The sequence below is a fragment of the Hyperolius riggenbachi genome, chromosome 2, assembly GCF_040937935.1.
Source record: "Hyperolius riggenbachi isolate aHypRig1 chromosome 2, aHypRig1.pri, whole genome shotgun sequence".
NCBI classification, from domain to species: Eukaryota; Metazoa; Chordata; class Amphibia; order Anura; family Hyperoliidae; genus Hyperolius; species Hyperolius riggenbachi.
The window spans coordinates 104,506,895-104,578,983 of record NC_090647.1 but is presented as its reverse complement, the minus strand read 5'-3'; the positions used below and the strand labels follow the sequence as shown (position 1 = coordinate 104,578,983).

Here is a 72,089-nt window from a genome sequence, read left to right as displayed (position 1 = left end):
TTAAGTAGCCAGGTGCCTTACAATGAACAAAATAAATAGCCAGGTGCGTCAAAATAAAATAATTCAGTAGCCAAATGGGCCCTGTGTACATAAATTAAGTAGCAATGTTCCCCAGAAAACAGAATTAAGTAGCCATGTGCCCATATATATCAGTATGAGGTAGCCAGTGCTGGCTGGTGAGGGCTGGGTGCTTTGCTGGATAATACTGCCAGCAATGCAGGAAGGCCTTCGAGTATGCAGGACCTGAGGCAAGTGTCATATGAAGGGCCTAGAGCCTGAGTATGGTTGCCCCCAGCTATAAGTGTCCCCAGTATAGGTAGTTAGATATAGGTGCTCCCAGTATAGATAGCAAGTTATAGGTGTCTCAAGTATAGGTAGCAAGTTATAGGTGTTCCCAGCATAGGTAGTTAGCTATAGGTGTCACCAGTACAGGTAGCCAGGTCTATAGGTGTCCCCAGTTTAGTTAGCCAGGTCTATAGGTGTCCCCAGATTAAGTAGCCAGGTCTATAGTTGTCCCCAGATTAAGTAGCCAGGTCTATAGGTGTCCCCAGTTTAGTTAGCCAGGTCTATAGGTGTCCCCAGTTTAGTTAGCCAAGTCTATAGGTGTCCCCAGATTAGGTAGCCAGGTCTATAGGTGTCTCCAGTAAAAGTAGCCAGGTAGGTGTCCCAACCCAGTTTAGGTAGCCAGCCCAGTTCTATAGGGATCCCCAGTTTAGTTAGCCAGGTCTATAGGAGTCCTCAGTATAGGTAGCAGGTCTATAGTTGTCCCCAGTTTAGGTAGTCAGGTCTATAGGTGTCCCCAGTTTAGTTAGCCAGATCTATAGGTGTCCCCAGTTTAGTTAACCAGGTCTATAGGTGTCCCCCATTTAGTTATTCAGGTCTATAGGTGTCCCCAGACTAGGTAGCCAGGTCTATAGGTGTCCCCCCCCAGTTTAGTAAGCAAGGTCTATAGGTGTCCCCTGCCCTGTAGCCTGAAAGGGGGAGCAGCGGGCACAGAGTAGCAGGGAGGGCGGGCAGTCTCCCCCCTCTCCCTCACCTGGGGCCTCCCCTTCCACACTTCCCCTCTCCAAACCAGAATGTAGCACAGGCAGCAGCAGCGAGCGGGGAACAACTTACTTCTTCCTGGTCTGGTCTTCTCTGCTGTCCAATCACGCTCTCACAGGAAGCACAGTGAGAGCGTTATTGGACAGTAGAGAAGACCAGACCAGAGCAGCGGCACGCAGAGCTGGAACCAGGAAGAAGTAAGTTGTTCCCCACTGACTGCAGCTGCCTGCACTACATTCTGGTCTGGAGGGAGGAGCGTGGAAGGGGGGGGGGCCCAGGTGAGGGGGGGGGGGGAGACTGCCCCCTTCCCTGCTGCTCTGTGCCCGCCACTGCTCTGTGCCCGCCACTGTCATGCTGGGCTGCTGAATAAGACATTACATCATAAGCCACATGTAAACAGACGAGGAACTGCCGTGAGGTTGAGGGTGAGACTGAACAGGTCCCTTTCTGTAAGGTTAATCATACACCGAGGCTAGTCAAATTTCAGCTACATAAAAGGACAAATGTCCTGGGAGTTTAGAGAGAAAAGCTTTGTGAAAAGCATAACGACGACCACCATGTGCACGGAGTCTACCTTCCAATGTAGGAAAAATTACACAAAGCAATGAGGGGTTTGTACTGCTCCTCCTTTCTGCGCTGTGCCCCCTCCTGCAGTGCTCGGTGCCCCAGGGACACTGACTTTACGTGACGTCAGTGTAATTAAATGGCCTACTGGGCAAAATCCCGAGCTCCTGCCGACCCAGTCCTACCCTGGTATTTGGCGTGTACCTGAGGTAATCTTTGGGTTAAAAAACACATATTTCCTTAAGAAGAAGGAAGCCTCTGGATCCTGTCCTCTCTTGCCGCTCGCAGACCCCCTAAGGAACTACGACAAGGGCTTGGCAAGTTGAAGATCAGGGCTGCACTCTTCTTCAAGATCGAGCACGGCTGTGCTGTGCCTGCACGAGTACAGGCGAGCCTGCGCAGAAAGCCAGAGTGACTCATCCACAAGCAATTGCACAGGCACTGCCGTACTTGTACATGAAGAGGAGTGTGAACCAGTCCTTCTGGAGGATCCTGGCGAACGCTGGCTTGGAACACGGAAAGCCTCTACAGGATCCGGAGGCTTCCCTCTTCTGCAGTATGTTTTCTTACCCAAGGTTCACCTTGGGCTGTCTTTAACGATTTTTGTGCCTATAGGTTCCTGCTGCTGTGTACCTACCGGTACAAACTATGGTGCCTCCTTCGGCTGTGATGACCCCACAGTCAGAAGGGCTCCACTACCAGGAATCATATAGCAAGTGTAAATACCATGAAGGCCCCAGTCCCCCCAACAAACGTGGCCACAATAGGTCCTCTGTAGGGCCGACCCCTGTATTTGAAGGATAAAAAGTTGGGTCCCTACAGCACCAAGCCCTCTGTTTTCCCTATAAGTACATCGATGTGGCCCTGCTAATGCCCATATCACACATACAAACCCCTCAATGCTTTGTGTAATTTTTCCTACATTGGAAGGTAGACACCCCGTGCACATGGTGGTCGTCGTTATGCCTTTCACAAAGCTTTTCTCTCTAAACTCCCAGGAAATGTGTCCTTTTATGTAGCTGACATTTGACTAGCCTCGTGTATGATTAACCTTACAGAAAGGGACCTGTTCAGTCTCACCCCTCAACCTCTAACAGTAACAAATAAGAAATATATACTTATCCCCCCAAAAAACTCACGCCAGTTCCTCGTCTGTTTACATGTGGCTTATGATGTAATGTCTTATTCAGCAGCCCAGCATGACAGCCTTAACTTGCACTGATTGTGACCTTAAGCAGACAGAGGGCTAGAGCTGTGCAGAGGTAACAGAGCACAGACCTCCCCTATTCCCCCATCCATCAAGGATTATTGGCCCTTTTAACTGTAAACTACACAGCTTTCACTGACAGCGTGCAGGCCGGGATATTGCCATTGTGCCACTTCAGCATTAATAACATCACACCGCTTATAATACTTTAAAACTCTGAAGACACGTACTATACATAAATGGAATACTTTATTCATTTTGTAGAAACTCTTCTGCTATAACTGAATATCGTGCATGGATCCTATCTGACAATAGCAAAAGCTGAAGTGAGAGTGATATGGAAGCTGCCATATTTATTTCCATTTTAACCTCCTTAGCGGTATGGACGAGCTGAGCTCGTCCATTACCGCCGGAGAGTGCCGCTCAGGCTCTGCTGGGCCGATTTTATTCAAATAAAAAGGAGCACACGCAGCCGGCACTTTGCCAGCCGCGTGTGCTACCTGATCGCGGCGATCCGCCGCGAGCAGCGGCGAAAGAGGGTCCCCCCAGCCGCCCGAGCCCTGTGCAGCCGGACCGATCAGTTCCGGCCAGCACTAAGGGTTGGATCAGAGGCGGCTGACGTCAGGACGTCCATGACGTCACTCCGCTCGTCGCCATGGCGACGAGGAAAGCAAAACAAGGAAGGCCGCTCATCGCGGCCCTTCTTGTTACTTGTGATCGCCGGAGGCGATCAGAAGTATGCGCCAGGAGCGCCCTCTAGTGGGCTTTCATGCAGCCAACTTTCAGTTGGCTGCATGTAATAATTTTTTTTTTTTATAAAAAAAAAAAAAACTCCCGCAGCCGCCCTGGTGATCCTAATAGAACGCCAGGGTGGTTAAATAATACCAGTTGCCTCTTGCCTGACATCCTGCTGATCTTTCATGTAACCTTGCAATGCAAGTTGGCTATCAAGTTTTAGGACACAATAAACACATTTATTTACATAAGATTTGCACATCAGCCCTAAAAGGGGATAACGGAGTCGGGACGGAAAAGAGTTATTTGGTTCTAGAAAAAGGGACCGTTTTGAGATTCAAGGACAAGGGATGCTAAGTTAAAACAGTCACTGTGAAATAAATTAGTAGGTTACTATATTTACTGGATAGTGTACTGGTTAAAGTGAACCTGAGCTCTTGCACAGGACAGAAGGAAAACAGAGAGAAATGCATCCTGTGTATGTATTCATAGTAAAGTAGAATGAACTTCCAGAAGATCCGGAGGAGCGTTCAGAGTTGTGCTGTGTATAGTTGGTGCAGCTCTCAATTTCCGTGCAGGATGGCTAGGATATATGGAGACAAAGTAAGAGAAAGCGCACTCAGTGTGTGAATTATGAAAAGTGGCCAGCCGACCGTAGAATCATCTCACCTCAGAGTAGTGCTGGTGAGCCCATATGGGTGTACCAGCTCACAGGCTTTGTCCCTTTGAGCCAGGGACCAGGCTAGCGGCAGTGGTGATTCCTTCGTTCCTTTCTCTCGCAGCTGTGGATGGCACCACTCGCCCTGCAATCATCAGCGTTCTGCACTATGCAGGTGTCCGGTGGCCATGGCGGCCGCCAATTGAATGAGTATCTTCCCTGTTGTGGAGGGATCAATGTGCAATCTTCCAGCACAAGCGGTTCCTGCACTCTGCGGGCGCTCATTAGCTAGTAGCGTATAATAGAGTTGTTAGGGGTGAGGTGAAAGTCTGTGCAAACATCGATACACGGGGAAGCCGTGTAATGTAAAAATCTCTTTATTGTAACGCGTTTCGAAAGAGATATAAACTCGCCCCTTCTTCAGACAGATTTGTGCAGAATGCTGATAATTGCAAGGCGAGTGCTGCTATCCACAGCTGAGAGAGGAATGAAGGAATCCCGACTGCCACTAGCCTGGTCCCTGGCTCAGAGGGACAGAGCCTGCGAGCTAGTTCACCCATACGGGCTAACCAGCACTACACTGAGGTGAGATCATTCTACGGTCGGCTGGCCACTTTTCATAATTCACACACTGTATGCAGGGGTCTAGTCCTGGGAAAAGAAGTGAGTGGACTCACCTGGAAAACCCCGCCAAAATGGGCGTGGTCAAGCATAACGCGGGCGTGGTCATGGGTGGGGCCAAATATACATGACCTTAGCAGTGATGTAAAAGGTCTGCCGAGGAAGTTTGAGCTCTGCCGTAGTGTATCCCCCAAAAATAGATGTAATCTGACAGCATTTCACCAAAAAGACACGTAATCTGGTAGAAGTTCCTCCAAAATACAGATAATATGGCAGTGGTTCCCCCAAAATAGACAATGTGGCAGCAGCAGTTCCCCCAACATACACATAGTTTGGAAGCAGTTCCCCAAAATACGCGAAACCTGGCAGCGGAAGACCCAAAATACACGTAACACCCAAAATACATATAATCTGGCAGCAGTGGTCCCCCAAACATACACAATCTGGCAGCAATGGTCCCCCAAACATACACAATCTGCCAGCAGTTCCCCAAAATACACATAATCTGACAGCAGCCGTTCCCCTAACATACACATAATCTGGCAGCTGTTACATAATACATAACAGCGGTTCCACAAAAATGCAGATAATCTGACAGCAGTTCCCCCAAAATAGGTACCCCCAGCATAGGTAGCCAGGTCTATAGGTGTCCCCAGTATATGTAGCCAGAGGTATAGTTGCCTAGTATATGTAGCCAGGGGTATATGTGCCCAGTATATGTAGCCAGGGGTATATTTGCCCAGTATATGTAGCCAGGGGTATATGTGCCCAGTATATGTAGCCAGGGGTATATGTGCCCAGTATATGTAGCCAGGGGTATATGTGCCCAGTATATGTAGCCAGGGGTATATGTGCCCAGTATATGTAGCCAGGGGTATATGTGCCCAGTATATGTAGCCAGGGGTATATGTGCTCAGTATATGTAGTCAGGGGTATATGTGCCCAATATATGTAGTCAGGGGTATATGTGCCCAGTATATATAGCCAGTGAGATATGTGCCCAGTATATATAGGCAGGGGTATGTGCCCCAGTATATGTAGCCAGAGGTATATGTGCCAAGTATATGTAGCCAGGGGGATATGTGCCCAGTATATGTAGCCAGGGGGATATGTGCCCAGTGTATATAGCCAGTGGGATACAGTATGTGTCCAGTATATATAGTCAGTGGGATATGTCCCCAGTATATGTAGTCAGGGGTATATGTGCCCAGTATATATAGCCAGTGGGATATGTGCCCAGTACATATAGCCAGTGGGATATGTGCCCAGTACATATAGGCAGAGGTATATGTGCCCAGTATATATAGGCAGAGGTATATGTGCCCAGTATATATAGGCAGAGGTATATGTGCCCAGTATATGTAGCCAGTGGGATATGTGCCCAGTATATATAGCCAGGGGTATATGTGCCCAGTATATATAGCCAGTGGGATATGTGCCCACTATATATATTTAGAGAGTTTATCCTGTTTAATTCTCCCTCATTTGTGTCTAATCACAAGTTGTAATTTGTTCTCTCCCTGTGTCACATGCCTGCCATGGCAGAGATGGCAGATAAGCTCATTTGAAAGCACAGGATGTTAACAATATGTCGGCTTCCATGAATCAGGAAGTAGAAACAGATTTATTTTAGGATTTGTATCAGCTGTAACAAATAAATATTTTTTTGTTTAAAGGTTATGATGCTGTTGCATATCTTTTAGAGCAGGAACACAGTTGACATTCATTGATCTAATTTCCCATGTGAATGACTGCCACCGTCTATGAGACAGCGCCGCCATTCACAAAAACCGATACTTACACATCCACACATAGCTTCCTGTATGCATAGTAATACTACGGATAGGGAAGTTATGCGCGAGTACATCTTGTGGCCAAATAGTAAAATTATATCTACACACCTTTTTTGTCATTAAAAGATATTTTTTAACATTTAAAATTAACGCCTTACCTCCCACACTCCACACTAGTTACCCATAACATTTTTTTGTAAAAAAAAATAAAAATAGAAAAAATACATAAATAGTTATCTTAGGGTCTGAACTTTTTAATATGTATATTACTATTACTTTATAAATTATGGACTTGTAGTTAGGGATAGACGCAAAACTGAAAACATGCACCTTTATTTCCAAATAAAATATTGGCACCATACATTGTACTAGGGAAACATTTTAAATATTGCAATAGCCGGGACAAATGGGCAATTAAAATGTGTGGGTTTTAATTATGATGGCATGTATTATTTTAAAACTATAATGGCTGAAAACTGAGAAATAATGATTTTTTTTTTTCTCTTATTTTTCCTGTTAAAACACATTTAGAATAAAATATTTCTCAGCAAAAAGTACCCCCAAAGAAAGCCTAATTGGTGGCGAAAAAAACAAGATACAGATTGTTTCATTGCGATAAGTAGTAATAAAGTTATATGCAAATGAATGGAAGGAGTGCTGACAGGTGAAAATTGCTCTGTTTTTTGAAGGGGAAAAACCCTTGTGTAATGATCTGCTCTGCTGTCTGCACAGACAGACAGCTTTTTGACCATTTTTTAGGTCTGAATGCTGCAAGTCTCTGGAAAAGAGACCTGTCTTCACTCTGCGAGTTGCAGAGCTGCTCTTCTGGTGAGGAATTTGCATCCACTTGTCATGCAAATTGCTTAGCTGCTTCCTTTGATGGCTTGCAGTATAAATACCATTTCTTCCCAGAATTCCTTGCTGGTCATGATGGTTTGTTCCTGCTAACTTGCTTGGAAGTCTCAGCCCTCTGCTCATACCGTAGTAGGCTATTATTGCTAGCTTAGAGTAGTTACCCTTTGGGAGTGCTCCTTGCACTTCTATTTAGCGTAGTCAGGTTGTATTATATGTTTCGTCTTGTGCTGTCTATCTGTTGCGATTGTCTTGGCACCAGCGCGGTCGACAGGAAATCGTTCTGTCTGTTGGGATTGCATTCGCCCTAGCGGTAATGGCGGTGGTTCCTTCTGTACTCTGTCTTAGGGGTGCAAGCCAGAGCAGCGGTTGCTACTGGTTGCTCCTTCTGCCTGTCTTGTCTGCAACGAACACTTGCTGTAGGCTCGGTGAGGTAACAGTGTAGCAAGCATTCGCGTTCTCTATTCTTTCCTCTGTCTGGGAGTGTAGGCCAGAGTTGCAGTTGCTACTGGTTGCTCCTTCAGTCTGTCTGGTCTGGAACGAATGCTTGCTGTAGGCTCGGTGAGGTAACCGTTTAGCAAGCGTTCGCGTTCTCTATTCATTTTCGTGTTTCACTGGTTAGGGTTGGCGCGTTTTTGTCTGTTGCTTTTCTCGTGCGGAGACCACGCCATTAGCTTGCTTTGTCGCTGTTGCGCTTTTCATGCGGCGACCGCGCTTAGCGAGTGCGTTTGTTATTTTCCTTGGCCTTCTGATCTTTGTTATTTAATGTGTCTTTTTTGCTACACTTGTGCTCTGACTCGGTCTTGTGTCACTATTGGCAATCGCCACTCTTGCGATTGCGTTTCCACTTGTTTTCCGCTGTTGTGTGTTCACCGTCGCCGGGTGGCGACTAGATTGGTAGACACACATACATTCTGTCCCTGTGCTCGCTCTCTCTCTCTCTCTCTCTCAGGGCTATCTTGCCCTGCATTGCTTCAACTCGTACAATTCCCATTGGCATCTGTGGCAGTGCAGAGGCTATGTTCCTCTGCACTCCACAGCTCCATCTGCTGGTGGGAATTCCCCTCTACAGATGCATTGCACGACCGCTGGGTTTTGTTATTTTATCTGCTTGTGAGGGATTTCCACAGTGTCAGCACGGGTCTTGTGTGCTGACCACAGAAATAATTCCACAATAGTTACACCTTGGAGGTGAAGTGGTTAAAATACTGAGTGTGGTTTGTAAACTGTAAATATGACAAAATGATGCAAGGTTATAAAAAAACAAAACTATATAACTGAAAATAAAATTGAGACTGTTTCCTTCGCTACTAATGTTCTATTTCTTAGCTGTACTACACATAAAATTCATGAAATCATATGTTTTTTTCGCTTCAAGTTTGCTTTAATATCATTCACTAGTCAAACTAGCTATTCAGTTTCAAAATGACACAGTAAACTGTAAAGATAAAATGTAAACCATGAGAAGGAGGACGATGAAACTAACCTGCACAATCTGCTAATCTTTCTTCTGAAATACAGAATACTGACAAAAAGTATATTAGATTGGTTTATCGAGCATAGCGGAGAGGGTGAGGAAATGACAGTGTCTAGAGAGAATGAGGTCATGTTTTCCATGCAACTAAAATACTTTATTTAAAAAGGTGAGTGTGTATGGCTAGGATTAAAATTGAGAGGGGGAGGTGGGATGAGGTCAGAAGTTTGATTATGTGAACTAAGAAAACCCAGTGACTTAGTGTAGTTTTTTTTTTACTTCTGTTTCTATAAAATATCTTTTGTAAAGAGAAGACCTTACAGAAGGAGTAAATGTATACAATATATACTGTAGCTCCATAGGGCATAAAGCCTGAATACAGTCAACAGTTTAAATTGAACCTTTACTGTCTACTAGATAAAAATAAAGAATTGATTTTTGATTTTATGCCAAACAAGTAATAAGGATGCTAACCAGGCAATCCAAAAGTTAAAATCACTATTAACATTTTCTTGTTGATAAATGATCATTCCCCAGTTTACCTGACTTATTTGGTACAGACAAAATTTCCCTTTTTTTTTTTTTTTTTTTTGCTTTTCTACTTTCCCCCCAGACTTAACTAATGCAGCCTGATTAGCTGAAGCTCTTTCCTTCCTGTTTTCCCCTCCCACACCTCTGTTCCTCTCTGATTTGCCAATATTTCTCATGCTGAGACAATGCACTTTCTATAGTGGGGAGCAGGCAATGCATACACAAGCAGGCAGAGGAAAGTAAGGGAGGAAATGACATCAGGATTGGCTTAAAAATAGCCACAGTTAAAATGGGAAATGCTAAGATGATTTTTTCTTTTTTTACTGTAAATCGCTAAAATCAAAACATGGACAGTGCAATACATATGTTACGTAAGTAGAGCAAGTATTTATCTACTAATGTGGGTTTTTCCTGAGATAGTATGGTTGACAACTCCTCTTTAAAGGACAACTGAAGTGGGAAGAATATGGAGGCTGCCACATGTATTTCCTTTTAACCTTCCTGGTGGTAAGCCCGAGTTGAGCTCGGGCTATGCTGCGCAGGAGGATATCTCAGCCCCATTTAAAATGCTGTACGCGCAGCTAGCACTTTGCTAGCCGCACGTACAGCTTGATCATCGCCGCATGCAGCGGCGGAAGAGGTGCCTGCCCCCGCCAGAGCCCTGCACTGCCCGGACCAATGAGTTCCAGGCAGCGCTAAGGGCTCAGATCGTCGCCATGGCGACAGGAGAAGCTAACCAGGGGGAACGCGTTATATATACGCATCCCAGTTTGCTATTGATGCCGGTGACGATCGTACTAGAGGGACACATGCGCCCTCTAGTGTTGTTTCATGTAGCTACCACTCAAGTAGCTTTACATGAAACAAAAAAAACAAAATATAAAAATGTATTTCTGCCTATTTGGCAGAATAAATAAACCGCCCGGAGGATTAAACAATTCCAGTTGCCTGGCTGCCCTGCTGATCTATTCGGCTGCAGAGTCTAAATCACATCTGAAACAAGCATGCAGCTAAATCTTGTTAGATCTGACAATAATGTCAGAAACACCTGATCTGCTGCATGCTTGTTCAGGGTCTATGGCTAAAAGTATTTGAGGCAGAGGATCAGCAGTAGGGATGCTCACCGCTTACCGCGGAATTAATTTTTCCGCGATTCCGGATGGAATTTGGTGGTTCCGTTGCATCGGAACGGAATTGCCATAGCTCTATAGCGGAAACTCCACGGAACGATGCGTAATTCCGGCGGAATGCGGATTTTTGTACGCCAATCACAAGGAAGCCCCTAGAAGAAGCTTAAAGTGAGAACAGGATTTCTTCATGAAAATAGGAATTTCTACACCAATCAGAGGCTTACAAAAACCACCCAAACAGATTTCTGCATGAAAATTGGAATTATTTCAGCATTCAGCAATTAGAGTCTTAACAAAAACCAATCAATCCTATGTTAGAAACCAGCTCCCTAGCTATCTCACCTATCCCAACCATTTTGTATAGGTCCCATAGCCTACGCAACACCTCCTGCGGTGCCAAAACCACCGCCATGGGACCACCGCAAGGTCCATGGCGTAAGCGACACCTCCTGCGGCGCCAAAATGACTGCCGTGGGACCACCGCAAGGTCCTATAGCATAAGCGACACCTCCTGCGGCGCAAAAACCACCGCCATGGAACCACCGCCAGGTCCCAAAGCTTACGCGACACCTCCTGCGGCGGCAAAAGCACTGCCATGGGACCACCGCAAGGTCCCATGGCGTAAGCTGCGCAAAAAAATTACTAGTGGCACAGCCACTAGGTCCCATGGGCTACCATTTAGCAAAAACGAGGTTTCATTTGCAATTACTTTAATGTTTCCGCCGGAATGCGGAATTCCGCAAAATTCTGCAGAAATGTAATGGCGATGGAATTTAGCGCTGGCAGAATTCCGCAATTCCGGCAGAACAGAATTTGCTCTTTCCAATCATCCCTAATCCGCAGGATAGTCAGGCAACTGATAGTTTAAAAAGAAATAAATATGGCAGCCTCCATATTACGCATGTTACAGTTGTCCTTTAAGTGAAAATAAACTTGAGATAAACAATTTATCTATCCTACTACTAAAAATGACTTAGATATCCCACAGTTTTTTTTTTAAATAACAAATTTAAAGTACATAATTTTTTTTTTCTATCCAAAGCCCAGTTCTCTGCCAGTCTGAAAAATGTTAATCATGCATTCTCCTCACAGAATAACACAAACTTGGATTACTGGGGCTGTTACTCCAGTGTATGATCTGGAATTGTGTACCTTACTGCTTACTGTCTGTATTATTATCAGTGTCGGTAACCACGCTATATAAATCCTATAATTAATACATTTGTGTGCATACAAGGAGGCCCACAGGAAGTGCGGTCACAAGGCTGCCTGAGCAGACTGCAAATGCACAGCCCTGTATGTCCGGGTCAAAGGACAGCAACTTTGTCGACTTACAGCAACTAATAGGGCAGCAGCAAACAAGAGGTTCGATAAGTATCTGCACACCTCCCCACACATACATATAGCCTCCTTTTTAGATCTAAAGCTTGTCTCAGGTATACTTTTAGGCTTCTTTCCCACCAGGACGTTGCGTTTTAGGGGACGTTATAGGTCCCATAACGTGCCCCTAACGCAACACCTGGTGGCGCTGGAGGAGGACGCTACCAAGAGCTGCGTTATGCAGCTCTTGGTGCGCCTTTTTTGTGCTGTGCGATGCGGAGACCACGTGATCTGCATCACGTGATCCCGCCAGCCAATCGCCGCACAAAGCGGCCGCTCCAGGAAGTAAACACTGCACGTCACAGTGCAGTGAATATTAATTAGCCATGTGGCTGGCAGCGGAGGAGGGGAGACCTCCTCCTCCAACATCACTGAGCATGTGCAAACAGTATAACGTACAGTATGCAGCACTTTCTTTTAACCTGCTGCGTTACAATGTAACGTGGGCACTGTGAACAGCCCATTTCTGTGCGGTGGGCTGCGTTACAGGCTGCACTAACATGCGCCTGTATCGTCTCACTGTGAAAGCAGCCTTAGGCATTTTTACCACAAGATTTAATAAAGAAGACTTATAGGACAATAAGCCATGAAAAGACTTGGATATGATAGAGAAGCATAGGTGGTAGTCATGCCTTCTGCTGCCAGTTCATAATTTTCACTCACTAAAACATCCTCACCCACTGGCAATGCCCGAGTATAATGCAATCATTTAACAGAGCTCCAATTCCTAGTGAGGACAAACACTGCATTTCCATGGATATCACCATGCCATTGGTACAAGGTGTACAATATATTTTCAGAACAGCTCTAATTACTGAACTTTTTCCTTCCCTGACTCATGGACAGTGAATTCATGCCAAGGCACAGATCCAGAGTATAATGTCTTATAAGAAGATTACAAAGTGCCACGCAGCAAGCAAAATACTGCCACCTCTCTTTTCTCTAATGCCTTCCAAATTCATCTCTTAAAGCACATTCTATGTACAGTATTTTACTGTGGTGAGTTAAGTAGAGATTGTAAGTCAAAGAAGTGCTGTGTTATTCTGCAGAATATGTACCGCAAGTGATGAATTTTGGGTGACACTGTAAATGCTGCTGATTAGCCTGAGCTGTGCTGGGGATAAGGGAGGCTTACCTGTCAGGGAGATGAGTAGTTAAAGTGAACCTGAAGTAAGAAGTATATGGACAATGTAACCGGGGTACAGAGGCGCCAGAAGAATAAAAATGTCTAAAAAAAAGTTTAAAAATTTGTGGAGGCAATGGTGGACTTACCTCCTCCAAACAGACACAAGATATGCCAACAAAGTTTAGCAAAACAAATTTATGTACATACTCCAGGGAAAAATGCAACGCGTTTCGCAGGTATGACCCCGCTTCATGCATGCTAACTCAGGGTCTATAGTTAAAAGTATTCGGCTGCATTTCCACTTGTGTGGTGGGAATAGTCGCGGGAAAAATTTGCATGCGGATGCGAATGTCGCATGCGGATCTATGCGAATTTTCATACGAATTTGCATGGATTACGATGTATGCAAATTTAACCATGGCAGTGCTGGTGTAATTTTCCATTGTTTCAATGCGAATTCGCATTAAAAACCGCATGCGAATTTCCTGATTACATTGTATGAGATTCGCATAGCGGTATGCGAATTCTGATGGCTCTGCCATGCGATTTTTTTCTGCACAGAAAAAACCGCAAAGGAATCCTGACAAGTGGAAACAGTCCCATTCACTTGTATCACTATGCAAATTCGCATGCGAAAAACACATGCAAGTTTGCGATAGTGGAAATGGGCCCTTAGAGACAGAGGATCCACAGGACAGCAAGGCAAATGGTATTGCTTAACCGTGGGCAATAGTACACGCTCCCATGCCGCCTCCTGTTAGCCCGGTGATCACTGAATGGGAACATAGTTCCCATTCATTGATCCAAGGCCCCCTTAGAACAATCGCTGGCTTCTATGAGGGCACAGGACGGATGCAGGGGGCTGGAGGGAGCCCTAGGTAAGTGGATTTTTTTTTGTTTAAATTGCTCGGGCCTTCCCTTTAAGGTGATACGCGTAGTGACATTCTATCCCATTAAAGCTAAAAATGGAAGCTGAGGCTTGGCTAGAAGCTTGACATGTGAGGATGTGTCCTGAGTGAGCTCCTGCACTTATTTCCATTCCCACAACAGCAGCAAATCATGCTGCATTCTCAGTTTACCCCCTAGAGCAGGGGTCCCCAACCCCCGGTCCGCGGCCCAATACCGGTCCGCGGGACGTTTTGCGCCGGGCCGCGGCAAATCCCCTGCCTCACAATGATTTTCTTACTGGTGCCTGGTGTAAACCTACCGTCCCGCCCCCTCCTTCATGTGCACGCGGCTATATTTCCGCCTGTACGCATTGTAGATGCAGAGCGCAGCCACGCAAGCCGGAAGTCACGCCTAGCCCATCCCATCTTTCTCGAGAGTGGCGTCAGCGTGTGTAGCCTGTGCAGCTGCGCTTTTCCCGGGCAGTGTGAGGCAGCGCGGCAGCGAGACAGGGAGATAGCATGGCCGTGGCGGACGGAGTATTCCAGATACATTCTCTTCTGGGTAAGGCGGCTGACAAGTCAGTTTCTATATGCCTATTAGTCAGCGTTTTTCTACCTTTCCTTTGAATGTAGCCTCACTACCTTTCCTTTGAATATAGCCTCACTATACTACTGTGCTGCATAGGGCAGGCCCTAGGCCTGGGATTATTGTACATGCATTTTAATACTTTGCAGTGATCATAATTATGTGCAGTTTTTGATCCACCTCTTGCTGGCTTGTTTTTTGAAAGGTATCCACGACTGAACAAAATGCATTATTATTATTCATTAGGCCCTAATGAATAATAATGTATTTTATTCAGTCATGGATACCTTTCAAAAAACAAGCCAGCAAGAGGTGGATCAAAAACTGCACATAATTATGATTAGGGGTTGGGAGAGAGAGAGATGGTGTTTCTGTGGATTGCTTGGGGAGGTTAAAAAAGGTAAAAAGGTATCCATGATTGAACAAAATACACACCATTCCTTCTATATTTCAGTCTTAACACAAAGTTTATTAGGGACTTATCCCAAATAGAGGTTTCATATACTAACTGAACTATACTGAGCTAACTGTACTTGCTATACTGGGCTAACTGTACTTGCTATACTGGGCTAACTGTACTTGCTATACTGGGCTAACTGTACTTGCTATACTGGGCTAACTGTACTTGCTATACTAGGCTAACTGTACTTGCTATACTAGGCTAACTGTACTTGCTATACTGGGCTAACTGTACTTGCTATACTGTGGTTACTGTACTTGCTATACTGGGCTAACTGTACTTGCTATACTGGGCTAACTGTAGTAGCTATACTGGGCTAACTGTAGTAGCTATACTGGGCTAACTGTAGTTGCTATACTGGGCTAACTGTAGTAGCTATACTGGGCTAACTGTAGTAGCTACACTGGGGTAACTATACTAACTATACTGGGGTAACTATACCTAGATATCTACTCACCTATATACTACACTCAAAATCGGGGAAAAAAGGGGGGGGGCTGCCACTAACCACGCCCCCCCAACCCACTACCCCGCCTCCCCCGGGCCCCGGAGAAAAGTTTGGTTGGGATAGTGGGCCCCGGGCTCAAAAAGGTTGGGGACCCCTGCCCTAGAGCACTCCCAGCAATTTTCCCGACCATGACCAACTGTACAATGGAAGTGGTGGCCAAGTTAAATAAATATTGGCATCAGTCCCAAGATGGCGCCGATGGTCCTGAGGAAGAAATTCCTGCCATAGAGACAAGTTCCCTGACCCAAAAACAAATAGCTTTGGGGATCACCAACTGCCAAACCAAACTCTACGGCCTCAATTCACCAGTGGTTACCGACCTATTTATCTCATGGGAGGTAATTTACCTCCTGTGATATCTCCAAATAGCAATTCTTCAGAAGTATAGGGTGAAATATCGACAGAGAAATCCATGCGATAAATAGGCGATAGTTAGTCGTTATTTTTCTCAAAATCACAATTCACCAGGGAAAAAAGGGGGTGTGGCCATTCGATATTTTTTCCATCTATCCCCTGAATGTACCTGGAGATATGTAGTTTTTCTCACAGCTGCTGCAGCTCACTCTGCAGCTAGTTTACTAGCAGCACACAGTAACAGCCTATACTGTACATATTCCAGGCACCAGAGAGCAGCCCATTTACAATATTAAGCATGTTAAGGATTTACAATATTAAGTGGATGGGCGAAAGGAAGGAGGAATCTGGATACATTTTTAATCGGGAGCGAGTTTGAAAATGTATCCAAATACCTCCTCCGTTTCACCCATCCACTTAATATTGTAGATGCTTAATATACTTAATATGCAGAACGAAGGGAGTGATTTGTAATGGAAGGAGAGGGTCAAAAACATGGAGGGAATTGCAAACAAAGTGTTAAAATACCACATGAGATAAAATACCGATCTTTTATCTCTTACTAACTTTTCTCTGGTGAATTGAGGCCTACTTGATTAATCAAAAGCTTGATGAGGTTTAGGCCAACTTCTCCTTGCGCAAAACTTACCAGCGTAAGCAAGATGGAAGCCCGCATAAGTACACCAGGGGACGATGTGAGGTCGCTCCAATTCTTCTATTACAAGCTCTCAGCAGTAACTACTTTCTTTGTACTTTTATTCTCAATCTCCTGAACTACCATGATAGAGATACTCTGCTTCATCATGCAGCCCATGCCAAAGGTATGATGAACTTTTAGAACACCCTCAAAACAAATTTGCCCAAGTTGGGCTGGTATAGAGGGAAATTGTACAGCAGATTGCATATCAAAAAAAAGATTGAGGTATAATAAAATATGTACCGTATAATGACATATTTTCATATTGGATAAGAACACATCTCAATAGTAACAGTATAATAAAAAAAAAAAAAAAAAAAAAAAAAAAAAAAAAAAAAAAATCGGAAACCGTTAAATAGGCAGATAAGGTTTCTGTATACTATACCAACATTATTTGCATAAAAGATCTAGGGGTCCAAACTTAGTTTTTTTTTTTTTTTTTTCAAAGTGCTGGATGTGGTCATGCGCAATAGCCAACACATTCATTTGTCAGGGCTTCATGGATCCCAGCAGGGGTTAAGTATGCTCAATGGTAGAACTTGATATTGGTCTCCATAAGGGAAGAGTAGAGACTACCCCTCATAAGGGATGTAAAGCAGTAAGGACAGTCCTGAGAGGAGGGGGGAAGGGGGGCACCCAAGTCCTTATCACCCCTATCCTATGTATCAGTCGGTGATGAGCCAGATTATAGGATGGAAGTAGAGCTGTATAAAAGCCATATGTTCCTGGTTGGCACATTCATAGTAATAAAGTTAATGGAATAATGGAAAAGGGGAACAAAATAAGGAAGTTGCTAACTGATCTATATTCTCATACTTTAAGTTACCAGTAAGAAGAAGTATGCAAAAATGCTATACACACAGTTCTGTATTGAACAAGTTACCTATCCTTTTCTATTCTGTGCGTGACACTTCAAAAAAATTGGCTCAAGACAGAACTATTACTAAAACAAAAAAAGCCTACAAGACCTTGTTGTATTGAAAGGTATGGCAAGGGCTCCCTCTAGTGGTCATTATGTAAAACAAATACTGTAGCAGATTCTGTGTACTTATTGTATTTATAAAGCACCAACATATTACGCAGCACTCAACATTAATTTAGGTTACAGACAATATTTATGGGTGACATACAGCAATATGACAATACAGGAATACAAGAAAACCAGATCACACACCATAGTATGAGTACCAGGTACTGCTTAGTCAGTCACTGGATGGAGCATGGAGATTAGGCAAGTTAGGTTCACTCAGATGCATAGCATGGGTTCACAGTAATGGAGGTGCAAGATCAGGTAGGACACAAAAGGAGGAGGACCCTGCCCAAAGGCTTACAATCTAGAGGGAGAGGTAAGAACATGAATGGTAGGGGACCAGAGTTCAGCTGTAGGTTTAGAGCACTTGTGAGGGGTAGTAGGCCAGAGTGAAAAGGTGAGTTTTGAGGGCTTTCTTGAAGATGCTGAAGGAGGGGGCTGCCCTAATGGGTGGAGGTAGGGAGTTCCATAGTGTTGGAGCAGCTCTTGAGAAGTCCTGGAGGCGTGCATGGGACTGGGTGATGCGGGGGCGGTTAGGCGAAGTTCATTGGAAGAGCAGAGTGAGCGGCTAGGTGTGTACCTCTGAGTAAGATCGGAAATGTAGGTTGGACAGGTTTTGTGGACAGATTTGTAGGTCAGACACAGTATCTTGAATCTGATTCTGGACTGGATAGGAAGCCAGTGGAGGGATTCTAGGAGGGGATCTGCCATGGTGGAGCGATGGGAGCAGTGGATAATTCTGGCTGCCGCATTCATGATGGGACTGCAGTGGGGCTGTTCGGGTCATAGGGAGACCAGACAGCAGGGCATTGCAGTAGTCAAGGCGGGAAATTATGAGGGCATGGATGAGGAGTTTGGTGGTGGCAGAGGTCAGGAAAGGGCGAATCTTACAGATGTTACGAATGTGGAAGTTGCAGGACTTTGTGAGGTTTTGGATGTGGGAAGTGAAGGAGAGTGCGGAGTCCAGGGTGACACCCAGACAGCGGGCTTGAGAGGTAGGGCGGATGGTAGTGTGGTTAACAGTGACATGCACATCTGGGAGGTTCGTGGATGGCCGGGGTGGGAAGATCATAAATTCCGTTGTCTAGATTTAGTTTCAGGAACCTAGCGGACATCCAGGAGGAGATGGCTGATAGGCAGGAGGAGACCTTGTCCATGGTAGTGGTAGATAGGTCAGGGGTGTGGAGGCAGATCTGGGTGTCATCTGCATACAGATGATAGTTAAAACCCATGGAGGAGATAACCTTGCCAATGGAGGATGTGTATAGGGTGAACAGTAGGGGGCCAAGGACCGAACCTTGGGGGACTCCCACCGAGAGGTGGTTGGGGGTGGACGAGGACTCGAAGGCGGTCGTGAAGGAGCGGTTGGAGAGGTAGGATGAAAGCCAGGACAGGGCGAGATCGTGAATGCCCAAGGACTGGAGGAGTAAGGGATGATCTACTGTGTCAAAAGCTGCTGACAGGTCAAGGAGGAGGAGAATGGAGTATTTACCTTCAGCTTTAGCTAAGGCAAGGTCGTTGACCACTTTGGTGAGAGCAGTTTCGGTTGAGTGGGCAGGCCGAAATCCAGATTGGAGTGGGTCTAGTAGTGAGTTGGCATTGAGGTACTGGGTCAGGCGTTTGTCTCAAAAGTCCTTGAGCGTCTGGTTCACAAAGGGGAGGAGGGAGATAGGACGGTAGTTGGAGGGTAGCGAGGGGTCGAGTGAGGGTTTCTTGAGCAGGGGTAGTACAGTGGCCTGCTTGAAGTCTGAGGGGAAGGTGCCTGTGGATAGGGAGAGGTTGAACAGGGTAGTGAGGACTGGGGCCAATTCCGTGAAGTGAGGCTGGAGTAAATCAGAAGGGATGGGGTCAAAGAGGGGGGGGGGGGGGTGAAGTAGTGGTATGGGAAGTCTGCAGTAGGTGGTTGACTTCCTCGGTGGTAATAGGAGTGAAGGATGTGAGGGGAGGATAGGGTGGAGGAGCTGGTTGGGAGGGGGTGGGAGGTGAAGATTGGATATTTCCTTGCAGATGGAGACAATTTTGTTGGTGAAGTGGGTGGCTAAATCTGTGGCAGAGAGGAAGGAAACGGAGGGTGGGGGGGTGGGTTTAAGCAGGGAGTTGAAGGTGGCAAAAAGACGCCGGGGGTTGGAAGCTTGTGCTCCGATGAGTTTGGTAAAGTATTCCTGCTTCGCATGAGCAAGGGCAGTGTGGTACTTAATGGAAGCAGGAAATTTGGGCACATGAGGCAAGTGGACAAAAAGGGCACAGTCATTGACTCATGTTAAATATCGTTTAAAGGGCACCCAACTGCAAATGTTGGCGCCTAGTTCAATACCGGCGCATAAACTGACCGTGTATGCCTAGCAGAAGTCAAAAAAGCAATTTCCCTGTAAAAGTCACCACTGTCATAATTCCTTGATCAAAAGAACAAAGAACCAATTCAATACAATTATATTCAAAAAGTAACAAAAGTTTCATAGTCAAAAAAGTGTAATTCAACTTTTAACCACTTGAGGACCCACCCTTTACCCCCCCTTAAGGACCAGCGCTGTTTGTTGTGATCTGTGCTGGGTGGGCTCTGCAGCCCCCAGCACAGATCAGGGTGCACGCAGAGCGATCAGATCACCCCCCTTTTTTCCCCCCTATGGGGATGATGTGCAGGGGGGGGGGGGGTCTGATCACTCCTGCGTGCAGGCTAGTTGCGGGGGGGGGGGGGGCACCGTACAATGTAAACAAAGCGGATTATTTCCGCCTGTGTTTACATTTAGCCTGCGAGCCGCCATCGGCGGCCCGCAGGCTATTCACGGAGCCCCCCACCGTGAATTGACAGGAAGCAGCCGCTCGCGCGAGCGGCTGCTTCCTGATTAATCAGCCTGCAGCTGGCGACGCAGTACTGCGTCGCTGGTCCTGCAGCTGCCACTTTGCCGACGCACGGTATAAGCGTGCGGTCGGCAAGTGGTTAAAAGCAGTTAAAATATAACCAGGACTGGACAGCCCATGTCAATTCAACCACAGAGGATAATCCAAATAAAACTAGGACAGAACCTCTCCAGCAGGGGCTGCAATAGCCCATGCAGGAATGTGACCCGGGTCATACAATAAACATACTGTGTACAAAAGTGCTAGATGAAGGCATCAGCCACCAATTATTAAATGATAAATAGTAATAAAGTGCAACAATATTCATATAATAATACAAGTGAATGAGCCCCAATGCAATGGCAGTGCAAATACTAGGATATGATACTACCTGCTGTATAACCATACAAACCCATAGGAAGAATGAGGATTGGAGAGGAGTCCATGCAATAATAGTTCCTTAATGCATAGTATGGCTAGACCAGCCACTTCTTCAGAAGGATCTGTGTGAATAATAAGGTTTTCAAACATACTATATAACATTTACAAACATACTTACCATTTCTATCTACGTAAAGTTTAATAACTAAAACTATATTATCTGGAAAATAAAAATACTTCTTAAATAACTAAATATATTGATTTAAAAAAACTATTTGATAAAAGATTTGGGAGTTTTAGGGTTAGGCCAGTGTCTCTCAAACCCAACGGTGCATGTTTTGCAGGCAACCTCACCTATGTACAGGTGGGGAAATTAGGGAGTCAGAGGACAGGTTTGAGAAACACTGGGTTAGGCACTACTAGGGGAATAGACCACTTTACTTACGGTAAAGTCTTTTCCAGTAGTCATGAGGACAGCACCCCTGGATGAGACCTGTCTCCCTCCCCACTGTGGACAGGAAACTGTTAAAAGAAGAATTTGCATAAGCAATAGGCAGCCACATATAAGATACTACACCTGACACAGTACCTCAGTTAATAAAAAGATGACACGGACATTTAATGATGCTTACACAAACTTATTTCTCTTTCCTACCCAAATAAGGGTGGGTTGCAGGGGTGCTGTCCTCATGACTACTGGAAAAGACTTTACCGTAAGTAAAGTGGTCTTTCCCAGAACGTCATTTCGGACAGCACCCCTGGATGAGACGATATACAAGAGTTAAAACCTTAGGGTGGGACCACAGCTTGCAAAACTTTCCTTCTGAAGGATAACCCTGCAGAGGCAGATACATTAAGGCGATAGTGCTTAACAAACGTATTGTGACTTGACCAGGTCGCAGCTCTGCAGATCTGATCTATAGAGGCCCCTGCCCTCTCTGCCCAGGAAGTCGAAATTCCTCTTGTGGAATGAGCCATGATAGAATTGAATTGCTTCCCCTGTGTCTGATATGCTAATGAAATAGCCCAAACAAATTTATAATCTGTGTAGGATTTAATTAAGGAAGATTTCTCCCAATTAATGATCCAACCTAGATCTTGTAGTAAGACTTGTCGTAACAATCTGATCTCTTACCGAATTGGGAGATGTCCACCAAAACAGAAAGTCAAGGTAACCCAAAATGTTAACCTTTCTCTGTCTAAGTGTAGCCAGAACCCCAGACATTACCTTCATAAACAACCCTGGAGCTGAGGATAATCCGAAGGGCAAAGCATTAAACTGATACATTCTTACCTCTTCCTCCATCTGGATGGCAAACCTTAAGCATTATTGAGAAAACAGATGCATCGGTAATTGAAGATACGCATCTTTTCAGTCTAGAAAGGCTAGGAAATCGTCCTTCTGTAAAAGATGAATAATAGATCAAATCCATCCTGAATTTTCTGTATTTTACCTTCTGGTTTAGACTCTTTAAATTTAGTATGAACTGATAATTTCCCTGTAGCTCCTTTACTAGAAAAAACACAGGGCAATAGAATCCCTGTCCTCTGACATTTCGGTACTTCTCGAATTACCCTTTTTTTCCTAAACAGGGAAAGGACTTTCGATTGTAGGGCTGAAAACTTTATTTGGTCCTGCAAGCGGGGAGTAATGCAAAAGCTCTTAAAAGGAGGCTGGCTGCACTCTATTCTGTATCCCTCCAAAAAAAAAACACCTTAAAGGCTCTTTCCCACTAAGACGTTGCGTTAGATGCGACGCTAAGGTCACATAACGTGCCCCCAGCGCAACGCATGTGAGCTTTGAAGTTGGATGCTATTTAGAGCCACGTTATGCGTCTCCTGATGGGTCTGTGATGCGTACTTTTTGACGCATACTATCGGACGAAAACGGCACATGCGGCAAAGACTGTGGAGACCACGTGATCGGGAAACTCCGCATCACGTGGTCCTGCCAGCCAATAAGCGGCCGCTCCAGGAAGTTAACACTGCAGTGCATATTAATAAGTCATGTGGATGGCCACAACAGCGGACTCTCCCCTCCTCTCCTGCAAGAAAAAACAAAAAACACACATTATTGAGCATATGCAAACAGTCTAATGCGGCTAAAACCGTGTATAACGCACAGCATGATGCACTTTCTTTAAACGTCCAGCGTTAGGGTGTAACACAACGTGGGCACTGTGAACAGCCCATTGATTTTTCATTACTGTGAGCTGGGCTGCGTTACAGGCTGCTCTAACCTGCGCCTGTAACGTCCCACTGTGAAAAGCCTAAATAACCAATATTTTGTGCACTGTAGTTGCCATGTTTTGAAATTTGCAATTCTCCATCTCACTGGAATACTAGCGTCATTGCTTATCTGACTTCTTAGTAAAAGTGAAGTTGGACTTAGGGCCGGTTCACATTACAAACGCGGACGGCCACGCATGCGGAACGCAACGCGTACGACATTGCGTGGCTGATCCCATCACTGAAAAGTGAATGGGACAGCCGCGCGTTTTTTGCTAAATCTGCGTGCAGCATGCGTTCCCGGACCGCACAGGTCCGGAACTCATGCAGTGTGAACATCAGGCAGTGCACTCTATGCACTGTCTGATGTCGTGCGTGTTGGCCTTCTGCACGCGTTTCCAAAACGCAGCTGGAAACGTGTGCAGTCTGAACAGGCCCTTAGGCTTCTGTGACTTGTAGAGAGCCCATCTCCTGCCCTTAGAGGACTAGGGATCTGACTTATTCTTAGAAGGAGGGACGAAAGGACCGTTTACTTTGAAAAGGTCCTTTCTTAAAGGAATACTATCAATACCCAAGTGTTCTAAAATGACAGTGTGCAAATAATGTCTAAGTAGCTGTGTAAACATTTTCGTACTTTTCATGTTAAATATCAGAGGCAAAAGCTGTAATTTATTGAGGGTAGGATTTAGCTATATTGGGACAAATCAATTGCAGAAGGGGTGTCTACTTCAATGCACAGCCAGAGTTGCATATCAGACTACAGGAAGCAAATATCAAACAAACTCTGAAAGTATTTTGCTAACAGTAAACAAAGAAGTTGCTACTAAAATGTATACACCAGTACTTAGCAACACTTCCCAAACAATTCCTGTGTCAATTGAAAATGTGAATCGATAGAATTCCTTTAACAGGAATCTTTTTTTTTTTTTTTTTTTTTTAACATGTGTGTCTGCCGTTCTGTCTAGAGGGTTGTCTAACTGACTCAAACAGCAGACCCCCTTCACAAGGTACACCACATAACTTGATTTTGAAGAATTGTCATCATTCCAAGTTTTTACCCATACACCTCTTCTGGCTGAATTAACTAATACCGTAGTTCTGGCCATAAGTTTAACCGTATCATCTGAAGCGTCCACTAGATAATTGGAAGCATTCCAAACTTTGGGGAAATCATTCAAAATTTCCCAGAAATCCTCAAAAAAGTAGGTCAGTTTTGTTTGATACCCTTGAAAAATATGGTTCTAATTTAGGTGGGGTTCCCAAAAACCCTGATCTTCAGGAGAAAAACAACATTTAGATAATGATCTGGGCCAAAAAAAAAAACCTTTTCCTAGGATTATCCCACTCCTTAATCCTAATCTTAAAAGTAGAATGGACTGGAATAAACCGAGAATGAGGATCCGCCAAACTCTCATACATTTGATCCAAAGGTGTCAAAGATTTCTGCTCAGACTTAATACCTATTAGTAAGTCTTTCATTAATTCAGGAAAAAACATTGCGGTTAGGGCTCTTTTCCACTATGAAATGCGATCGCAACAACATTTGCGATCCCAATCGTACTTCAATTTCCACTATGCGATTGCGCTACTATACTTCTAGTACAGCTCAATTGCATACAATGCAGGAGGATGACGATTGTGCTTTGTCCAAATCGCATCGCAATCAGATTGCACTAATGGAAATTGCTGCTGCAGTTTCCATTAGTTTAACGTACCTCGTGATCAGAATCAAATCTTAACTCGCAGGGTAATGAAAAAAAGGCCCTTAGTCAGTTTTACTCAAATCTTCCTCCTAGTTTGATACATTTTCTCTGTGCAGAGAGAGTTACTATAAAGGAGGCAGCCCCAGCATTCCTTTACATGTGCATTTTTGTTTAAATTGCCTCTCCTTGCCCTGAATCTGTCTAGTTCTTTTAAACAATCTATTTAATTGCTGCAGCTTAGAAGAACTTCAAGAATGTTACACATGCAGGCTTTCTGATGTGAAATTTATCTGAAAACAGGTACCCAAGGGGTTAAAAACACAGCCTGGGTATTCTGGGATGCAGTTTGTTCTGCTCTCACTGCAGCTGCCCGGGAGGACTGTCTCTCTATTAGCTTGCCTGTTATTGCTGGCTTATCGCCTTCTCTAAACAGCCAGGGTTTCTCTGCTCACATTTGCCTGCTTTAATTTTTATGAATTAACCTTCAGTGACCTGTGTGATAATCTCCACACAAGGTGTTAATTTCCCGCACCTGCTCAGGAATTATAGATTTTCATGCGGACACAGGTTTTATGAATGCACACTTTACTAAATGGTGGGTAAAGTCAGCTGTTTTGAGCATTACCGCATGCAGGAATGCTCAATAAATAGAGGCCTATGTCTCTTGGAAGCAGGAGGCATAGTTAGAGGTGCAGACAACATAGGAGATGATGGATTAGCTATAACAGGTAGATAAGCCATAGCAGTACTAGTCCCAGGCCCATCTGAAGCAGCTGAGGCGGTAGAAGCAATAGCAGAATCTTTAATTTCCTATTGCTGTGGGCCTTCTCTGTACAATACTGGCACCATTTCCATTCAGAGTTGCCAATCCATGCTGACTGGACTGAGTAGAAGATTTTTCAGACTTTTCAACCTTCTCAGTCTTATGTCTTTTGGGTATAAAACATAATAAACGATAGCCAGCCATTAGACAAATCCCTCTATACATAACATACATTCAGCCAAGCAGAAGAAACATAATCACATCTACTTGCCAGAGAGGGATCCTGGGCAGATTCAGCAGATTGTGCAGGAGCTGACCCAGAGGCGTCCTCCATGATCCCAGCCACAAACCAGAGTGCATCATGGACTCTACAAACTTATAGCTGTGCTGCTGATTTGATGCAGCTGATCCAATTATGCATGCGGCCCCTGCCGGCTAAGCATATGCTTAATCAGCTTCTTACCTTAAGGAATCAGCTGTATGCCGATTCCTAATCACCGCCGCGGCCCCTGCCGCCCGGCTCAGACTTCAGATCACGTGGGACGCCAGCGCGTGACTACTTCCGGTTCAACCGGAAGTGAACTCTCTCCAATGCACGCACATGCGCGCATAAAGTTGCTGCCTCCGATGGAGAAGCCTCCTCCACGCTGCAGGGCTCCTGACTGTTCACTGAACAGCGCTGCTTGGAGCCCTGGAAAACGCTGCCCCTGCCGCCTGACATGGATGGCACTCCTGGAGACCTCTCCCATGCATCCCGTCCGGGACAGGAAACTAAACTGAGGTACTGTGTCAGGTGTAGTATCTTATATGTGGCTGCCTATTGCTTATGCAAATTCTTCTTTTAACAGTTTCCTGTCCACAGTGGGGAGGGAGACAGGTCTCATCCAGGGGTGCTGTCCGAAATGACGTTCTGGGAAATTAAGGTTTAGGCACCACCAGGGGGGGGGGGGGGGGACTTAGAGTTACACACCAAAAGGGGGGGGTCTTAGCGTTAGGGTTGGGCACCACCAGGTATTTTTTTAGGGTTAGGCACCACTTGTGATCAGACCCCACCAACAGAGAGCTCTGTTGGTGGGGAGAAAAGGGGGGGGAAATCACTAGTGTGCTGTGCAGCCCTGCAGCTTGGTTTTAAAGCTGCAGTGGCTTAACTAAAAGTAGCCTGGTCTTTGGGGGGGGGGGGGGGTAGCACTGTGGTCCTCAAGAGGTTAACTTATGTTTCACTATAGTCATTACAAATGTCTTTCTATATTTTTCATTGCTCTAAACAATATTTTCAGATTACATGAAGAAATAAAATAAGGTCACCCCTCTATATACTGAATGTGCCTAAATTGAAGCAATTAATTAAAAAGGTTAGGATTTTTTTTTATTCATGGTATACTGCAGATAATTAGAGGGCAGAAATGCTGCCATTTATTGTATACCTGCTATGCACAAGCTTTAAATGTGCACATTCTAAAATAAATCAGTAAGTCATGGTCTTCTGACATTAATTGTTGAATATGAAAAAACACACACCAGACAGTTCAATAAAATAATTTTATTTTTTACATATCAATGAATATTAAAATTCAGAGAACACTGATTGCTTCTTGGGTAAAATTTGATTTCAAAGTGCACTTTGTTCTTAAAAAGCAAAGCAGACATTTTTATACAAAAACAAAATCGCTTTTCTTTGATAACTCAAGCAGTGGTAGAACATTCTCAGTTTCACAAATGTTTCTCTAGCCATCTGATTCAATCAGTGCTGCTCAGCATCAGGCCCACTGGCTAAAATGGAGAGTTTGGCATATTCCTCTATTAGCCAAAAGCCCCCCAATCACCAGACAAATAGTTTTACAGACACTGTTTTGGGGCAATTTAGTATTTGAAGTGCACTTTTTGGATATGTACAATGACAGTAATGAAATGTATGCTTGGCCAAAGTAGGTGATAAACACCCAGTGAGAGTCACCCTTACAGGACTTCACATTTACCAGGCAGCTTGTAAAACAAAAAAAAAAAAAAAAACACAACCTTCCAACAACTATCCAGATCTATGCAGTGATTGCTTACAAAGCAGATCTATAAATAACTATGTAGAAACACATAAAAAAAAGGACAAACAAGACATTAAGATGCCCTTTATGTTGAAGGAAAACCTGTGACAGAGGTCGGTAAAATTCAGGATACTTGCCTCAGCAGTTGGAAGCCTCTGAACGGTCCAGAGGCTTCCTAGATTCTCCAAGATCATCACTGCTAACCCCCACTTTCTGCTCATGCCCCAGGCTACATACAAGCACATCTCAACTGGGCATGCTCAAATAAGGCTTGTACATGCCCAGTAAAATGTAGTGCTCATGCACAGAGGGAAAGCTGTGCACAAACCCTTTGTTCTACTGGGCATGCGCAGACCACCTCCATACATGCCCAGTAGTGATGCATTCAAACGTGGCTGGAGTACAGCCATAAAAAAAAAATTAACATTGGAACAGTAGGCTGAAGGATCTGGAAAGCTTCTGGACTATCCAGAGGCATCCCACTTCTGAGGCAAGAATCCATTTTTTTTTTTTTAAATCTTATTCTCACTTCAGGTACACTTTATGCCATCCAGTATCGAATAGCTAGGCAAAGTACAGCCAGTCTACAAAATGTACAACTTAAAGGAAGAATCATTCCCATGAACAGTTATATAGGCAAATAAATGGGCCCTGTTAGAGGTTAGCTCAGAAAAAAAAAAATGTTGTTAAGGTTAATGTGCATTTAGGCCCATGTCATAAGTGCTCAAAATATAAAAACATTTAAATGACAAAGATAAATATCAAAACATATGAAATGCATTTGTATCAAAAGCAGCTCTCCCTGAAGAAGCACATTCTCAGCTTTCCTTCTGCTGTACGGCTCATTCATCAGTTCCATTCAGATTCCAGTTGTGTACATTCAGAATAGGTTACTTCCCAGACAGTGGCAGCTTATAGTCACAAGAGTAACTTCTAGTGCATTCAAATTTGCAGGGATACCATACTGGCAAAGGACAATTCCCAATACCTAGAGTTCTCAGCACAGTACCGCCTCTAGTTTTTAAAGCCTCCACATGCTCCAGCATTGAATATAAATGTCTTCAGCAGTTTGCCATCCATATGCCAGAATGCTGCTGTCTGTGTTACTTCTGTCATGTGACTCACACAAAATTTAAAGCAGAAATCTTCCAAATCCTGAAGTATATTAAAAAAAAAAAAAAAAAAAAAGTGAATAGGGGGACACTTTACCAATCTTGCCATGCTCCTAATTTCCCTAATTTTCTGAAATCCCTGTTCTTCCCACAGCCTCCTCTAGACTTCCATCCAGGACCCTCTTGAAGAGATCTGCACTCCATGCATGTGCACGGTGATGCTGCACAAGACACCTGTACACTCGTACTGAGCTACTTGTGGTCAAGAGCAGTTGCTGAAATCTGCATTTCCACTGGAAAAACGCAACAGCACTTTAACCTACCTGGCGCTCAATTTCCCCAGGATTTTGTGCAAAAAGTGATCCAATTTTCATAACTTTTTTCCTGTAACTTGCCAAAAATGTGTCAAGCAAGGGTCTACTTTACAATGCAGGAGAGTATTAACGTGTATGCACATCAATACTGTTTCCAGCATGTTTTGTATTGACGTGTATGTCCGTCAATACCGCTAGGGAGGTCAGATGAGTCCCTAAGCACAGTATTTATAGCCAGTTACTAAGAACAAGCAACAGATTTAAAACTAGCATGCCAATTGCTACAAGCTGTGCGACACTTTACTGACCTGAGGAAGCGGGTTGACTCCCATGAAATGCATGGTCTGTACAAGGGAAAAAACCTGCCTCTTTACAACAAACAAACAAAACACAGAACATTTATATTGCGCTTTTCTCCTGGACGGACTCAAAGCGCCAGAGCTGCAGTCACTAGGACGCGCTCTATAGGCAGTAGCAGTGTTAGGGAGACTTGCCCAAGGTCTCCTACTAAATAGGTGCTGGCTTACTGACCAGGCAGAGCAGAGATTCGAACCCAGATCTCCTGTGTCAGAGGCCTCTGACACAGGAGACCTGGGTTCGAATCTTAACCATTACACTATCCAGCCACTTTACATTAAACTGTGTGTGTCAGACTGAGACTATCACCATTTAAATGGTTTTAAAGGTTTATACTTTTTTGTGGCCTCCCTGTTGGGCTTCTAACTTTTCCCCCTCCTTCTCTGGTCACCCCAACTACACCATTTGAGGAGAGCAACCCAACAGTTTGAAGACATACATCCAAGTGTAATCTGATACATTACACCCAAAGCTTACCGCATTTTTCGCTGTATAAGACTCTCCGGAATATAAGACGCACCTAGGTTTAGAGGGCAAAAACTAGGGAAAAAAAATATAAAAACCTAAACCTGGTGCGTCCATATTTCTGGAGTCTTGTTCATGTCCTCCCGCAAATCGTGGCCTCCTGTGCCACTCCTGTCACCCCCAGGTGCCACTCCTGTCATGACCATGTGCCCTGTACCCCGCCCCCCCCCGGTGTCCTGTCTCCCCAAGTGTCTCCCCCCCCCCCCCCCCCCACCTTCCAAGTGTCCTCCAGTCAGCCCTATGTGTCCTCTCCCCAAGTGCCTCCTCCACTGTGTCCACTATGTGTTCCGCTGTAAGTCGTCGTCTCCCCGCTTGTCCCTACCCCCTCCTGTGTCGCCGGGTGTACCCCCCCCCCCCCCCGTGAAGCAGCTGTGGCAGAAGCTTATCTCCTCCATCTTGCCCGCGGCGATTGAGGACATCAGTCTCCAGTGTGCGGCTTCCTCTAGTGCCGGCTTCTAATGACGCGTAATTGATGACGCATCATTAGAAGCCAGCACTAGAGGAAGCCACACACTAGAGCCGGATGTCCTCAATCACCACGGGAAAGATGGAGGAGGTAAGCTTCTGCTGCTTCTCACATGGGGGGGGGGGGGGAACCCGGCGACACAGGAAGGGGTAGGGACAAGCGGGGGCAAGGGGGAACGCAGCCACAGCGGAACACAGGCAAGGCAGAGAATCCCTGATGACAGCGTATCGGCGGGCATCCTCTAAGTCAGGGATTCCCTGCCTTTGCCGTATAAGATGCAGGGACTTTCTCCCCATTTTTTGGGGGAGAAAAAGTGCGTCTTATACGGCGGAATATACGGGATACACTGTGGTTGCGGTTCTGCAATGCGCACCACTTTTATTGGTCTTATTTATACTATTTGCATAACATACTACACCATAAAGGTCTCCTGTGTTTTCCCCCTTTCTGGAAGATTCCAGGTTTTCCAGACCTCCACAATACAGCTAATGACTTCTAAGAATTACCTTGGCATCATACCGGATTGCTGCAGACAGTAACAGGAAAGCATTTTCTACAGTGATCCCCCTCTTGATTATATACTGACACATATTCTTTAATCTTTTCTCACAGTAGGAGGTTGCAAGATCTAGCAGACCTAAAAAGCAAAATATAGATTTTTTATATATACACACACACCCCAAACCACACATTTTGACTCCCTCTTTTCCATACTAAAACCATTAAAGGGAGACCCCTCATACTCACACAAACCATAAAGTTCCATAGGAAAATACGTGTCATCACAGCAGCCTAGCATGTCACTGAAACTTTAACAAAGGAGTGTGGACTTAGGGCACACATTAATTCCTCAAGAAGAGCCAGCCTCTGAAAAGTTGAGATGGTCAATAAGGGGCAGATCATTTGGCTTTCATACGAATTTCATGCAGACTCCATGCACCCAGGAACCGGGCCAATCAAAAACCAGTAAGTGCACTTAATGAATAGCCCAGATCCAATCATCTGCATACAATCCAGAATGGATTTCATCTTAATGACCATCTCTACTGAACAGAGAGCCAAGTAGGGATACTTTGAGATGTTCTAGTTTACAATAAGATTGAAATTTAGGGTTGTAAAAAAAACTAAAAAAAAAAAAAAAAAAAAAACCTAAAGGACCACTCCCGCGAATCAATACATTTTCAACCATCCAACAGTAGCTATATCTAGTACATAGGAGCCTTGCTGTGTTTTTTTTGTGAATGGGAGCAGCTAGGTGAGGGAGGAAGGGGTAGTTACAATTTTTTCCATGAAAGGGTAGATGCAAAGTCTGGCCACTTCGGGTTCTGACCGGCCAAACTGCGAAGTGGCTCCGATACTGCGGCCAAAGTGAGAAACAAATTGTTTGGTGGCTCCGGCTCCACCCCTGCCCCCTCAAGGCTCTGGCTGATCCAACAATTTACAATCGCACATGATTACCTGAGAAATAAAAAGCCATTTACCATCAGACAACCAGGTCAGCAAATAGAGCACGCTGGGAACTGTATTCCCCAATGACCAGCAAAGTTTTTCCCTCCCAACTTCTATATCTCTCCAGTGTACGACACTACTTGCCACTCTGCCTGAGAGCCTTCTATTCACCTTCAGCAACTTATATAGCTCTGCCGCCATCCGCTTCTCAGTACTTCCCATCTCCCTCAGCAGCACCGCATGATTGGCAGGACTTTACCTTTTCTGTAAGCCTATTGGTCTTAATGGCCTCACCAGTCCCAGCCTAGCTTGTTGATTGGTGTGCACTTGTTTTCTGCTACTCGCTGCTATTCACTGGCCGTTCTTCTGTTGGCTGCTAAAGTTCAGCTGGAGAACCGCACAGTCCTGGAGAAACAATACTGCCACTGATTGCTGCCAGTGGTGAGAAGAGGGGACAGAGGGAGGAGCCAGAACCACCAAACTCAATTGGTTTCTGACATTGGCTGCAGTAGCTCAGCCACTTTGCGTTTTGACCGGCCAGAACCTGAAGTGGCCAGACTTCAGGTTCTGGCCATAACATACACCTGAAATACTCTGCCCCAGTAACCTACTAAGTCTGCCGTTTGCAGACTATCCAACAGCTTTGTTAACCACATTTCAAGATCTGAAAAGGTAAGGCAATTAACCTACTGTAGTACCTATTGCATCCTCTGGTGGCAAGTCCACACTGTCCGTATACAGGTATTTTAAGAAGGCGTAATATACCGGGTATGAAAACTGGTCAATTTCTATAACATCCTTACAGCTTTCACTCCAATGAGACTGGAACATTGTGCGGAAGTGCTCACATCTAGAAAAAGATAAAAAAGGGAGAATTTAGTTTAATGTGAGCCCATGTTGCTCAGGGACCACTTTATCCACTAGTGAGTAAAACACTTATCTGGCTTCCCCCAAACTCAGACTGTAGGGAAGTTGGGGTTGCAAAAGGAAGGAAAGCGGGGAAGCGAACATAATAGAACATTTGAAAGGGCATTCCCAGTGCGCAACATATGCCTTCTGTGCAGAATGCATTACAGGCTTGCTCATCTCTGGCTAATTGGCAAATGCAATTATTCCCAGCAAGAATCTTTGCCCGAGTCTTCACTCTGCCCCTCTCCTTTTTTGCTGTTCCAGATCTAAGCCTGGCTTCACGGGCATAAAGAGATAATTTGTGAAAGAAAAAATAAAAAGGAATACTTGGGGAAGCTTTCAAAATGTTTTATGCACCCAAGAGTAGTTACTGAAATCTTGGTTGTGGGACTATAATCACACTTTATATCAAAACTTTAAACTAGACTTGTTATAAACTTGTATGCCCAATTTATTCATTTGCCGATTTATAAAACTTATAATATCAGCTGGCTATGGATTTCCATGACTAACCGTAATCAATCATTCTTCTATCCTGAAAGCTATACTCTGCTGTGAGCTTTCAGTACAGACAGCCCAGGCATGTTTTGCAGGAGAAATTAGCCGCGCAGAACTGAAACAATTGGTACTTTGCCAAAAGTGCACACAATGAAGTAAGCTCTAAAGGTGCGTACACACATGCGACTATAGTCGTTTGAAACGATCGTTCCCCGGTCGTTTCAAACGACGGTCATTTAAAAAAAAAAAGCAACCAAGATCATTAAGTCTAACGACGGACGAGCTAGATCGTTAAAAACGAACGATCTAGCTTGGCAGATTTTTACCAACGACGATCGTTTGCAAAAGTAGTACATCGTTGGAAACGGTCGTTCGTACTAGGCTTGACATGCGCATTTCGCTATTTCTCCATGAAACTTCTCATTTTTATGCGCAAGCGCAATAGTTGCTTTAAGTGATGTAACGTTCGTTCTAACAATCAGATCGTTACAAATTTTAAAACTAACTTTACTTAGGTCGTTCTTTCATCAATTAAAAGTTCGTTTGTCGTTCTCAACGAACGATCGTTGTCGCATGTGTGTACGTAGCATTACACTGCCTGTGTTGACAGTGTTGTGGTCAATGTGTTGCAGCCAAACATTTGAAATCCTATTTAAGGGATACAATCTAGAGCATGTGACTTCAAACTCAGTAATCTCTAGAGGTCGCCTTCTTTGCAAAATGAAAATTTCACTTTCATTTCAAGCCAATATGGTGCATATAGCAGCTAGAAGACATTACCAGCAGGCAAGCTGCAGATTTTTTAGAAGAAAAACAGCTGAAAATATATCTACAGATAAGCAGCATTTGACTCAGTCATGTACGGTTATGTCTTTGGGTTAAAATTATTGAATAACTGTAAAATGACAGTTAACTACAGCCTTTCTAACAAGGAAAATGGGAGAGATAAAACACCATACACTTCCTAAAACTAGCCATGTATGTCCTTTGTTCTTTTTCATTCAGTGTTAAGATTACTGCATAAAAATAAACTTCTGGTAACTTTTGGCCCGGTTTATCCCATTACACACTCCTAGGAGTTCTGGTTCACAGCTTCTCATCTTGTCATATCTTCAGCATGGTCCCATAACAGATAAAATATTTACAGGTGTACTTCCTTTTAAGAGATACTGTACATTTTATAACTTCTATCTACAGCATAACGTGTATATGAGAATTCTGATAAATGACTGCTATTCTCTTTTCTCTCAGGATGGCAGGGAAGACGGGCAGTAGTACTTTGAAGCCACCATAGCAGGAAGTGATGTGTTCAAAGCTGGCTGTTCGTGTGTGCTTTCGGACTGCATTCGTGTTTACATACCTGTACTTGTTCTATTAGCCCACACTAGATCTTATTCTTGATTTAGCTAATAACTTCAATACTGGGATAAAAATTCACTTACACCTGAACTGTAAGGGATATGAAAGCTGCCATATTTATTTAATCATGCCAGTTGCCTGGCAGTCCTGCTCATCTATTGGGCTACAGTAGAGTGCAGAGACCTGAAACAAGCATGTGGCTAATTAAGTCTGAAACATCTGACCTTCATGCTTGTTCATGGTCTATGGATAAATGTACTGGAGGAAGAGGATCAGCAGAACAAGCAGGCAATCTGCAGAGTTTAAAGGGCAATATGGCAGCCACAGTTCAGGTGTGCTTTAAGATTGTAATTAACACTAGCAGTGTGAGGGCTAGTGCACACCAAAATCTTGTAAAGCGACTGAGTAATTTTTGAACGAATGAACTTTTTGCACATTCAAGCTAAAGCACTCATTCTCCAGCCTACCATAACCCTTTGGGCTGATTCACACTGCGAGAGCTTTTTAAACACCAGAGATTTTAAAAGCTCTTGCTAATGCAATCCTACGGGGGATTTTTACAAAATCATATCGCTCCAGTGAGAACACTCATAGGATAACATTAGCAAGAGCTTTTAAAATCACAAGCGCTTAGAAAACTCTTGTAGTGTGAACGAGCCCTTAGAAAGGTTCAGGACAGAGTTTTGATTTTTACGGCCATCACATCTCCCACCCCCCACCACTTTCTCTCTCAAAGACAGTCACTGACAATAGTAAGTGAGGAGCAAAAAAACTTTCAATGAAGGATTTTAACTACAAAATACTTAAGGCTTCAGGCATTGCACATACTACTGAAGACAAATTATACTTCATGGGTACAAATACTTGAAATATACTTGCCGTATTTTTAAGACCGCCCTATGAACAAGTATCTCTTTTCCATCAACTCTAAATCTTACATCTGAGGTTTCTTCACTATCAAATTCCCTCTTCAGACACTCTGCAACAGTCGAATATTCTTCAGGTTCTGCATGGAAAGAGCAAAGTAATGAGCTGATGACTCTGCAGGGTTACTAATAGATCAGACACTTTGGCATCAATTCATCAAGGCTGTTCGGGGAAGAAGAAAAAAAAAAAAAAGCGGGAAAATACCGCATTCAGTATTTTAGACTTGTGTGCAAATTCATCAATATTTTCACAGGTGCGGTAGAAGTTTGGTTATTTACCGGAGGCCATTGTCTGTAAGAGCAGAAGAGTATGCAGAGACAGCATTACAAGTAAGACATTCCTTTAAAATCTACATGTTTTGTTATACTGTCTCTGCTCATTTTGAATCTGTCCATTAGTCTCTTAATGTTTTAATTGCCACAGTTTAGGTGAACCAGAAGACTTTACACATGCCCTACTTAGATGATTTGCCCACTAGCTCCTCTGCATCTTCAAACAGGAACTTAAGAGGTTAAACTGCAGAGGGAGGCAGGGGAAGCTTCTTTTGTTCTGTGAGGGGGGGGTGGAAAAGTTAGAAGCCTGCGGGTCTTATCAAAATGCATCATCCGACTTTTCCATGGTGGGAGATTCAAATGGAGGAGGCTGCAGGGAAACAAGGACACCGGGAGGAGAAAGGGAAGGCACTGTAGGACCCAAAGCCTTCCCTCTCCTTAGGCAATATTTTTTTTAAATCTGCTTCAGACTCCCTTTAACATCTTGTGTTTACAAATGAGATCTCTGCTGTGGCAGTCAGCTGAGGGATCAAATTACAATGTGTGCTTAGTCACAGATAAGGGGGAATTAGAAAGGCTAAACTCTCGAAATACCTACAGGATGCATTTCTCCGGTTTCCTTCTGTCCAGTGCAAGAGTTTAATAATGCAGTCAAACTATAGTTTGAGCACCTGATGTACATCTACTGGGTCAGTGGCTATAAAAAAAATAAATAAATAAAAGAAAGTTGTAAGCACTGTAAGAGGAAAAGCCTTACCCACAGAAAGCACTCTCCACATTACAGGTGGGTTGGAGAAGCAGGCAAACACATCATCCGTGCAGGTAAAGTTTGTGAGATGAGGGGTTAGAATGACCTGGCCTCGGCATGGGCCCCACATGTATATCTGGCCACCTAGGGACTTGGCAGCAGAAGTATGAGACGAGTGGCAAGCAGCAATCTCCACAATGCTATACAAGAGAGAAAAAAAAACCCCCACTGTAAAGAATTCTACTTCGAAGTTTCAAAAGCTACATGTCAGTTTTATCTCGTAGAGCACAAGGTATGAAGTCAATGTTTTTATGAACAGTAACAGTTCATTCTGACCTAGACACGACTTATGCTCAGGATGTCGCGCCTCAAGAAATCTTAATAGGGAAACGAGAAGCTTCCTCTTGTCAAATGTGCCATCAGCATTATGTAGGTGAAGACTGAGCACAGATTAAGCCATGACAGCAGCTCGGCCTGATAAAGGGCAGATGCATACATCTGCCCTTTATTTCAATAGATATTTTAAAAACTGAACAGATAAAATTGTAATATAGCAGATTAACATTTTAAAGCAACCCGGTGTAAAAAAAAACAAACGAAAGTAGCTGGCAGCGGGGGACCAGAGGATTAGTAAGTGGCTTTGAGGGCACAGGACTGCTGCAGGGGGCTGGTAGAAGCCCCAGGTGAGTAATAAAAAAAAAATAATAATTTCTGGCTCAAATAAGGCAAAAAAAAATAAGGCAGTTACTTACCTGGGGATTCTACCGGCCCCCTGCACATGTCCTGTGCCCACGCCAGTCCTAAACAATACTTCAGTCCCACTTTCGGCAAATGAGCCTGTCACCAGCCACTGCGCGTCCTCTTTCACACTCCCGTTGCCTGGAGCGTCCTGTGCAGTAGAGATTCTCATACTGCACCTGTGCAAGATGCTGTTGACTGAAGCGAAATCCAAAGTAAACCTGAGCCGCAGCAGGAGAACGGAGTATTGTTTAGGAGCAGAGCAGGCACAGGACTTCTGGAGGGGGCCTGTAGTAACCCCAGGTAAATAAAACTGTCTTATTTTTAAGACTAACCTTTTTTTCCCCACAAGCTTTAAGACCTTAAAGGGATACTGTAGGGGGGGGGGGGGGGGTCGGGAGAAAATGAGTTGAAGTTACCCGGGGCTTCTAATGTTCCCCGCAGACATCCTGTGCCCGCGCAGCCACTCACCGATGCTCCGGCCCCGCCTCCGGTTCACTTCTGGAATTTCAGACTTTAAAGTCTGAAAACCACTGCGCCTGCATTGCCGTGTCCTGGCCCCCCCCTGATGTCACCAGGAGCACACGGCGCAGGCACAGACCATACTGGGCCTGCGCAGTACGCTCCTGGTGCCATCAGCAGGAGCGAGGACACCAATGCAGGCGCAGTGGTTTTCAGACTTTAAAGTCTGAAATTCCAGAAGTGAACCAGAGGTGGGGCCGGAGCATTGGGGAGTGGCTGCGTGGGCACAGGATGTCTGCGGGGAACATTAGAAGCCCCGGGTAACTTACACTCATTTTCCCCCGACCCCCTACAGTATCCCTTTAAAGTGAACCTCTGGACTAAAAATCTACTCAGATCTGAAAAGAAATGGTGTTTAACAGTTTCACAGCATCAGAACTTTGTTTTTCTTACCAAGCATAATTTTTAGCTAAGCTCCACCCATCAAAGAAAACTGCCTGGGCTTTTTTTCCCTGATGCTGTGCAAAGCATGATGGGATTTCCTATGTTATTCACATTGCCTAGCAACTGGGAGGGGTGATCAGCACACAGGACAGTTAGAACTGTATCATGCTCCGTCACATCCTTTCAACCAAAAAGATGGCTGTTATGAAATCAAACATGTGCCTGTTCTTTTAAAAACAGGGTGGGTAAGAGATAACCTATTTTAATTAACATAACTAATGTAACTTAATGACAGTATGTTTGTTTAGGCTGAAGTTCCTCTTTAAGAAGAATATACCACAGCTCCTGTATATAACTCGGGATTACTGCTCTGAGCTGTGGATTACCATCCCGACTCGGGATTACCGCTAAGGAGGTTAAGACTCCCTTTTTATGTGGAATACTTGTTCTTTTTACTATTTTATACACACACAAAGCTGAAGGCAGTGTATGCCTCACCATTAGCGGCTCCCATGCATCAGCTGACGTCCGTCGCATGGAGTCACACCTGGGCGTGGCTGCAGCCACACTCAAAACATGCCTTGGTGTTTTTTGCTGTCCGTTAAGCACGCCACACATCAAGCACCAACATGCAAGGGGTTACCAACGTTGCTATAGGGCCACAATGAAGTCCAGCCTGAAGACACCCATAGCCAACAAATCAGAGGCTGAATTGTGTGAAAAGTGTGCAGTTCAGCCTCACATGTGGAAGAGTGCTTTCACATATGGACATGCATAAATGCCTTGCACATGAGAGCCTAGGCTAGTTTTTATCAGGGCTGTGGAGTCTGTACAAAAATCCTCCGACTCCCAAGGTTAGGATTCAGACTCCTCTAATTTGCATATTACAATCTTGTTGATTGAAAGTATGTAAAATAAAATGCATCTCTTAACTGCTTAGGAATTTCAAAAGACAACTGAACTGAGAGGGATATGGAGGCTGCCATATTTATTCCCTTTAACACAATACCAGTTACCTGGCTATCCAGCTGATCTTCTGCCTCTTAACACTTTTAGTCAGACTTCGTCCTCGTTCACATCATACACACTTCTGTGCGCATTTGGAAGCGCGTATGACGTGGTAACATGCAAGAACCGCAGAAGGGTATAGACAGCCCTTCTGCCGTTCACATCAAATGCATTGCACTGCAGTATCATGCGCTTTCATACTGCTGCATGCATTCTGCCCGCAAGCGCAGAGCTGACCCATTCACTGTCAATGGATGGTATCAGCAGTGCAGCGGGTAGCAGCGCAGATGGCTTGCGATTGTACACAATGCGTTCCGATTACACGGCCATCTGCACTGCATAGACGCGAACGAGGCCTAAAATTAGTCCTTGGTAAGAGTACTTGTAGAAGGTACAGACAGGAACAAAGAACATCAGGCCCTAGGCAATGTAACTGTGGGTACATGTAAGAGTGATGTGCAGGTACTCCGCAGGAAAATGAGGCTATTCTTCCTCTATTAGGCCTGGTGCACACCAGAGGAGTTTTGCTGAGCGTTTTGAGTTTTTAAATCTGCTGCTAATGTTATCCTGTGTCTGTGCACACTGGAGCAATGAAGTTTTGTAAAAAAAAAAAAGAAAAAACCAGAGCATTACATTGGGAAAAGCTTTTCAAACCTCTAAAAGCTCTTCTCAATGTAATGCTATGGTTTTTTTTACAAAACCTCATTGCTCCAGTGTACAGACACATAGGATAACATTAGCAGCAGATTTAAAAACTCAAAACGCTCAGAAAAACTCCTCTGGTGTGCACCAGGCCTTACACAGTCTTCATGCACAATCTGAACCAGGTTTATGGGTGATAGACAACACCTCTGTGTTCAATGTGCACAACATTCTCAGTGAATTCCCTGCAGCTCTGTGGCGAGTGCATAAGTATAGTACTACTGTGTAACTTAAAGGGAAACTAAACTGAGAAGGCTATGGATTTTTCCTTTTAAAATACCAGTTGCCTGACTCTCCTGCTGATCCTGTGTCTAAAAGGTGCATACACACAGACCATAGTCTTTGGAAAATGAAAGATCACAGACCAATTTTACCTCCTTCCATGTAGTATGAGAGCCATACCTACACAGTCTATTCTATTGAGCTGAACTCTCCATCAGATAGAAATCTTTGCATGATGCTGCACACATGCAAAAGATCTGTTCCTGCAAAAAGCATTCATAGGGCCTGATTCACAAAGCGGTGCAAACTTTTTCGCGGACTTTTGCGCACGCAATTTGCGGCAAATTGCGCGCGCAAAAGTCCGCAATCGCGCGAATCGCGGCAAATTGCGCGCGCAAAAGTCCACGAAAAAGTTTGCACCGCTTTGTGAATCAGGCCCATAGTCTGATATCTGCAGATCCTCACACACCTGCAGGTGAATGTCTGTTAAACAAGATCAGACAATCATCTGCAGGTCTGAATATCCATCCTGGTGGATCTGATCTGCAGATGAATGTGTGGTAAACAAGGTGTGTATGAGGATCTGAAGATAGACTATGAATGCATTTTGCAGGAACGGATCTTTTGCAGGAACAGATACTGATATTTTGCATGTGTTCAGCATCCTGCAAAGATTTCTATCTGATGGGGAGTTCAGCTCAATAGAATAGACTGTAGGTATGGCTCTCATACTACATGGAAGGGGGTAAAATTGGTCTGTGATCTTTCATTTTCCAAAGACTGGTCTGATGTGTGTATGTGGCCTGATACTTTTAGCCACAGCCCCTCAATAAGCATGCAGATCAGATGCTCTGACTGAAGTCAGACTGGAATAGCTGCATGCTTGTTTTAGGTGTGCGATTCAGCCACTACTGCTGCTAAAGAGATCAGCAGGACTGACAAGCAACTGGTATTGTTTAAAAGTAAACATCCATATCCCTCTCAGTTAAGGTTCCCTTTAAAGTAAACAATGAAAGTTTTATACATACCTGGGGCTTCCTCCAGCCCCCTTCAGGCTAATCAGTCCCTTGCTGTCCTACGCCCCCTGGATCTTCTGCTATGGGTCCAGGCACTTGAACCAGTCTTGCACAGTGCGCAAGCACACACTCCGCCGCGAGCGTACTACACATGCGCAGCACTATTGGCAGTGGAAGCGGCACGTAGCCTCTGACCGAATGAATTACTGGGACTCATAGCAGAAGATCCAGGTGGTTCATCAGTCTCAGTCACCCTTTAATTCGTAGACACCAAACTATAACATACCAGATTTCATTTCCTGAGCAAAAGAAGTGCATACATTAGCAACGCAGAATTTGCATCTCATCGACCATCTCTATTAGTGACACAGCTACACATCAGGCTTTATTCTTACAGCATAGATGTTTACTATATATAGAAGATTCCCGTGTACACATATATACAGTCACAATCAGATATGTACTGTATATCTGACTTTAATACGGGGACTTCTTTATTGAAGCAGTACAACTATTTTTGATTGGTCTATTTCATTTGTGTGGGTTATGCACAGCTATTACTGTATATATAACTTATGACTATATGACTCTGAGAAATAGAACATTTTATCATATTTTCTATTTTAATTACAGTTTAAATTCATTATGAGTCGGTGCATTTTTTCCCGACTCCAGGTACCCAAAAATTGCTCCAACTCACTCTACTCCTCAGCCCTGGTTTTCATCTCACAGGAAGATGTATTCTAGGCCAACTGAAAACTTATGCCACAAGTCCAGTCACCATCATCTGAGGAAAGATGGAGGCAGTTGGTCAATGAAAGCAGCTCAGAGAGGCAGGTAGCAGTGAGCACTAGTGATGGTAAAGGAGATGTACAGTAAAACACTCCAAGTTCATACAGGCTTGTTCAAATACTTATACAAATTTACGCAGCTTGAAAAATGGACCAAAATCTGCTGAGGTGGTATTATGACTGATCATTTTCAAGCTGCCTACATGTACACAGGGCTGTGGAGTCGGAGCAATTCTGGGTACTGGAGTCGGAGGTTTCAATAAACTGAGGAGTCCGAGTCGGAAGATTTTTGTACCGGCTCCACAGCCCTGCATTTACATAAACAATTTGAATAAACCTGCATAAACTCAGACCATCCCAAGTACAGATTATGCCGGTGTCTCACTTCCCCCAGTGTGGGTGTTTGAATTTGAGACCAGGTTTTTCGGCACCTAGATACAGTCAGCACTGAATAGCACGATTGGGTGAGTTTCATTTAACTCCGATACTTCCTCCACCCCGCTTGCAAGGAGGAAGTGTCTGTGCTAATGAAACGTACCCTGTCCTGGTGTTCAGTGCTTAATGCGTGCGTTTGGGTGCCAAACCACATGGTCCTGAATTCAAAATACCAAAACTATTCTCGCACAAAACAAAGGCCCAGCATGGAACCATCACAAGACGAACCAGTAATGTTTCCAAAAAGTTATTTCATGGACTTGGAATGGACTCAGGCTTGCTTCAAAGCGGACCTCTAGACACCTTCCTGGCTTTCAGTTTGCATTCCAAGCATTATAAGGGTTTAGAATAAATGCAAATTAATTAACCCAGGAAGAGTTAGATTTATCAAAGCCAGTGCAAAGAAAATTGAAGTAAACTTTCCACACAGCTAATCAGTGTCTATTTTTGTACCCAACAGCTGAAACTTGCGCTTCCCCTTTTCTCAAATTTTCCTTGCACTATTTCTGGTGAATCTACACCAGTGTTCACACAGACTTCTAGCAAAAGAAACTCCCTTTAATCAGTGGTCACCTGAGGCGAGTTTCTATTAGGTTTCCCAAAGGTCTATGGGTGCCAAACGCACAGCACAACTGTAAAGGCTGCTTGAGGTAGTGCTGACCTTTAATACCTTCATTGCAACTAATTACAACATATATGTACAAAGACATGGTGTGAAACAAAGTATTAAACACGGCCACACTAAACTTCCCAACCAAAGTAATTTACAACGCTTGACACAGACTCCTTCACTGCATGCAGCCTGCACTAAATACAGGCATACTATTATAAAATAATATTCCCAATAGTATGGAGGAAGTAATATAGTACCGTTCTCTTGTTTCAACTCTCACAGGAGAAAGCTGGTTACTTTTGTTGCCAATACCCAGCTGTCCATTCCCATTCGCTCCCCAGGAGTAAAGATGACCCTGATCAGTCAGCCCCATAGTATGGCTATAGCCACACACAATCTGCAAAGAGGAGATAGATAAGTCAATACTTTGTATCAAACACTAAAGATGCAGGGGGGTGTCGGGGGGAAAGGAGTTGAACTTACCCGGGGCTTCTAATGGTCCCCGGCAGACATCCTGTGCCCGTGCAGCCACGATGCTCCGGCCCCGCCTCCGGTCCACTTCTGGAATTTCAGACTTTAAAGTCTGAAAACCACTGCGCCTGCGTTGCCGTGTCCTCGCTCCCGCTGATGTCACCTGGAGCATACTGCACAGGCCCAGTATGGTCTGTGTCTGCGTAGTCCGCTCCTGGTGACATCAGCGGCAGCGAGGACACGGCAACGCAGGCGCAGTGGTTTTCAGACTTTAAAGTCTGAAATTCCAGAAGTTGACCGGAGGCAGGGCCGGAGCATCGGTAAGTGGCTGCGCGGGCACAGGATGTCTGCCAGGGACCATTAGAAGCCCCGGGTAAGTTCAACTCATTTTTCCCCAACCCCCCTACAGTATCCCTTTAAACATAAGCCAAGACAAGGATACACTTGAGAAAAGAAGTTTATGCTTCTGCAAGGCTATGGTTAAAGGACAAATATCGTGAAAAATGCACTATTTTACTATGCCGCTGTGATGTACAGTAGGCACTGACAATCTGACAGGTTTCAGACTCGTCCATCTGCTCATGGAAAATTCTCAGTTATTTAAAAAAAGCACTTACAGAACTGTTGCTAACTGTTTAGTACTACCTACTGTAATTGACAGCAACAGAGGTAAAAAAGGTAATTTGTAATGAATTTTATGCTGAGAGAAATTACATTTTATATGTATGTAGTTTTCAAACACTAAAGGAGGGGGCGGACTCTTCCTTCCCCCCCCCCCCCCCTTTACTGAGGTTATGTTTTACACCCCAATTTTAGCCCCTTGTGTCTTGGCCTATCACTAGGGCAACAATTCAAGGACCCACCACTGTAGCTATGTTGTTGCCTAGCAAAGTATCTGTACAGGACTGGGGTCCGCCTAACTGTGCACCCCAGTGATAGCATCCAGTTGCTACAGATTTACAGGCTGGCAATAATGACATATGCTCAACTAGTGATGAGCAATGGCATATATGATAATCCATGGCATTTATCTGGCGAAAATTAGAAAGGGTGAAAGTATTTTCTGCATTTACCCTTCTTTTTCCCCTCTGAAAAATGCCTATTAAACAATTATTGGTTAAAAAAAAAAAAAAAAATTATATTACCCAAAGAAAGCCTAGATTGTCCCAAAAGAAATATAGACTTGTATCACTTTGATGGCATAAGTAAAAAAACATATTGCTGTATCTATAGCCATACAGCCGCATGCCAAAATGGTCAGTATTATTATAGGGTAAAAACCCAGGGATGCAACACTTAATGGTTAATGAACAGAATGAGGGGACCTCTGTTGCAAAGGTCAAGTTATCAAGTATTAAAGCAACACCTGGAAGTTAATCAAGGGGTGAATTTAAGTTTGCAACTATTTAAATGCCAATCCTTTTTTTACTCAAGTTTCATCCTATGCTGAGAGAGACCAACGTTGGTATGGAGCAGGTATAAAATGCAGTGTTATTTCTAAACAGCAATCACTTAACAGGAGATTCTTATAACCCAATTTAGTGAGGCATCGCCAAGCCGGAGCTCTTTCAAAATCATAGGTCATCCTAGAACTGTCTTAAAAATACACAAAAGAAAATCTGTTCTTATTTGTCCAGATACAACTCTTAGCAAGTGTTGCAAAGTCTTCCTACTGCTGGCAATAGCCGATAGTGGAAGATGTGACATACCTGTACCACACAAACTTGAGGGGCAAACACCACTCGACAAGGAATCAACTGGTTTCCAGTACTGCCTAACCCAAGCTGACCAGTGCCATTGTAACCCCAACCGTATAACTGAGGGAAGAGGGAAAGAAAAAAAAAAAAAAAATTAATTAACCATTATGGCAGCATTATAAAACTTGTAAAAAAAAAAAAAAATATAATAATTTTAAAGTTAAACAAAACTGTACTAGAAGAATTGTATTACTCATTCTGGTTGGACTTTACAATCCCAGGGCTGTAAAGTCGGTACAAAAACCAGATCCCATTTAGGATTCCACTGACTCCTCCAATTTGCATATAACAATCTTGTTGCTTGGCAGTGATGAAATGCCTCTAAAGGAGCCCATACACCTAACAATTTTCCGCTGATATACAGCAGATTCGATCACTGATCGAATCTGTTGTGAAATCGTTGCGCAAACGCTGACAGAATATAGATTTCCGTCCGAAATCAATTGTTTCCGTCGGTCCATCCATGCAGAAGCTTTTGCTCGATCGCTGGCGGGTCGGGAGTACGACGATAGCGGCGTTCGAATGCCCGACTACCCACTCTACCGGCAATACATTACCTGCCCCGGCCGGCGCGACTCCCCTGGTCTCCGCTGTCTTCTTTGCGCTGGTCTCCGGGTCCGGCTGGCTTGGCTTTACTGAAGTTCCTGTCCCAGCAGGAAGTTTAAACAGTAGCAGACGGCGGAGACCGGGGGAGTTGCACCAGCCGGAGCAGGTAATGTATGCAGGGGGTGGAGGAAGGGAGGCAGCCAGGCAGCACCACCACAGATTGTGAATCGGTTTCAGCATGAAACCGATCACAATCTGTTTGCAGTAAAGGCAGCCATACGATCAGATTCGATCAGAGTGGGATCTATCTAAATAAATAGACCAGTGTATGGCTACCTTAACCTCCTTGGCGGTATTGACAAGCTCAGCTTGTCAATGACCGCCGGAGGGCGCCGCTCAGGCCCAGCTTGGCCTAATTTGATTTTTTTTTTTTTTTTAAAACACGCAGCAAGCAAAGTTTGTAACGATCGCCGCAGCCGATGTGCCGCTACCAGACGCAAAAGAGGGCCCCCCCCCCGCAGACCCCGTGCACAGCCTGGCCAATCAGTGCCAGGCAGCGCTGAAAGGTGACGATGACATCATGATCATCGCCATGGCGACAGGGAAGCCCTAAAGGAAATCCCGTTCAGAACGGGATTTCCGAACGGGCTTGATCCCCGGCGGCGCTCGGAAGGGTGGGAGGGAAGGAGCAGGGAGGGGGGGAATCATGTAGCTAGCGCAGCCACCCTGGCAAAATAAATAGAACGCCAGGGTGGTTAATGCTGGGAATACACCTTACAATTTTCTGTTAAGGCTCATACACACGTCGGATTTCCGCGGACGGGTCGTTTGAACGTCCCGTCGTTCGCCCGCTAAATCGGGCGTGTGTACAGGCTGTCGTTCGCTTGATAAGGGTGAGTTTGAACTCACCCTTATCAAGCGAACGCCAGCCTGTACACACACCCGATTTAGCGGGCGAACAACGGGATGTTCAAACGACAGGACATTCAAACGACCCGTCGTTTGCGGAAATCCGACATGTGTATGGGCCTTTAGCCTGCCGGATAGATATATTTCCCACATGTTGGACTTTATCTTACCATCTATCTGCCTAGCAATTAGGCATTGTTCTACTCAGCAGGAGATAACCAGAAAACAATGCACCAGAGATTATGACCAGTTTCTACCAGTACTTTACAGAAAATAATCCAATTACAGAAAAATCTAACAGAAAATTATATGGTGTGTACTAGGCATTGTTACACACTTTCAAAGCTTCGAGCTTTTAAAGCTATATTAAGATAGCATTTGCTTTTTGGAACCAAACGCTCCTGGCCAGGAAGCCGACTCTACCCTGTCAACCATCCTGGCCTGTCACTGCCAATGTAAATCCTGCGGCACAGTCTGTATAAGGAGATTCAGCAGAGCCCCATATGAGCTAGGTACTGGTGTGTAGCCCTGCCCCCTTGCAGAAAGAGGGCTGTCTTATCTAAATCCAATACGGAAAAGGCCAGGGCCATTTTCTGCAAGGCAGATCTATGCACCAGAACCTAGGTGATCCAGCCTTCCAGATTAAAATATATGTGGGTGATAAATCCCAAACTGATTCCATGCGCAAAGGGAGTTTGGGGGGGGGGGGGGGGGATGGTTGCAGATGAAAGTGAAAAGCTACCCGGTTTCATATTTTCTGTGATTGTAGGTTACAATTTACACATGCCAATTGCCATAGTATTCGAGATGACCATATTTGCCCTTAGACAAGATGTCACAGGCAGTAAGAATGCAGACAGGAGATCATATTCATATCAAGCACTGAATGGATGGGGAGGGACATCAGAAGTCAGTGATCAGTACAACATTTTTAAAATCAACTTTTCTATTTTAAAAATTCTACTGAAGTGCAATCCAGAGAATTCTCAGAATTTAGCACACTGTGGGGAAAGTTCCTAGGGAAGTCGATGGACACAGGTGTGCACTTGACAATTTAACCTGCAATCGCCAAACAATGCAGACTATGAGAAGGCTGCTCTTCCTTGCTACACTTATTTCAACAACTCATTAAAGTGAACCTCCAGACTAAAACTCTACAGAGCAGCACTGAAAAGCCTTGTGCTTAACAGTGTCACAGCATCAGAACTTTGTTTTTCTTACCCAAGCCTACCCAAGGGTATAAAGTCAAATGCAATTTTTTTTCCTTTCTGCAATAATGGCCCTTTCAGAGAAAGGAATCAATAGTAATGGAGTGGCAGTCACCTAGGTGTCAGAAGGAAGGAGCTACTCGTGTATGCTTCAGCTGCCCCTTGAGTTGAAGCTGAAGCCTACAGAACACAGGTGACTGAGAAACTCTGCTGGTAATCACTCCATTGGCTGCAACTTCACAGCTGTGTTAGGCTTAACCCTACCTGTCCCTTGCTAGTTGGGTTCTGCAATCAGATGTATATAATTCTGAGTTAATGCGGGATTATGTAAATTTTGGATGAAAATATATGCAGCTTGAAAACCGACCAAGTGTCCTCAAAGTATAACATTTGGCTGATCTTTTTAAGCTACATGCAGAGTTTACATGTATCGAGTCAGAATGCTTTGCATCTCACTGACCATTCCTACTTGCCATTATCTGCTCTCCTTTCATATCAGAAGCCTAAATGTATATTTACCAGGCCAAGGCACAGTTTTCCCCAAACAGCTGGCCTCTACCCCACCTGTTTACTTCCTGTCTTTGGGTAAATGGGTGACATTACCATTTACAAGTATCAGAGGGGACCGAGGGGCACTGGGCCAGTGGCCAGATCTCCATTTTACAGATATCCAAGACAGGTTTAAATCTCATTTTCGCTTTTCATGAACTCTGGAGGACAAACTCAAGTTTACTCCAGACAACTACTGGTACAGGGGAGCTGCTCAGTCACTCACCTGGCCATTCTCAGTTATTGCCATAGAAGAAGTTGGCCCAGCTGCTATAGCTACTGCCTTGCACTGCATCTGGGCAGACACCCTCCGAGGAACTGGTTGATTGGTAGTGGTCCCCATACCAATCTGTCCACAGTTGTTATAACCCCATGCAAATACCTACATTAGGAGAAACCAAATGATTTAACAGTTCGTGCATGTCACTTGCCATTTGCAGTTCAGTGGATCAGTTAATGTTGAATGCGTTCCCCCCCCCCCCCCCCAAACGCATTGTGATAAAGAAAAAATACAGACTACAGGCTGCAGATTTCTGCACCAGGCACTGCCCTGCATGCAAGTTAAGATTAAGGGTCAGTTTCCACTTAGCCAGTGTGAGTCTTGCAAGACACACGTTGCCACTAGGGATGATCAATGAGATGCAAATTGTTCAGAAATTATGCAAATGTATTGATTGGTCCATTTTCAAGCTGCATACATTTGCATCAACTCAGAACAATCTGTATATCTGATCATCCCTAGCCGCCACTTGCAGTGATGAGAGCATGCAGCTGATACCGCTTTGCACAGTTAGGCCTAGTGCACACCGGAGCGTTTCCACTGCGGTTTGCGATCTGCTTGCGGGTGCGGATCCGCTAGGGTAATGTATTTCAATGGGCTGGCGCACACCAGAGCGGGAGGCGTTTTGCAGAAAAGCATACTCCCGGGCTGCTGCAGATTTTGGATTGCGGATGCGTTTCTGCCTCAAAGTATAGGAAAAACGCAAACCGCTCTGAAAAACGGCACTTTAGAGCGGTTTGCCAGGCGTTTTGTTACAGTAGCTGTTCAGTAACAGCTTTACTGTAACAATACATGAAATCTACTACACCAAAAACGCTTCACAAAACCGCAAAATGCTAGCTGAAACGCTACAGAAAAACAAAAAGCGTTTCAAAATCTGCTAGCATTTTGCGGATCTGCTAGCGTTTTTTGGTGTGCACCAGGCCTTATAGGGATTCGGGCATGTGCTGCAGGAAACTGCAGCAAGTCATTCTGAATCACAGAGTGCCATTTGGAAGTCAAGGCATTGGAGGGGATAGGCAGTTTCCCTGCCTGAGGCACCTGCAAAGTCGGACCAGGTGGAAAAAGGCCCGGATGAAAGTTAACTTACATGAAAATTTGTTTTGATGCAAGTTTTTGCATCCATTTTTCCATCTAAAAAAGGTGCCCATACATGGTACAATTCATTTTTTCTGATTAGATAATTTAGTTTGATTATTCCGTTAGATCATGTATCAAAATTTTTTCCAACATGTCTGATCGAATTTTTGTTTTTTTTATTAAAAGTACCATAACATACTTCCTGTTCCCTTTGTAGTCACAGTGATGTCATGTTGCTATGGAGATTAAATATCTAATGAGAAAATTTGCATTCAAAAACTATGCATAAAAATGCATACCTTTTCATTAAAAAATTTCACATTAACCTCTTGACGACCAGCTAACGCCGATCGGCATAAACTGGTTGTCTGCGGGCTTCCATGGAAATTGCTGCTCGAAGTTCACGGAGGGCGTCTCCGTGAACTGCCTGCAAGCCTCTGATCGCGGCTCGCAGGCCAAATGTAAACACGCGGGGAAGAAATCCCCGGTGTTTACACTGTACGGCGCTGCAGCAGCGCCGTAAAGGAGATAGACGATCCCCGGCCTCTGATAGGCCGGGGATCGCCGCCGTCTGATAGGCTGAAGCCTATCAGAGGCGGTACAGGATGTATCCTGTACCGCCCACAGAGCCAGGGAGAGGGAGGGAAGGAGAGGGAGGGAAGGAGAGGGAGGGAAGGAGAGGGAGGGAAGGAGAGGGAGGGGGGGGGGGAATAGCGCTGCAGAGGGGGGCCTTGAGGAGCCCCCCCCCACAAGGCACAGCAGAGCGGTGACGATCATCCCCCTAATGGGGAAAAAAGGGGGGGTGGGGAAGTCTGATCGCCCTGCCTGCAATATGATCTGTTCTGGGGGCTGAAGAGCCCACCCAGCACAGATCAATGGGAAATCACTTGGTCGGCAAGTGGTGTAACAAAAAAAAAAAAAAAACACCTCACGTCCGCAACGTTACTCCAGTCGCATGCGAGATGGTTAATACGAGCCCTGAAAAACACTCCGTACAAAACTGCCAAATCTTTATTACCTCTCCTTCCCAAGACAGTGCCAGAGAGTGATGGGAGCCACAAGCCACTTGCACCACCTTCTTGGACAGCAGATCACCACCTATCTGGATGGGAACGGTGCCCTGCATTGTATTGCCATTGCCAAGCTGGTTATATCCATTGTGTCCCCATGCATACAACTCACCATCTGCAAAAAGAAAAATGGTTAGCATTAGCACAACGCAGCAATGCTATCCATAAATACCTATGAAGGCCTAGCAATTCTAGGAAGGACTGAGGTCTGGAACCCACTGGAGCGATTTTATGAGCGTTTAGGGAGCAATTCAAACCGCTAGTGATTTCCCTAAACGCTCAGCTATTGTTACTGGATGGGCCAAATTCCACTGGAGTGATTGAGATTACCAAGTCGCAAAACGCAGGACATACAGCATTTTTAGTGTTTAGCGTTAGCGATTACTGTTTTTGCAAAGTATATAAACGCTGGCATAATCGCTCATCAAAAACCTGCACAGAGCGATTTTGCTAGAGTTTTGAAGTTACTGCACACTAAAAAAAAAAAAAAAAAAATTAAATTGAAAGGACCAATCAGAATTAAAAACGCTAATCGCTAAACAACCGCTGGCAAATTACACAAAAAAAAAATAAAAAATAAAAATTCCCTAAAACGCTCATGAAATTGCTTGCAAACCACTCATAAAAACGCTAGCGACTGCGATTAGTGATAGAGTTTTGTAGTGGGTTCCAGGCCTGACACTGCATCTCCTCTTATAGGTGGCAAACTCACTAAATGGTGATCGAAAGACACAAGCTGACATTTCTCATTATTAACTATTTCTAAAGCACCAACATATTACGCAGGGCTGGACAGTATATACAATGATACAAAGGATGACAGATGTAACAAGGTTATACAACATAGGATAAAGCTATACAAGGCATACAGGGTACAAGATACATGATCATGCAATTTTGGCCTGTTAGGTGGGCCCAGTAATACAAGAACGAGGCAGTCATAGGAAAGGAGAACATGATCATGTAGAATACACTAGGGATAGAAGGATCCTGCCAAAGGCTTACACTCTAAGGGGGAGGGGAGATGGACACACTAGGTAGTGCTGTAAAATAAGTATTCAGTAGAGAGTTACTATGTGGTAGGGGGTGGGTTAGCCATTACTCTGACAATCCACCTTTCCACTTTGTTTTAACCTAATGGCTTCACTGAACAGGGAGTGTAATGAAGTGTCCAGGCAGGATTGTGGGCCAAAACTCCTGTGTGCGCCAGATACACCTGAGAGAAGCTTTCAAAATGCCAGTTTAAGACTAGCAAGACATTTACCTATTGATATATGCTTGACAATTGCATGTGAGGTTACTCTTACCATAGGGGATGTGTGCATCATACCTTCAGTACAAACCAAGACATGCGGGCCGCTGCCATAGCTAATGCCAGTTACTTTCTTGCCAGAGAGGACATCCAGTCTCTTAGGGATCATACTGCTTTGATTATCTCCAGTTCCCAGACAATTACTACAGTTCTGACCAAATGCAAACACCTAAGAAGAAGAATAAAACAATATTTATGATACAATTCATACATAAAAAACTCACATTTAAACAGATTTAAGGGATACAGCCCAATTTGCAGCCCCTTTTCCTAGAGCTTGTAGTTAGAAGCAGAATTACCCCATGCACAACTTGAGAGTCAAATTCCCAGGGGTTGGGGGGCACGTCTAGGGACAAAACCCAACCTCTCTCTAAAAACAAAAGTCTAGAATGGAGCTGTAAAATGAATGGTTTTTATCTATTTCTTATCAGTATAAGATGCAAAACCACTCTCCACAGCCAGGACACTGCTGTAATTCTTTCAACTTCGGATTTGTACTGTACATGTGCTAGATTAAACAGCCATTGACTACAGCCTTGGCCGATAAATCCAGCGTGTGTACAGCAGACCCTCCCCCGCAGGAGTCTGTACAGCTTTGAATCCCGATCCAGACAGCTACATCCATCTTGTGTGTACAGCCTTTAGGCAAGTTTCTGGTTAAAGCCCAACCATGCAGAGATAACTAGTGGCTCTATGGTGGCATTTATAACATTTATCTATAGAAATATTTTCACAACCATATGATAATCACCATTTGCGAAGCAGAGTAAAAACCTGCACGCTGCATTTTTGGTCCTCTGACCTGTGTAACCATACAAGTTAATGGAATATGATACTGTACTCAATTCACTGTAGCAGGTCAGCCCTTACTGGAGAAATTTATGTTTGTACTATATTGGGGGAGCGGACCAATGGAATCCTGCCAGGATGGATTTGGATGTCTTTAAGTGACGTGTGTGTGTGTGTGTGTGTGTGTGTGTGTGTGTGTGTGTGTGTGTGTGTGTGTGTGTGTGTGTGTGTGTGTGTGTGTGTGTGTGTGTGTGTGATCAGGGGGAGGTGGGGGGGGGAACAGACAAAACCACACACTTAACCTGATAAGTCCATGTTCCAGGAGCGTCTTGTACATGTTCTCCCCCAATGGTGTCTTCCATGTCTCCCTAGGTGTTCCCATGTATCCCCCCCCATATGTGCCCGACTCCCCCACGTGCCTCTGCTCCTTCTCACCCCCCCCCCGGTATTTAACAGCGGATTCTTAACCAAATCCGCCATGCCCACTGGGATTGCAGACATCCGTTGCGTGTCTCCCTCTAGTGTTCGGCTTGTATAGATCACATCATCAATACAAGGCCGAACACTAAAGCAAGATGTGCGGGAAACGCCCCAGCTGCTTACCTGTAGCGTGTTTCGGCGAGTCCTCCAGGATGGCTGATAATGAGATCTTGTCTGTTCCCTCCCCAAACGGAAACCCCTGCAAGAGTAATTAAAGAACCACCAAAAGGACTCCTCCTCAATTCAGTTTATACTAGAGTAACTCCCATTTCACCATTTATACTTATAATTGTAACAGGATTGGGAACTAAGCAGCCATCCTGGAGGACTTGCCGAAACACGGCTACAGTTAAGCAGCTGGGGCTTTCTCCCATCATCCCCCAGGATGGCTGAAGATGAGACAGCAAGAAATTTACCTTAGGGAGGGATGATGGCCTGTAAAACTTTGTCCAAAGCTCTGATCCTGGCTGGATAGTAGTTTCAATCTGTAGTGCTTCACAAATGTGTGAGAAGACCAAGCGGCTGCCCTGCAGATCTGTTCCAAACTTGCTCCTGATCTTTCTGCCCAAGAGGCTGCCAATGACAGAGTGGAGTGAGCTGTGATTTTTGAAGGGGCTGACTCATGTGACTCCTTGTAGGCCCAGCTGATAAGCTGCTTCACCCACCTAGCTATTGTGCCTTTGGATGCTTGTAACCCCTTATGGTGGGAATACACGGATTGACCCCCACCGCGAGTCCGCTCGTTCCCGCAGCCGCGCAGATAGATTCCTGCTCGTCCCTGCGGGCGCTTCCTTATCAGCGTCTCGATTCCCCGCCCACGGGGATAAAGCGCGGTATTGATCCGCGTGATGGGACCTGTCGGAAATTAGCAATCGAACCATCAGCGGCTCAACTGATAAGGGGGCACCGAGCCGTGTATGCCCAGCATTAGAGGCCCCCATATATGACACAAACAGATTATTATTATTATTATTATTATTATTTTTTATTTATATAGCGCCAACATATTCCGCAGCGCTTTACAAAGCACAATAAGACGACAAGGGGAACATAGATACAGCTAACAAATATACAGCAGAGTTCCAAGCAGCACAAATATTGTTACAAAGACAGTAAACATTAGGAGGATGACCCTGCCCTTGCGAGCTTACAATCTAATGGGTAGTGGGGGACACACTAGGTAAGGGGGTGGAGGATGGATGAGGCAGTGATTCTTTGCCTCTGATTACATTGTGACAAATAAGTAAATAAAGGGCTATAGAATGTTATAAGCTTGTCTGAAAAGGTGTGTTTTAAGAGTGCGTTTGAAGATGTCCAGGTTTGGAGCATGACGTACAGGCTGTGGAAGAGAGTTCCAGATAAGGGCTGATGCTCGTGTAAAGTCCTGGATGCGAGCATGAGAGGAGGTGATCAGCTTAGAGGCCAGGATAATTTCTTGGGAGGAGCGAAGGTTGCGGGAGGGACAATATCTTGAGATTAGTGAGGAGATGTATGGAGGAGACAACTCGTGGAGGGCTTTGTATGTTAGAGTCAGGAGTTTGAACTGGATCCTCTGGGTAATGGGTAACCAGTGGAGAGAACGGCACAGTGGGGCTGCATCGGAAGAGCGTGTGGAAAGGTGAATGAGGCGGGCCGCTGCATTTAGAAGGGATTGGAGAGGAGCTAGCCTGTTTTTTGGTAGGCCACAGAGCAGGGTGTTGCAGTAGTCTAGGCGGGAGATGATTAAGGCATGAACAAGCATTTTGGTGGCCTCTTGTGTGAGGAAGGGACGGATACGGAATATATTTTTGAGCTGGAAATAGCAGGTGGTGGTTAATGAGGCAATGTGAGGTTTAAAGGAGAGCTCTGAGTCAAGTATAACCCCCAAGCAGCGGGCCTTAGTGGTTGAGGTTATTGGGGTGTTGTCTACCGTTATGGTTGCTATTGGTGGGGGTGTAGATAGCAATGGTGGAAAAATCACAATTTCCGTTTTAGTCATGTTGAGTTTGAGGAAGCGGGAGGACATGAATGCAGAAATGGCACGTAGACAGTCGGGGACTCTGGATAGTAGTGAGGACAGGTCAGGAGCTGAGAGATAGATTTGGGTGTCATCCGCATAGAGGTGATACTGGAAGCCAAAAGAGTTAATTAGTTGTCCCAGGCCACGGGTGTAGATTGAGAAAAGAAGTGGCCCAAGAACAGAGCCTTGAGGTACACCAACAGACAGTGGGTGTGGAGAGGACTTGGTGTTAGAGAAGGAGACAGTGTAAGAGCGTCCAGAGAGATAAGAGGAGATCCAGGAATGTGCTTGTCCCTTGATTCCTAAAGATGACAGTGTCTGCAGTAGCAGAGCATGATCAACCGTGTCAAAGGCAGAGGAAAGGTCAAGGAGTATTAGAATGGAGAACTGGCCTTTGGATTTAGCTACCAGTAGGTCATTAGCAACTTTCGTGAGGGCAGTTTCAGTGGAATGGTGTGTGCGGAATCCAGATTGAAAGGGGTCAAGTAAGGAGTTGGTAGAGAGAAAGGCAGACAATTCTGAATGGATGTGACGTTCCAGCAGTTTAGAAGCAAAGGGGAGGAGCGAGACAGGACGGTAGTTGGATAGAGAAGTTGGATCAAGAGAGGGTTTTTTGATTAGTGGTGTGATGATAGCTTGTTTGAATAAGGAAGGAAAAGTGCCAGTGGAGATAGAAAGGTTGAATAGAGTTGTTAGAGCGGGATTAAAGGAGGAGGAAAGCTGGGGGATTAGATGAGAGGGAATGGGGTCCAGGGCACAGGTAGTGAGATGCGCTTTGGAGATTAGTGAGGAAAGACACTGTTCAGTTAGTGTGGTGAAAGATGTTAGAGTGGGAGACTGGTCTTGTGGAGCGGGGGGAAGGCAGTTAGTGGTGGGTGAGGGTGCAGGCGGACAGAAGGAATTTATAGGTGACGGCTGTGCTGGTAAAAATGGTTGCGCGTTGAAGCTATTACGTATTGCATCAATCTTGCTTGTAAAGTATGATGCAAAGTTGTCGGCTGACAGACATGTGGTAGGGGGAGGAGGTGGGGGACGAAGTAGGGAGTTAAAGGTGTTGAACAATTGTTTTGGGTTGTGGGACTGTGAGGAAATGAGCGAGGAGAAATAAGACTGCTTAGCAGAAGTGAGGGCATCCCTGAGCTCCTGCATAGTTTGTTTATAGTGATTGAAGTCTTCTACAACAGCGCTTTTTCTCCAGCATCTTTCTGCCACCCTGGAGTGCCTTTTCAGCTGTTTGATTTGTTCAGTGAGCCAGGGCTGCCGGTTAGTTTGGCGGGGGCGGGTGGTGGTGAGTGGAACGGCTGAATTCATGGCAGAGGAGACTACATTAAATAAGTAACTGGATGCTGCCTCAGGGTCAGTGTAGGAAGACAGGGTACTTAGAGGTTGCAAGGCCTCAGTCAGGGAATTCACATCCAGGTTGCGGTAATTCCTGCGCGTGACTGTATGGTGTAGTGTTGGAGGAGTTGACGGTAGAGAAGAATTGATTGAGAAGGTAAGAAGATGCCTAGATCTCCTCCACTGAGCAGTTCTTTCTAAATATGTCAAAATAGCCCTTCTAACGTCTAATTTGTTCTCCTAAACTTCCCCATCATTCTGTGGATTGTCAGAAAAAGGCTAAACTATCTCTTGGGAACGATGAAAAGCTGATGACACCTTGGAAAGGTAGGCTGGATCAGGTCTGAAAACAATCCTATCTGAATGTATTACCATATACGGATCCTTAGTAGATAAAAGGTAGCCATACACTGGTCGATTTGCCATCAGATTCGACCAACAGATAGATCCCTCTCTGATCGAATCTGATCAGAGAGGGATCGTATGGCTACCTTTACTGCAAACAGATTGTGAACCGATTTCAGCCTGAAACCATTCACAATCTGTTGTGGTGGTGGTGCTGCCGCCGCTCCCCTCCCCCCCGCGCATACATTACCTGCTCCGCCGGCGGGAGTCCTTCCGGTCACCGCTGCTCTGTCTGCGCTCTGGTCTCCAGGCCCGGCATGCTTTGCTTCTTCCTGCCCGGCAGGAAGTTTAAACAGTAGAACGCACTCTACTGTTTAAACTACCTGCCGGGCAGGAGGAACTGAAGCATGCCGGAGACCAGCACGGACACGGAGCAGCAGTGACCGGGGGTAGTAGCGCCGGCAGAGCAGGTAATGTATTGCCGCTCTATTGCGTCGGTCAATCGAACGCCGCTAGCGACGCACTCCCTACCCGCGGGTGATCGACGGTAATTTTCCACACGGAGCGATCGGACGAAATGGATCGAAATTTTCTAGGTATAGGCTGAGTTTTAGCCACTGAAATCAAAACATTAACAAAAATCTCTTGACAGCTGTCTATGTAAGAAAACTGAAAGCAGATATGTGGACCCTTATGCTGGGCATACACGGCGCGATAGTTATCAATCGAGCCGCTGATGGCTCGATTGATAATATTCAACCTGTCCGATCACCGCGGCGGATCGATACTGTGCTTGATCCCCGTGGGTGGAAAATGGAAGAAACGAGCGGCTGATAAGGAACTGCCCGCGGGGTCGAGCGGGAATCGATCCACGCGCCGGCATCGGGCCAGCGGCTCAATTATGTATGCCTAGCATTAGGGTGCTTACCTTTAGCCCCATGTCCACTCCACTTTGTAAAAACTCTAGAATGACTTTCAGATCATCCAATCTAATCCCGTTTTTCTTTCCAGGAGGAATAAGCTTTCCAAACTTTAGTATATTTCTAGTAGATAGCTTTCTACAGTTTACTAATGTATCTGCTACTTTGCTTGAAAATCCGTACTTCATTAATGTGACTTTTTCAATATCCAGGCTGTTAATTTCAGCATCAGGAGATCTGGGTGATAGGCGGATTCCTGAACCAACAGATCCTGCCTGTTGTCCAGATGCCAAGGACCCTCCAGGACCAGAGACTGAAGGTAAGGGAACCATGCCCTCCTCGGCCACCATGGTGCTAGGAAGATCACTGTGGACCGTGATTTTTTTTTTTTTTTTTTCCTCAAGACTCTTGGCATAATGTTGAATGGTGGGAAGGCATAGAGCAGTTCCTCCGGCCAATCCAGCATTGACGCATCTAACTGACTTGCCAGTAGTAATGGGTGGAGAGAGAAGAAATTCTCCAGTGTCGCATTGTCTGGGGTCGCAAAGAGGTCTATGGTAACGCTCAGTACTGATAGTGACAGTGTCCCCTATCTGGACTGCAAATCTTAAGTATCTCTGAAACGTCGGGTGAATCGGAACGTGAAGGTCTGAGTCTTCTAGATCGACGGTTGCCAGGAAGGCTCCTGGCCAAATCAGGTTTCGAATGGAGGAGATGCTCTCTATGCGGAACTACTTCTCCACAATGTGAGGGTTTAATGGTTTTAAGTTTAATATTCGGAATTTTCCCGAAGGTTTCTGGATTAGGAAAACCTTTGAATAAAATTCCTGAAACTGTTCCTGGATCGGTACTCTTGTTATTACATTATTTTGAAATAGATAAATAATTGATTCCCTTAACGCCCCGGCTCTTTCCGGGTCTCTTAGCAAGTCTGTTATCAGGCGACGGGGAGGAGGAAGGGAACTGATTTCTATTCCGTAACCAAATTGAATGAGATCTAGAATGAACTCATTTGAGGTCATCTTCTTCCAGAAGAGAGCAAACCGCGTTAACCTCCCCCCGACCTGACACTGAGCGTCATTTACCTGGGTTTAGGGGTAGGGGTGCTGGGTTTGTTGGAGAAAGGAAGTCTTACCTCTGCCTGTGTTATAAGTCCATCTTTTGTTTAGAAAGGCACCTCTACCTCTCTGATACTTCAGTGTAGAGCCTCTCCTAAATTGAAACCCTTTCTGGCCTGTCTTTGTCCGGGAATTTTTTCCCCTTATTAGAAGACCTTTCTAGAACCAAATCTAAATCCCTACCAAACAATAGTTGGCCTTTCGAACTCCATAGCACATAATTTATGTTTAGAAGTAGCGTCCCCCTCCCATGCATTGAGCCATACCACTCTTCTGGAGGAATTGACAAGAGCCACAGCCTTAGCAGAGGCTCTTAAGAGTCTGAGGCTGCATCAGCCAAGAAAGACACCGTCTTTGTCATAACCGATAAGGATTCCAAGATGGTTTCATATGGTGTACAGTTTGCCAGTTGTTCCTGTAGGCCTGATCCATTTATCTAAGTTTTTGGCTAAACAAATTGAAGCAATAGCAGGTTTAAATGCGAAAAACTGCATTCCAGGCTCGTTTTAACATCTCTACCTTCCTATCCATAGGCTCTTTAAAGAGAAACTCTGACCAAGAATTGAACGTTATACCAATCAGTAGCTGATACCCCTTTTACATGAGGAATCTATTCCTTTTCACAAACAGACCATCAGGGTGCGCTGTATGACTGATATTGTGGTGAAACCCCTCCCACAAGAAAAGTATGTACTCTTGCCAGTTTCCGGTCTGTGAACCTTGCTGCATTGTGGGAAATAGCGGTTTAAAGCTGTTTCTAACTGCCAAAAAAAAAAAAAAAAAAAAACAAGGAGCAGCTACATTACCATCCAACAGTAAAAAAGGTCACCATGTAATAAATTTTAGAATGTAAATCAGGGATTTAAAAGATTTTACAATGGGCAAAACACTGACTAAATCATTCATACAGAATTGTAAAAATGAAGCACTTTATTACATTATTTTCAGTGGAGTTCCTCTTTAAGTGAACCTGCATCTTTAAAGGACAGGTCCGTATTTTTCGAGTATTGAGCTAAAGCGGTGTCCAGCTTTGGACATTTAGCCCACGGAACCTAGTCTTCCTCTTTAAATGGGAACCTTTGTTTGAAAGACCTAGGAACAAACAATTGTTTTTCCGGATCCTTCCATTGTGACTTAATCAGATCCTTTATGGAATCATGAATCGGGAAAGTTTTAAACCCCTTAGCTCTCAGCCCTCTACAGATATCATCCTAAGCAGAAACATCTATTTTAATTTGTTCAGACTCAAACTGCTTTTAACAGTTCCTCAGTGTGTCTTCCCCATTAGATATTTTGGGATCTTAATAACAGATTCCTCAGATACATCTGCAGCAATTGCTTCCCCTTCCTCAGACCCATAGGCAGATGCCCAAGATAGGGGATCAACATTTAAACCCTGATGTGAACCTCCAGGTCGAGGAGAATATTCCTCTGACTGAGCCCCCTGGCCAGGTGTCTTATCCGGTACAAAGGTATTAACAGGTACATTAGATGTGGATGACCCTGGCCCACAGGATTAACCATAAAAGCAGATCTAAAGGCAGAAAAAGTTGGTCATTTCATCTTTCATAGACCTCACTAAATCTAAAAGAGCCACAGTAGTCCGAGTAGATTCCTGTTCAGGAACAGCAGGTTTCTTAGTTAGTAAATAACATTTCCTGCATGTATTGCAAGTAGCCCCTTCATGCAACTTTACATTACACTTGTGACACCTTAATCTTGCCGGCTGTAAAATGCAAGCAAAAGAGAGAGGGGCCCTCAGTATTAGTGAATAGGGAGACAGAAGCACAATGTCACGCTCTCTTCACATACCTGTTCAGATTCAGTATTGCTCTGACCTGGCCGGGCTTCTGTAGCTGTCTGCTCCTGCTCCATGCTTGCGTCCCCGTGTGATTTTCGTGCTGAAATGAGCTTAGCCAGGGCGAGAGCGCCGCCTCCTACTCCCTCGCCCAATCTGTAGCCGGCGGAAGTGACGCGTACACTAGCGGCCGCAACACACACTGGGGAACTGAATGGCGGCGATCCCTCCAACTAGAGCCTGGATGACTACAGACCAGGTAACACGCCTTCACAGTCTGCAACCAGAGCTGGGACATCACCATCCACAACTTCCTGCCAATTTAGCAAAAGCTCCTACTTATCAAAGGCGCCCCAGGCATACCTCTGAATAAAACAAAAACCACTAGCAGGTGCACACCCAGGTGAAATGGAAAACAAACAAAAACTGAATTGAGGAGGAGGAGGAGTCCTTTTATAGGGCGGTTCTTTAAATTTTATTACTCTTGCAGGCGTTTCCGTTTGGGGAGGAACAGACAATATCTCATCTTCAGCCATCCTGGAGGACGAGGGGAGAAAAGAAGGATGTCTGCAATCCCTGCAGGCAAGGCAAATTAGGTAAACAGCTAGGTAAACAGCTGCCACTACTGCTGCTATACAACCGGGAGGCCAGGAGAAGGAGTGGAGGAACGCTGGAGAGCCACACAGGCAGGGAATCCATAACATGGCGGTAGTTTGTATCGATTGGCATTCGTAAGTTGGAGATTCCCTGCCTTTGCTGTAAGACGCAGGGACTTTCTCCCCATTTTTTAGAAAGAAAAAAAAAAAAAAAAAGTGTGCCTTATATGGTAGATAACTAAAAGATTTAGCAACCATCATGTGACAACCTTCTGCTAAATCTCAGAAGTGTCAGCTGTTCTGAGATGGAAATGTACTTGTGAACCAAGACAAGTTGATAAATCTTCCCGGATACAGAAATCTGATAAAGTTATGCAAAACAAGCTGTGGAAATGAATTTGGCAGATCTCACTTAGTTTGCAATCTTTTGAATCTAATCTATTTATGCACAAATTAAACCTGGAGGTAATGATGGTACACCAGAGTCAGTGTTCCACATTCCAATTGTTAAATGTTCTGTAGCTACAGCCAAAATAAACCAGAAATGAGTCGTCCCTATGACACCTGAGGTGCAAATAAACGAAACAATTGTATATTCTCCTAAATAAAAGTGACTAAGATATTCCAGTTTTATTTTATATATTTAAATCTACTTTAAGTTTTTATACTTTTATTGCTTTTGCTCAATGATACATTCATTTTTTTATCCATTTCCTGCTCTCAGAAGCCATTTTCTGCTAGGAAAGGGTTTTATAGCTGCAATTTCTTATTAGTGAGTGTCACACTGTAGTCTGAACCAGTCCTGACTCATACAGAACTGCCACTTACATACCTGATGAACTCTTTCAGGCAGAGAAGGGGAAGAAGAAGAAGAAGAAAAAAAAAAAGGGGGGGGGCAGCAGCTGTGTGCTTGGCACTGTACACACACACGTCTATCTTATGTCACCTCGGGCATCCTTTAAAAAGGACAACCAAGGTGACATGAGACATTATGAGATAGACATGGGTATGTACAGTGCCTAACACACCAATAACTAGGCTGTGTTCCTTTTTTCTCTCTCTGCCTGAAAGAGTTAATCAGGTATGCAAGTGACAGTTTCTGCCCAGGTCAGACTGGGTCAGACTACAGCATAACCCTCACTGATAGTAATTAGAGCCATAACAATTTCAGAGCACTGAACCGTAAAAAAAAATGGCCTGGTCACTACAGGGGATGTAAGCCTGTGGTCCTTAAGTGGTTAACCTCTCGCACACCAGTAGTCTGTCCCCTTTAAGGGAACCTAAACTGAGAGGGATATGGATGTTTCCTTTTAAACAATACCAGTTGCCTGGCAGTCCTGCTGATCTCTTTGGCTGCAGTAGTGGCTAAATCACACACCTGAAACAAGCATACAGCTAATCCAGTCTGACTTCAGTCAGAGCACCTGCATGCTTGTTCAGGAGCTGTGGCTGAAGGCATTAGAGACACAGGATCAGCAGGAGAGTCAGGCAACTGGCATTTTCAAAGGAAAAATACATATGCTTCTCAGTTTAGGTTTCCTTTAACCACTTGACTGCAGTGTTAAACCCCCCTAAAGACCAGGGCAATTTTCACTCAAATTTGCCACGGCAGTTTTAAGGCCAAGCTACAGTGCCGTACAACTCTGCACACAAGTGATTCCCACCCACTTTTCTCCCCACCAACAGAGCTCTCTGTTGGTGGGGTCAGACCGATTTATTTATTTATTATCCCCCTGCTCCCTCCCTCCCTCCAGCCAGCCAATGACACGATCGGCTGTCATAGGCTTCAGCCTATAAAAGCCAATAGCTCTCCTGTGTGGCAGATCGCAGCGCTGTACTCAGAAAGAGGCTGAAGAGGCTGGAGGTTCTCCGCTACCGGCCCATTATTCGTCTGACAACAGACGGATAATGCGGGCTCCCATACGCGTCATTGGAAGCTTACTGCGGTTTCTTGTACTGCGGTTTCTTGTACTGCGCCTGCGCAGTAAGCTTCTGATGACGCGGGCGGTAGCAAGCAGGCGTGCGGCCCAGGCCACGCAGCCGAAGTTGAAAGCATGCCACGCTAGACCGGAGGACGACGACGTGGGACATTCCTGCTTCAGGGGGCTGATAGAAGCCAGGTAAGTGACTGTTTTTATCCCCAGGACACCCCACAGAACTCCGTTAAGCACCAGAGACTGCTGGTTCCATAAAATGGTGCTTACTGACGAACCGCTGCATATACCCGCCACTCTCCCATCGCCACAGGCCCCTCTCTGCTGTCACTATGATGGCAGAGCTGTGTGTGCTGGTCAGGAATCCAATGAAATCTGCTCCCGATCGCGTCAGAGCTTTGCCATCATACAGAAGGCAGGGCGAGTAAATTGCATCAGGAAGAAAGTGACACTATTGCCAGGGATGTTGAAATCTACATCCTGTCAGAGCGCACAGCCACCTGCAGGACAGATTTAAACCAATGTGGTCCAGAAGCGGTTAAGTATCGATAGTATAAGATGTGTACATTCATGTAAAATGCTGTCCAACCAGATCAAGACAAACTTTTCCGAAGATGGAGCATTCTGAGAGCCATGGTAACTCCCAGTTTTTCCCAAATGCCTGCAAGAGATTCCTGATATTGTGTGTGCTTAAGGCCTGGTTCACACTGCAAGAGCTTTTTAAGCACTAGAAATTTGAAAAGCTCTTGCTAATGCAAGGGGGGATTTTTATAAAATTACATTACCAAGAGCTGTTAAAATCTGAAACGCTTACAAAAAGCTCTTGCAGTGCAAAGCAGCCCTTACTGTGTAAAATGGTAGACCAAAAACACCATTGGCCTCAACAAGACTGGCAAGTTTTGCCCCTCTAGAAATCCTGCTGCAGACATTTTGATGGCACCAACTGGTGAGCTGACCTCTAAAATGTGTCAAGCACCACTGTAGAGGCTTGATTCACAAAGCCGTGATAACTCGCTAGCGTTTTGTGAGCACTATAACACATGTAATGATTTACATGCACAATTGCAAAAATGGCGATTGCACACAAAACATTACGCGCGTTATAGCACACGCAAAACACTAGCGCAACTGATATGAGTTATCACGGCTTTGTGAATCAAGCCCTAGGTGTGATACAGAACAGTTTTTCTGCTTTACCCTGCGCCCAAATCTCACAGAAGCTTAGTTATATGTAGGAACCGATTGGAGAGAAATCCCCATTCATAGCAGTTACTAGGGACTAAAACTGGGCCCAGTGAGCCAACTATTGTTTGCTTTTTATCAAAAGGTAAAATGTTAGTAGCATTCACCTTTCATCTACTAGAAAAGTCTCCATAGCTTACCTCATCATCAGTGGTGTAGATAACTTCATTGGCACAGGTACCAAAAACACAGGCTTTCCGAATATAGGACACCTCTTGAGGTGACAGCAAAGTAAATAAAGGCCACTTCCCAAAGTCCACCATTTTGTTATCAGGTTTCACATATGCATACCCAGGTTTTAATAACTAGACAAGAGAAAAAAGAAAAAAAGGTCAGTAGGCACAAAAATAGTAACAATCTTGTGACTGCTGGCTTGAAAAACTGCAAGAACTTTCACTGCCAATTAAGAAACAAACATTTCTAAATAGGTCAGTATAAGCAAGCGATTGAACAAATGCAACATAAAAAGGCATTTAGACACCGCCAAGCCTTAAAAATGTTAAGGTCAATTATTTAGAAACAAAAGTGCCTGGCCAGGAAGCGGACATGCTACCCTGTTGGGACATCCGGCCGGCCATAGCCAAGGTGAATGAGGAGACCAATAAAGTTTGGGTCTTAAAGTAAACCTGAAGTGAGAGGAATAAGGTAAATTTTATTAAAGAGAACCTTTACCTTCAAAAAGTGCCCATGGGGATACTTACCTCGTGAGGGGAAAGCCTTTAGATCCTATCGAGGATTCCCCCATCATCCTCCATCCGACGGCAGCGCTAGAGGTCCCCAAACTGTGGGCATGTAAATATTTATTTTCCCGCCTCCAGCGCAGGAGCACTGGCGGCTCTCTGCTTGAGCTTAGGCGGAAATAGCCGATCCCAATTTGGTCCGCTTTACTGCGCAGGCAAGTCACCTGCACCGTAGTGCGGACCCGATAAGGCGCAGCTATTACCACCTTAGCCCATCGGGGAGCCACTACTGCGCTGGAGCTGGTAAGGTAAATATTGCAGGTGCTACTGAAACTGTTGCACATGCTAAGAAACTGTGAGAATCCCAGACTGGAGTGCAGATAATTCACTGTGTAAAAGGGGAAAAAAAAAAAAAAAAAAACCTGTAGTATACTGTAATTAGAGATAGACACACAAACGGTTAGCAGCCATGTTTTTTGTTTGTAAACACTGCCTAAAACTGGTGATTAAAAGCCAGGCTGTGGTTTCGTTGTCGGCTGTGGTATGGTTTAAAAAGAAATATGACGGCCTCCATATTCCTCTCACTTCAGGTGTCCATTAGGTTCACAGTGGTCAGTTGCAAAAATAACACATTAGGCTCTATTCTCAATAACTTCCCGCATGCGGTAAAGCACATGCGGGAAGTTTGCGCACAAAACGCTATGTTAACAAAATTTTCCGCATGTTTTTCCCGCATGTGGAATGTGGAAAAAGTTCCGCAAAAGTCGGTATTTTCCGCAAAAAAATCCCAATTCACAAAACATTTCAGGCGCATTATTTTAGCGGTATTTACCAATTTTTTATCACCTACAAGTAGTAGGTGATATATTCCACATCCCATTGATTTTAATGAAGTCTGGAGGCTTATGGCTCACGGCAAACCGCTAGCGGTTCTGCAAGAACCACTACACAATGTGGTGAGTGGCAGTGTTCTCACTGCCGCGGTTGCGCAGTGTTCTCCCCAGGCTCTTTTAGCCGGGTGCTCCACCCGGCTAGTTTTGGTGACCACCCGGCTGTCATCGGCTCACCACCTCCTATGCTGTAAGCAGAGTTGCTCACAGAAGCACCAACCTTGCATTCTCATCTCGCCCCACCTGGCTACTTTTTCATGCCACCCGGCTACTATTTCATGCCACCCGGCTGGAAAAAATTTCTGGGGAGAACACTGTTGCGGTTAGCGATAACCGCAACCACGCTGCATGCAGCGGTTTGCCGGCGACGAGCGACGTTCCGCGATTAGCAATCATGATTAGCGTGCATAGCACGCTAATCGCGATCGCTCCAAAACTGCCGCAGTGTCCAGTGATTTTAATTTACTTCAAACACCCATTCAAATGTGCTTTCAAACCAATCAGGTAGAGGTTTTACTGCACAAGTATGTTCAAGTGTATCAGAGGTTTTACTGCACAAGTATGTTCAAGTGTATCACAGAATCATCAACCATTTCCTTCAGTAACCACCTGCTGAGGTCAGTCAATTCTGTGATCAAGCAGGTATGGTTTTGTGTTAGCATTAATTTAGCATAAAAGCAGCAACAGATACAAAAATACTATAACTTGAATGCAGCAAAAAAAAAAATTTATATATATACACTGAAAGATGCAACAAAATTGCAAAAGTGAAGCAGCTGCTTCAGTTTACTTTGCATTGGCTTTGCTAAATGCACACCAATGTATGAAGAGCAGGTTTCAATAACACGAATCACTAGCAAGTCCAGAACGAACGGGAGCTGCACAATGCCAGCAGGCTGACCTGGCATCACAGGCAGCCGAGTCCTTACCGGACACCGTTGTACAGCGGCCGGAGGGCTCTTCGCTATGAGACGGATGCCAGGTGCTTTAGCCAGGCACTCAATATCGTCCGGGTAGTAAGACCGGAACGGGAACTCGATGCGCCGCCCCCGCCGCCGGTCCCAGATAGCTCTCTCCCGCTCCAGAAACACAGAACGGGGCAGGGCGAATGCCATATCACGTGACTCGCTGATAAGCCGAAACAAGACAGGCTGCCTCAGCTGTTTCTTAAATAGCGCTTGCCTATTGGCCGTCAACTAGTGCGCTGTGATTGGCCCCGAGTCCTGCGCCTCCTAGTGACTGTCACTGAACTACGGAGCGACGTCCTACGCTGACATATAGCGGCCGACCGAATTATCACTAGAAACCAATATATTTATTTTAGATTAAGTGATTGAGATTTGATATTAAAGTATTACTTGTCTGGCATGAGCGTCACACGTAATCTGGAACCTCTGCCTAAAGTAGAAAAGAAATTCCATTCTCTTTGGGAAAAAATAACAACTAAAAACACCTCACTTCTTTGAGGTCGGCTGTACATAATCTTCCGCAGCAAGCGAGTTAATTAAAGTGTACCAGAGATCGTAAACTGGCCACTAATTATACTTACCTGGGGCTTCCTCCATCCCCATGAGCACTGGGGCTGCCCTTGCCGCCCTCCTCAGGTCCTCCTGCGCATGCGCGGCTACGCACCCCACGTCCTCTGGTGAGTTCTACGCCTGTAGTCGCAGAACACACCAGGGGACAGGAGCATGACAAGGGGTCGCGAGCAGCTGAGCCGTGCATGTGCAAAGGGCCACGACTGCCTGGAATATCGGCAGAATGAGGGACCGAGGAGGACAGCGAGGGAGGCCCCGGTGCTCATGGGGTTGGAGGAAGCCCCAGGTAAGTATAAATAAGGGCTAGGAAACCATCTCTGGGCTAGGAAAAAATGACGCCCTGTGTGTGTGGGGAGGTGTGCAGAGGCTTACCGCACCTCCCGTGGCTCATCCTGGTCCTGATCGGAGGGGTCAGCTCCCTTTGCCCCGGACATAGGGCTTGATTCACAAACTGCTGCTAACTATTAGCACGGGCGTGCTGACCAGCACGTGAAGTGCCGCTCGCGGACTTTTGCGTGCAAAAGTCCACATTATCACACGCAAATGTCTGCGAACGCCCGTGCTAACAGCACCAGTTTGTGAATCAAGCCCATACTGCGTTCCGCATGCACAGCATGCCCCTTTTGGGCAGCTTGTGACTGCGCTCCTCAGGGACGCTGGGCGCGTGCACCTGCGTGATGACGTACCCGGCGCAAACAAGCCACCCCAAGAGGATATACTGCACATGCGCAGCACAGTATGTCCAAGGTGAAAGGATACCAACCAGGACAACGGAAGGCATAGCGAGCGAATGGAGGCAGACAGCGGGCCACAGGAGGTGCGGTAAGCCTGTGCACACCTCCCTACTCTCACACAGGGCATCATTTTTAGATTTTAATTAGGCCTAATGTATCCTTTAATACCTGTATTTACAGTGGGTTGCAAAAGTATTCGGCCCCCTTGAAGTTTTCCACATTTCGTCACATTACTGCCACAAACATGCATCAATTTTATTGGAATTCCACGTGAAAGACCAATACAAAGTGGTGTACATGGGAGAAATAGATCGAAAATCATACATCATTCCAAACATTTTTTACAAAAAAATAACTGCAAAGTGGGTTGTACATAATTATTCGGCCCCCTGAGTCAATACTTTGTAGAACCACCTTTTGCTGCAATTACAGCTGCCAGTCTTTTAGGGTATGTCTCTACCAGCTTTGCACATCTAAAGACTGAAATCCTTGCCCATTCTTCTTTGCAAAACAGCTCCAGCTCAGTCAGATTAGATGGACAGCGTTTGTGAACAGCAGTTTTCAGATCTTGCCACAGATTCTCGATTGGATTTAGATCTGGACTTTGACTGGGCGATTCTAACACATAGATATGTTTTGTTTTAAACCATTCCATTGTTGCCCTGGCTTTATGTTTAGGGTCATTATCCTGCTAGAAGGTGAACCTCTGCCCCAGTCTCAAGTCTTTTGCAGTCTCCAAGAGGTTTTCTTCCAAGTTTGCCCTGTATTTGGCTCCATCCATCTTCCCATCAACTCTGACCAGCTTCCCTGTGCCTGCTGAAGAGATGCACCCTCCGAGCATGATGCTGCCACCACCATATTTGACAGTGGGGATGGTGTGTTCAGAGTGATGTGCAGTGTTAGTTTTCTTCCACACATAGCGTTTTGCATTTTGCCCAAAAAGTTCCATTTTGGTCTCATCTGACCAGAGCACCGTCTTCTACATGGTTGCTGTGTCCCCCACATGGCTTGTGGCAAACTGCAAACAGGACTTTTTATGCTTTGTGTTAACAATGCCTTTCTTCTTGCCACTCTTCCATAAAGGCCAACTTTGTACAGTGCGTGACTAATAGTTGTCCTATGGACAGAGTCTCCCACCTGAGCTGTAGATCTCTGCAGCTCGTCCAGAGTCACCATGGGCCTCTTGACTGCATTTCTGATCAGCACTCTCCTTGTTCGGCCTGTGAGTTTAGGTGCATGGCCTTGTCTTGGTGTACAGTTGTGCCATACTCCTTCCATTTCTGAATGATCGCTTGAACAGTGCTCCAAGGGATGTTCAAGGCTTTGGAAATCTTTTTGTAGCCTAAGCCTGCTTTAAATTTCTCAATAACGTGATCCCTGACCTGTCTTGTGTGTTCTTTGGACTTCACGGTGTTGTTGCTCCCAATATTCTCTTAGACAACCTCTGAGGCCCTCACAGAGCAGCTGTATTTGTACTGACATTAGATTACACACAGGTGCACTCTATTTAGTCATTAGCACTAATCAGGCAATGTCTATAGGCAACTGACTGCACTCAGATCAAAGGGGGCCGAATAATTATGCACACACCACTTTGCAGTTATTTATTTGTAAAAAATGTTTGGAATCATGTATGATTTTCGTTCCACTTCTCATGTATACACCACTTTGTGTTGGTCTTTCATGTGGAATTCCAATAAAATTGATTCATGTTTGTGGCAGTAATATGACAAAATGTGGAAAACTTCAAGGGGGCCGAATTCTTTTGCAACCCACTGTATACTTACCCAAACTTCCAACAGCACCATGAGGTCCAAGGGGCTTCCTCGTCGTCTTCTCCGGCAACTCCGTTCAATTGATATCCCTCCCAGCATTCTGGCCATGAGCGGCTGCATGCCCCTCAGTACTGCTGAGCAGGTGCAGAACGCTCCTGGCTGCGCGAGTGCGATGGGGTGCGTGCGCGTCTAAGTCATGCAAGTGCAGAAGAGCGCAGCTGGAGAAAATACCGGGAGGAATATCTACTGAACAGAGGGTTCAGAGAAGACGGTGAGGGCACCACGGACCTAATGGGGCTGGAGGAAGCCCCAGGTAAGTATAAATTAAAGGGGCCGCACATGCGCAGAAGAGCTGACTGGCGTGACTGCGCCACATTACCAGACACATTGGTGCTCATGGGGCTGGAGGAAGCCCCAAATAAGTATAAAATCTTTTAAATAGCCTATCTCAGGTTTACTTTAAGCCCATCTCAAGTTCCCTTTTTACCACTTCAGGTTCCGGGGGTTTTACCCCTTAAGGTTCCTAACAATTTTGCCATATCGGCTGTGTCACTATTGATACAGCAATAACTTTTTATTATGTACTAGTGACCTTAGCCCGTTTAAAAACTGGCTAGGTCTGTCACCACTCCACTGCGCCTGCCTGCCCCGCGCGCACGCCCACACGGCTCCCCCTTCTGGCCCAGTCCTCCCTCAGCTCTCCTCAGTGTCTCTCGTCCCCCCTGCACATGCGCAGAAGCGCAAAACATGGAACACACACACAGGAAGTGAGGGATGGGACGCAGAGATACTTGCACATTATTATATAGGATGCCATCACAGTTATACATATATTGTTTTTTCAGGACATTCTTTCTGGGCTTTCTAAAGTTGGCCACACACCATACAATTTTCATGCAATCTGACTGTACAATCAATCACCAAGTGCTGTTATACTACTTTAGGGTCATATTTTTTTATTCAAGTATTATTTAATTTCACTGGGAATTTATCGAGAAAAATTAGGTGCAAAAATTACACATTTTTTCATGTTTCTCCCTTCCTAACTTTTACATGACAAGTGCCACAGTTTTAAAACACCTCAAAATACATGATTTGGATCATTCCGGTTAAAATGATACATGCCATATTTTATCACTATTCGGGCATGTAGCCGCACCATTATCGTCAACCTGTGCGTCTGCAGCGATTGCATGCGGCGGCTAGGGCGCACAGTTTGGGGACTCCAGTGCTGTATAGATGCATTGCTAGGCAACAACATTTTGATGCGTCTATACAGCGTTGGGTCCTCGAGCTGTCACCATAGTGATCGCATCCGATCGTTATGGGCGGCAGCCATTACAGGTGTCTACAAATCTTAAGGCCAAGTATAGGTGACACAAGGGGTTCATTAGTTTGGTAGGGGTTAAAAGTATTTAAAAAAAAAAAACGCTTTATTTTTTTTACACTGTCCATTTACATAATTATTATTATATTTTTTTCATTGTAACTTTATGTGAATAACTGTTGCTAGCAGCAGTCATTCACAATCGGATTAATGCACAAGCATGCATGTGCATGAGCAACGGGGGCGCATGCATACACGCACTTGATCACGGTGGCAGAGTTTAGTGCTGGATGTAAGTCTCACATCCAGGAACCTACAATGTAAATAATTTGGATGTGAGACTTAATTAATCTTTCAGCGGATTTCCTCTTTAGGTTCCTGGATGTAAGTTTGTGCATGAATTTGCACAGCGCATATAAATTCTCATTGACTTTAAATACCACTCCC

At 44.9% G+C, this 72,089-nt stretch overlaps 1 protein-coding gene across 3 annotated transcripts; it reads right to left on the bottom strand.

Annotated features, from left to right (window-relative positions):
* Positions 1-27,076: 27,076 nt before the first annotated feature.
* Positions 27,077-67,896, bottom strand: RCBTB1 (RCC1 and BTB domain containing protein 1). Of its 3 annotated transcripts, none has more exons than XM_068267155.1 (12): positions 67,818-67,896; positions 64,839-65,003; positions 52,158-52,308; positions 50,776-50,942; positions 48,624-48,779; positions 45,138-45,245; positions 43,215-43,354; positions 36,536-36,726; positions 35,459-35,585; positions 32,512-32,663; positions 30,871-31,001; positions 27,077-28,745 (listed from the first exon to the last, which is right to left on the bottom strand). In XM_068267155.1, the coding sequence occupies exons 2-12, from the start codon at positions 64,959-64,961 to the stop codon at positions 28,605-28,607; spliced, it is 1,587 nt and encodes a 528-aa protein (XP_068123256.1). In that variant the 5' UTR covers positions 64,962-65,003; positions 67,818-67,896; the 3' UTR covers positions 27,077-28,604. The 3 variants fall into 3 exon arrangements, with proteins under 3 accessions (XP_068123256.1, XP_068123255.1, XP_068123257.1); XM_068267154.1 differs by lacking the exon at positions 67,818-67,896 and adding an exon at positions 67,198-67,390; XM_068267156.1 differs by lacking the exons at positions 30,871-31,001; positions 67,818-67,896 and adding an exon at positions 67,198-67,390 and having other exon boundaries at positions 28,628-28,745.
* Positions 67,897-72,089: the final 4,193 nt, after the last annotated feature.

Bases quoted from the DNA above. Each gene is read 5' to 3' on its own strand.
- RCBTB1 (XM_068267154.1), bottom strand. From the start codon at position 67,383: ATGGCATTCGCCCTGCCCCGTTCTGTGTTTCTGGAGCGGGAGAGAGCT. The intron at 52,309-64,838 runs GTAAGCTATGGA...TCTTCTTCTTAG, and splicing joins TCTACACCACTGATGATGAG to GTGTTTGCATTTGGTCAGAA. The intron at 35,586-36,535 runs GTAAGGCTTTTC...CTTTCCATGCAG, and splicing joins GTGGAGAGTGCTTTCTGTGG to AACCTGAAGAATATTCGACT.